Here is a 72089-nt window from a genome sequence, read left to right as displayed (position 1 = left end):
TTGAAACATATTTGGTCACAGTGTTACATGGATAGAAAACATTCAAATAAACTCTTTCACATGAATGTATTTTTAAATTCCCAGGGGAACTGGCAGATTATTTTCAGTAACGATTAGATATTTTCACATTTTCCTCGATACTGGAAGCCCACCAGTGGTTAATGCTAACTCGATAACCATCTGTTAATAGCACTTGATTGAAACATATTTGGTTCTCAATGTTACGTTGATAGAAAACATTCAAATAAACTCTTTCACATGAATGTATTTTTAAATTCCCAGAGGAACTGGCAGATTATTTTTCAGCAATGATTAGATCTTTCCGGAACTTTCTCGATGCTGAATGGCATCCAAACGGAAAGAATTCTGCGCGTGTATGTGTCGATCCTTCGCCGTCCACCTCCTCCAGCACGTTAGGCAACGATGTTGTCTTGAAAAATGAATGTTTTTCACCACCAGAATATCGCTTAAGTATGCTTTTTGTGACGGTTTACGACAAGAGCGACCGCAAAGTCACCATCATCGATGTCGCTATTCCACTGAACCAGAATCTGGAGGAGACCCATGGTCGCAAAATCTGCAAGTACCGACCATTGGCCGTGGAGCTCAAGGAACTGTGGGGGCTAAGGGAGGTCCCAAGAATTGTTCCAGTCGTTCTCTCTGGAACTGGAATTGTCCCGAAGACACTTCTGGAAGCGCTAAAGGTGTTGAATATGGAGAAGGAATTGGCCGGCATCCAAAAGTCGGTCATCCTTAGCACCTGCGCGATTGTCCGACATTTTCTCGGTCAGGACTGAAACAGCACGAGCATGCAGATACGTGCATTCCGCAGAGCCTAGTCCCCCTTTGGCATTCAGAAGCCCGGGGGCAGGTGAAAATTCTGGCTAGGTTCGCCTAGTTAAGAAGTGAGATAAGTCTGCACTGTGTGTTGCCCAGGTACGACAACTGCGCGAGTACTTCGCAGAACGCGCCAACCAAAACGCGCTATACCGGGCTGTCTGCGCCGCCGACAGAGGATACAGCGCTCTGCACTTGGCGCAAGCGGAGTACCAACTCAACTGCAATCTGCAGACAGTGGAGCAGAAGATTGCAGCTTGGAAGCAGAAGGCAGTGCATGGTGCCCACCCCCATCAACTGGACCGGCCACACGTCGACAAGACCGCATCTAATCTGTGGCTAACGCGTGGTGAACTCTCTTCAGTAGTAGAAGCCGACATGATAGCCATCCAGGACAGGATAATGCCGACGAGAAACTGCAGGCGGTATGTCTGGCATCAAGACGTTGATGACATTTGCCGGATGTGCCATCAACCAGGTGAAAACATAGAGCACATTATGGGAGGCTGTCCCGTTTTGGCCAACGCAGCCTACACCGAGCGCCACAACAACGTGGCCCGTATTGTTCATCGACAACTGGCGCTCCAATGTGCTCTACTGGAAGACAACGTACCAAACTACCGGTACCTGCCTGCACCTGTCCTGGAAAATGACCGTTTCAAGCTGTACTGGGATCGCACTGTTCTGACCGACCTCTCGATCCACCACAACCGTCCAGATATAATGGTTTACGACAAGAGCGACCGCAAAGTCACCATCATCGATGTCGCTATTCCACTGAACCAGAATCTGGAGGAGACCCACGGTCGCAAAATCTGCAAGTACCGACCATTGGCCGTGGAGCTCAAGGAACTGTGGGGGCTAAGGGAGGTCCCAAGAATTGTTCCAGTCGTTCTCTCTGGAACTGGAATTGTCCCGAAGACACTTCTGGAAGCGCTAAAGGTGTTGAACATGGAGAAGGAATTGGCCGGCATCCAAAAGTCGGTCATCCTTAGCACCTGCGCGATTGTCCGACAATTTCTCGGTCAGGACTGAAACAGCACGAGCATGCAGATACGTGCATTCCGCAGAGCCTAGTCCCCCTTTGGCATTCAGAAGCCCGGGGGCAGGTGAAAATTCTGGCTAGGTTCGCCTAGTTAAGAAGTGAGATAAGTCTGTTAAAATAGTTCCTGGTTCTCAAATGGGGATCAACATAGGGTAGGAGCCTGCCTGTTGGTCTCAAATGTTCCTATCTCACGCCTCCACGAAGATCATATGACGACATTTTTAGATCGGGCGTGAACTGGAAACACACACCTGGTCTTGGCTCCGAGAACGGGTGTCGAAAGTGGCTAAGTGAGGGGGTGCGAGCGAGTCAGAGCGCTATATCTCTCCCGGGGAAGGCCTCCCGGGTCATGGAGGCCTTGCCAACCCGCTGTCTCCCGGGCAAAGGAGATACACCCAGAAAATGGAGCTACGTTCACGAAGAATACTTAGAATGCGATCGCCCGAGGAGGGTCCCCGAACTGGAGCTGGTCCTGGAACGGGAGTAAGAGCGAGCGGCCAGCGGCTGGAGGGCGAGGTGCAAGAGCGGGCCACCAGCCGGGTTCAACCCGAAGAGCTACCGCCACACGGAAACAGCAGCCATCGACATCACCCAAGAAACGCTGCGCCTACGAGACGTGTTGCGACTGCCAGACGACAGTCGTCCACACTTGTGGGTACCACTAGGCGCCGGATCATGTGGACACACGAAATGAATGAATTCGTGATCCGCGCCTATTACATCTGCACTGCTTTGGAGACGGACATGAGCGGTCGCCCTCGAATACTAACAATGTTCGAGGAAGCGTATCCAGAGTTCGTCGGGAGGCTTGATCAGAACGCGATGAACGCGAGGCGTAGAGCGATAGTACGCAACAACATGCTCTCCCAAACGCAAATCGACGAGATCAAGCAGCAGGTGCAGAGAGAAATAAGCTCCAGGAACAACAGAGCAAGCGATGTGTCGAGACGAAGTTCAGTACGGCTGAGCAATTCATTCGCGAGTGGGGCACGCGAATCAGCACCAGTGGAGGCCACAGTACAACAACCCCCTGAGCCGGAAGACCCACAGCCAGATCAACAACTACTACGCGATCTGGTCTTCCACTACGACGAGGCGATCTCACAGTTCCGCGACACAGACCCATTGTCGCGCCCCAGGATCCCGAAGTTGCAGCATTCCCGCAGGCTGACAAGTGCAGTAAAGCTCATGAACGAGCACGTTCTTCCGCTGCACTTGGTTGATGCTGAGAACATGGAGGAGCTGCAACTGAAAGTTTACTGTGCTGCTGTGGCGACCGCCAAAAGTTTAGGATACCGTATTAGGCCAAGAGGCGGACTGCTCCAACATCTCCGTGAAAGGCGTGAGCCTCCATGGCGAAGGAGATTGGAGCAACGGATCCTAAACAAGCGCGCCGCAATTGGAAGACTGATGGCGTACAAAAGAGGCAGCAGATCGGCGAAATTATGTCGCAAAGTTGCTATGATCGTGCGGCCTACTGAACTTCGCCAGCTGGGAGCTCACCAGCTGACGGAAAAACTCGACACACTGGTACAGCAATTGAGCGTCCTAACTAAACGGCTGAAACGTTACTCTGACTCTGCAAAGCGCCAGGAACAAAATCGGATGTTCAGAGATAACGAAAAAGCGTTCTACGACCACATTAGCGACGAGAAGCCCGACTACCGCGAAGGTTTGCCAGATATTAGCGATGTGACGAACTTCTGGGCTGGTATTTGGGAGACCCCAGTACAACATCGCGACGGGCAAATGTGGTTAAGACGGGAGGAGGAGAGTTGTGGTGAAATTGGAGAGATGCCAGCTATCATCGTCGAAGAGAACGATGTCCGCGAAGCCTCGCGGTATCTGAGGAACTGGGCAGCACCGGGCCCCGATGGTGTTCAGAACTTCTGGCACAAGAAGCTGACCGTCGCACATCAAAAGATAGCTGAGTGCTTCAATAAGGTGCTACGTGACCCACACAACCTCCCTGAATTCGCCACCCGTGGCGTCACATTCCTCCTCCCGAAAGACAGCAACACATTGAACCCATCAAAGTACAGGCCGATAACGTGCCTATCGAGTCTGTACAAGATATTAAGCAGCATCATAACCGCCAAAGTTTCTGCCCACTGCGAACAACACCATATCATCGCAGAAGAGCAGAAAGGATGCAGAAAAAATACGCATGGCTGCAAAGACCAGGCCATCATCGACGCAGCCATAGTCGGCCAGGCGGTTTATAACCAGCGGAACCTAAGCATGGCCTATATCGATTACAGGAAGGCTTATGACTCCATACCTCACTCGTTTCTCGTCCGGGTATTGGAGCTCTACAAAATTGATCCCGTCGTCGTTAGGTTCCTGCAGCATGCGATGAGGCAGTGGAGCACGTCTCTGCACCTTAGTGATGGGGAAAATGTGTTGCAGTCTAGAACGCTGCAGATAAAGAGGGGGATATTCCAAGGCGACTCTTTCAGCCCGCTTTGGTTTTGTCTGGCATTGAACCCCCTCAGTAGGACGCTCAATAGAAACGGTCATGGCTATAAAATAAGGTATGGCGACGGCGCCCACGAAGAAGTGACCCATACCTTTTACATGGACGATCTCAAGGTCTACGCTGATTCACGTCAGCGTCTAGGTGTAGCTATCCGGGTTGTCGAAGACATAAGCAGGGATATCTGTATGGAGTTCGGCCTCGACAAGTGTCGCTGTGTCCACCTGCTGAAAGGACAACTTACCGAATCCGGAGGCTACGAGGTCTATGACGGCGAGTTTATAAGAGACATGGTTCGTGGCGAATCCTATAAATATCTTGGATTCCGACAGCTCACCGGGATTCGCCACTCCGACATCAAGACGGAGCTGCGAGACAAGTTCTTGAGTCGAGTGAACTGTGTCCTGAGGACTTTCCTCAACGCGGGGAACAAGGTACGCGCGATCAACACATTCGCGGTTCCCCTGCTGACCTTCAGTTTTGGTGTAGTCAAATGGAGCAAAACTGACCTAGAGGACCTTGAGAGGAGGATGAGGAAAGCATTCAAAGAGGCCGGAATGCACCATCCTCAATCGGCACTGGAGAGAGTTTCACTACCACGCAAAGAAGGGGGACTTGGAATCGTCGACATTTCTGCACTGTGTGTTGCCCAGGTACGACAACTGCGCGAGTACTTCGCAGAACGCGCTATACCGGGCTGTCTGCGCCGCTGACAGAGGATACAGCGCTCTGCACTTGGCGCAAGCGGAGTACCAACTAAACTGCAATCTGCAGACAGTGGAGGAGAAGATTGCAGCTTGGAAGCAGAAGGCAGTGCATGGTGCCCACCCCCATCAACTGGACCGGCCACACGTCGACAAGGCCGCATCTAATCTGTGGCTAACGCGTGGTGAACTCTCTTCAGTAGTAGAAGCCGACATGATAGCCATCCAGGACAGGATAATGCCGACGAGAAACTGCAGGCGGTACGTCTGGCATCAAGACGTTGATGACATTTGCCGGATGTGCCATCAACCAGGTGAAAACATAGAGCACATTATGGGAGGCTGTCCCGTTTTGGCCAACGCAGCCTACACCGAGCGCCACAACAACGTGGCCCGTATTGTTCATCGACAACTGGCGCTCCAATGTGCTCTACTGGAAGACAACGTACCAAACTACCGGTACCTGCCTGCACCTGTCCTGGAAAATGACCGTTTCAAGCTGTACTGGGATCGCACTGTTCTGACCGACCTCTCGATCCACCACAACCGCCCAGATATAATGGTTTACGACAAGAGCGACCGCAAAGTCACCATCATCGATGTCGCTATTCCACTGAACCAGAATCTGGAGGAGACCCACGGTCGCAAAATCTGCAAGTACCGACCATTGGCCGTGGAGCTCAAGGAACTGTGGGGGCTAAGGGAGGTCCCACACCAACGATAGCAGAACGCCCTTGGACATGTCGTAAATGTCTGCCCGTTCAAGTTCCATCTCACGCTGGCTCATCGAACAGAACATCTGCCGGAGCGGCTCGCGTAGCACTGAAGCTAAAACAGCTCAAAGAAGAACGAGAGATACGAAAGCGTGAATTCGAATACGAAAAGGAGATGCTTCGGAAAAAGTACGAGCTTCTGAAAGAGCAGCTGGAAGAATCCGACGGGAAAAGCGGCCGTAGTCGGGTAGTGGGTGGATAAACACACTGAAGTTATCAATGTTACGAGCGAACAGCAGCCGAGGAGTCTAGTCATCGAGCCACATGGAGAAGATAAGATGAACCCACAAAAGGCCGGTATCGGGCAAGCAGGAGCATCGCCCGGTAGAAAATCAGCTGAAAAAACACGTCAGGAAATCCAACGCATTCAGCATCCTGTGGAAAGCGGAGCAGTTCTCAAAACAGTTCCGAAAATATTAGTAAATGAGTTGGGTAACACAAATCAATCCGATTTTCCCCCGGTAAGAAATAATCGCCCATCTGTTGTTCCCCCCGAAATCCCACAAGGTAAGCCACAGCTGAAACAACATGATCATACCACAAATAAATGTATACCACCGAGTGGTGAAAATTACTACGAAGAAATTATTTCCAAATTTGGGACATTCGGCACCACACCGAATCCTTTGTGTTCAAGCGGAGAAATTAAACCCGCACACGAAGTTTCAGCGTGCTTTGCTCCAGGTTTGTCATACCTAAGCGATCATGCAAATTCAGTCCCTACGCCAAAATTTGAAGGGATTTCATTCAATAACGTGAACTCCCATCATCAATCGAACGTATTCACTACGCGTGATACTCCCGCAACTATCCAAATCGTTCCACCCCCTCGCAGTTAGCAGCCCGGCAAGTACTTCCTCGCGATTTACCATCGTTCGGTGGTGATCCAGCAGACTGGCCAATATTTATCAGCAGTTTTGTGAACTCTACCGTTACATGTGGATTTAATAATGCTGAAAACCTAGCACGCCTACAGAGGTGCTTAAAAGGTGTTGCCTACGAGTCAGTAAAAAGTCGCCTTCTTATTCCTGAATCGGTGCCACATGTAATTAACACACTCTACCTTCTTTATGGGCGTCCAGAGCTTTTAGTTAATTCTTTGCTGGAAAAGGTTCGTGCAGTGCAGCCACCTAAAGCAGAGAAACTCGAAACTTTGATTGAGTTTGGACTGGCGGTACAAAGCCTCTGTGATCACTTAGAAGCAGCCGGCCAACAAGCGCACTTGTCCAACCCTTCCTTGTTAATGGAATTGGTTGGGAAGCTACCAGCTCATATTAAAATGGAGTGGGCCAACTTTCTGCCGCGATTTTCAGAAGTGAATCTAAAAACTTTCGGTATGTTTATGAGTGGAATCGTCGTCTCGGCCAGCAAAGTTACGCTATATTCCGGGCTGAAGAGCCAAAGGAGAAGTGATACAGTGGATCGTTCAAAGCTAAAAATGAGTGCTTCCATTAATGCGCACGTGACGGATCCAGAATCTGAAGCAACAACAGAACGTTCGTGCTGTATCTGCCAAAGCCAAGGGCACCAAGTTCGAGACTGCAATGCCTTCCGAACATTGACAATGGATAACCGGTGGAGAGCGGTACGAGAATATGGATTATGTCGCAACTGTCTTAATGCGCATGGCAGAAGAGCTTGCCGTAACTCAAATATGTGTGGAGTAGCTGGTTGCCAGTATCGTCACCATCCACTGTTGCACTCATGCCGTTATGATCGAGGTACAGAGGTGGCAGATATAGCAGGGTCTCACGCGCACAGCTTATCAGAACAACAGCTTCTGTTTCGTATACTACCAGTAACAATTCATGGACCACGAAAGTCAGTCACGGTTTACGCATTCCTGGACGACGGTTCGTCAATTACATTAGTGGAAGAGGCGTTGACCAAGGAGCTGGACCTGATAGGGGAAAAGGCGCCCCTATGTTTGACGTGGACGGGTAACGTGACACGTATGGAAACCGACTCTCAAAGGGTGCAATTGATAGTGTCAAGTGTAGACAGCGCCAAAAAACTGGCTCTCCGAGACGTTCGTACGATGAAAAAGCTAGCTTTACCGGGACAATCATTGTGCGTCGAGGAGTATACTGAAAAGTATCGCCACCGGGATACTTAGAAAGCGGTTCCACAACTTCTGATTGGTCTCAACAACCTTACCCTGACAGTACCTCTGAAAGTCAAGGAAGGGAATAGCAGCGATCCAGTCGCTGTGAAAACTCGCTTAGGATGGTGTATTTATGGAGGATATGGAACATCATCGGTGCATTCTGTACAATTTCATGCATGCAGCTGCGGTAGTGATGAAAGCCTGCACGACATGGTCAAGGAATATTTTAATCTTGAAGATGTGGGCGCAAAGTTAGAAAAAAACATGGAATCAACAGAAGAAAAAAGAGCTAAATGGATATTAGAACAAACAACGAAACGAATTGGGGATAGATTCGAGACCGGACTTTTGTGGAAGTGTGATGACGTAAAATTTCCAGACAACTATGAGATGGCGCTGCGGCGTCTGGAATGTTTGGAACGGCGAATGGATAGAGACCCTCTGCTGAAGAAAAACCTGCATAAGCAATTGGAGGAGTATCAGGCAAAAGATTATGCACACCGGGCCACTGAGAAAGATTTGAGTAGCGCTAATCCTGATAAAATTTGGTATCTACCGTTAGGGGCGGTGATCAACCCGAAAAAACCGGGAAAGGTGCGTCTGATTTGGGATGCCGCTGCTAAGAAGAATGGCGTGTCACTCAACGCACTTTTACTTAAAGGGCCAGATCAACTTACATCATTACCGTCAGTATTGATGAGATTCAGACAATATGCGGTGGGCATCTCGACAGACATCAAGGAGATGTTCCATCAAATTTTGATTTCTCCTAGTGATCGACATTCGCAGCGTTTTTTGTGGCGCAGCAACCCATCGGAAACACCCACAACTTTTCTGATGGACGTCGCTACATTCGGCTCGACTAGTTCACCAGCCTCAGCGCAATACGTAAAGAACAAGAACGCGAGCGAATTTGTTGGACTTTATCCTCGAGCGGTGGAGGCAATACTGTCTAACCATTATGTGGACGACTATTTAGACAGCTTTCAGTCCACGGAAGAAGCTATCCATGTATCGAAACAAGTAAGAATGATTCATTCAAAAGCTGGATTCGACCTAACAGGGTGGCAGTCAAATGTCCCTATTGTGCTGCTCAACCTAGGTGAGAAAGGAGCTAAGAAGGAACATATTTTCTGGACAAAACTCAGCAGTATGAACGTGTTCTCGGGATGCTTTGGCGAATTGAAGATGACGTACTCTGCTTTTCGATTCCGATGGATACCGAAATCCAAGGACTCGTGGCCAATGATGAGCGTCCGACAAAAAGACAGGTTTTAAGGTACTTAATGAGCTTCTTTGATCCCCTTGGACTACTTAGTTGTCTATTGGTCCACGGCAAGATTATATTGCAGGAAATATGGCGCGCTGGTATACAGTGGGACCAACAACTCACGACGGATACGTGGCAACGTTGGCGAAAATGGTCCGAAGCACTCAGGACTATCGATAGGATTCGCCTACCTCGATGATACTTTCACGAAGCAAACAACCAACGCTATGATAACTTGGAGCAGCATATATTTGTCGATGCAAGCGAAGCAGCATACGCTGCTTTGGCGTACTTTCGCGTGGCTAATCCAGATGGGACAGCAGAGTGTACACTGGTTGCTGCTAAAACCAGAGTAGCACCACTCAAACCATTATCAATACCCAGACTAGAGTTACAGGCAGCGGTGTTAGGAGTACGCCTGATCGTATTGTATCCTGTACGTATTGGAGAGTCATACGGTTAATGTGTCACAACGCTACCTTTGGAGTGACTCGACGACGGTTCTAGCCTGGATCCACGCTGACCTTCGGAAATACAAATAATATGTGGCCTGTAGAATCGGAGAAATCAGTTTCAGAAGTTAATGAGTGGAGATGGGTCCCATCGAAACTGAATCCAGCTGATCTCGCTACCAAATGGTTTAAGAGTCTTCCTCTAAATGAAGAGAACATTTGGTTCAAAGGACCTTGCTTCCTACGTCGTAAGGTAGAAGATTGGCCTGCGAAAAATGATCAACGACATACGGAAGAGGAGCTACGAATGAATCTGATGCATAGTGAAGTTCCAGTAGTGACGCCTGTTGTTGATTTTGAACGTTTCTCACGGTGGACACGACTATTACGGACGATCGCATTTGTCGTACGTTTTATCAACAAATGCCGTAAGGAAAAAGAGATTATATCCTCCAATAACTTAAAACAAATCGAGCTAATTCATGCGCAGAACTACTTGTTCAAAATGGTACAGTGGAATGCATATACAGAGGAAATGTTGACACTGTCGGGCTTGAAGCTACAGTCGAGTGAAATGCCGATGGTGAACAAACGGAGCACTTTATATCAACTTTGTCCATTTTTGGACGAGAACGGCATATTACGCGTAGACGGGCGCATAGGGGCAGCGCCTCATACAGATATCGAGATGAAATTTCCGATCATTCTCCCGAGGAAACATCGAATAACATATTTAATAATAGAAGATTATCATAGGTCCCTGAAACATGGTAATACAGAGACAGTGGTGAATGAAATCCGTCAGCGGTTTCACATTCAGCAGCTCTGGTCAGTCGTTAGACAAGTGGCGCAGACCTGCCAGTGGTGCAAAATTAGGAAGGCCCAGCCAAATATTCCCAGGATGGCACCCCTTCCGTTAGCTAGGTTGGCTTCATTTACAAGACCGTTCACATATGTTGGATTAGACTTCTTCGGTCCATTGCAAGTCAAAGTCGGTAGGAGTAGTGTAAAGAGGTGGATCGCTCTCTTCACCTGCCTCACGATAAGAGCTGTACACTTGGAGGTCGCGTTCAATATGTCAACAGAGTCATGTATCAAGTGCGTTCGGAGATTCGTGTGTCGTCGAGGCTCACCGGTTGAAATTTATTCGGACAACGGTACTAATTTTGTCGGAGCGGGAAGGCTTTTAACTAAGCAAATAGCAGAGGGTCTTGCAGCCACGTTTACTGGAACGAATACTAAGTGGATGTTCATCCCCCCAGCCACGCCACACATGGGAGGTGCATGGGAACGTATGGTACGTTTCGTGAAGGCAGCGATGGAAACTGCTTACAACAATGATCGAAAACTTAACGACGAAAGCTTGCAAACACTAATGGTTAAAGCAGAAGCAATAGTGAATAGCAGGCCTTTAACATATCTACCGTTGGATTCGGTGGAATCAGAAGCGCTGTCACCGAATCACTTCCTGCAAGGAAGCTCAAGTGGCGTCCGACAACCTTCAGTGCCGGTCATAAACGAAGCGCGCACGTTGACGACCTCATGGAGTATGGTTCAGCAGCAGTTGGATAAGTTCTGGAGACGTTGGATTAAGGAATATTTGCCAACATTAACGAAACGGCCGAAGTGGTTTGGCGAAGTGAGGCCGCTAGCTGTTGGAGACCTTGTGTTGATCGTGGAAGGAAATAGCAGGAACAGTTGGACGCGTGGGCGTGTTAAGGAAGTAGTTAGCGGAAGAGACGGTAGAGTGCGCCAAGTTCTCGTCGATACTGCGAGGGGAGTGCTAAGGAAAGCTGTTTCAAAGTTGGCATTGTTGGAAATAAAAGCGGATTGTGGTAACCCTGACATCTGTGGCCAGAGTTACGGGGGGGGAGGATGTTGCTACCGGGAGCACTGCTTAAGAATCGAAGGGCGAACTGAACACAACTGCCCTGTGGGAAACAGGGTAAGGAAATGATAGTTCGTTGGTTGTCAACGTCACATGTATCAAGGGAGATAAAAAGAAAAACGATCGGAATAGGATTGAAAAAGAGAAGTGCGTATTATTAGAAAGTAGTGTTAATATCAGTAGAGAATTAAGGTTGTGAAAAGAGGAATATTCAAGCCGCTATAATCGAACAGCGCAGAATATTCAGTTGAGGTATTTATAATACAAATTTATTGAATGTCTGGAGTAGATGAGAATTAAACTTTCATACAGTTGTCGTTGTGGCCATTTTGCAGAGCTGACGGAATTTTCTAAGAAACTGGCCCTAAAGAAGATTAAAATAGATTGAATTGTACCAAGCGCAAAGGGAATTTATAAATCTGGTTTGGCGACACCGATAGTGTAAGTTGAAATGGAACAACATTGTAGTAAAATAATTATAATTAATAAAAATTACAGTTTAAAGCTGCACCAAATAGAAAATAGTGTGTTGCTAGAGGCACGGTGCTGATCCTACCACTAAAATTCCCGAGCTAACAAACTCTTTCACATGAATGTATTTTGACGTAGGACTACGTCCAACCGGAAGATATAGGGGGTGAAATGGAAATCTAGGCACTGAACAAGTAGGAAAAAATACAAGATTTGGAACGCTTATAACTCGAGCATTTCTCAATAGATCGCAAAGGTTTTTTCATCAATTGATAGGAAATATATCTACGCATCTATCATAACGAATAACATTTCATTTTTCTTGAGATAAATAATTGAATAATTGTGAAATATCAAGCATTGTCAAAATGCACTATGTGCCCATTTTTGATTGGTCCATTTTGTGCTCCTCAAATCGTACCGACCAAAACGGGCAACCAGAGCAGCAGCGAAATAGAATGAAGCACGATTTGAAAGGAAAAAGAAAAAAATGAACGAAACATTGGTCGCAGTCTCACACATGCGTAATTCTCGAGCCAGCCAGTCAGCTTTAAAATCCCCGCTCCGCTGCCGTAACGATCATTCTCATTCAAACCGTATACCACATCGGTTCGCATCACAACACATCAACAAACCAATCCAAGCAGCCATGTCTGGACATGGTAAAGGAGGAAAAGTGAAGGGAAAGGCAAAATCCCGCTCGAACCGTGTTGATCTGGAGTTTCCCGCATGGGTAGCTAGGCCGAGCGCGTTAGTACCAGTGCACCAGTCCACCTAGCCGGCGTTATATAGTTTCGGCCGCCGAAGTGATCGAGTTGGCTGGCAAAGCTGCTCGCGACGATAAGAAAACCCGCATTCGGAACAGAACACATTCGGTTCGGTGGACATCAAGACAACAGACAGTTGCAGCGAGTGGCGAGTGGCAAACGCAATCACAAAACGGCATCAGGTAGCAGAAGAAAAAAGTTTGTTCTTTATACAAACTGCTTTGGTGGCAAATCCAGAACAAGGCGGCATCGAGGGCGTTCGAAATGGGTTTTTTTCAAAACCACGAGTACTAAGTTTTCTAAATTGGAACCATTCCATAAAACAAGGCGCTTATCAGGGCCATTAAACCTTCCAAAAAAGAGTTTAGGAAATACAGTTCAATGCTTTCTAAAACAATATCCAAAATAATAATAAAACAAATTGATTTTTTCATAATTTGCTTGCCAGGATATGATGAGTATGTGAATTAGGCAGTTTTTCTGAGCTTATTGATTTTCACCAATTCTTAAATTGCTTCTAGATTGAAAGTACAGTAATTTACACTTATCTCGACATTTAGCTAATTGGACGGACCTGTAATGCGACATATTTAGTTGGACATTTTTGTAAACATAGGGTTCGGGGTCCAAATTATGACCCCACATTGAAAGTCGACACTGTACCACTGTCATCGCAAATGTTCAATTACAGGTTAAAATTACCTCCAATCCGATACTGAGTGGTGGTAATGCGACATGCCATTGAATGTAATTTACTGTAAAATATGTCACAAGCTGGATGGGAAGAAATTTTCCAACTGTGAAAGCTGTGGCAAGTGGCAAATGCAATCGCTAAACAGAAAGGTTTAGCCGATCAAGATGGGGATATCGAGTGATAACAAAACAATAAACTCTTTAGATTGAAGATAATTTTGTGATCCTGAAAAGGACCTTTTTTAGCCTGCATGTGAATCCAACGAGCGAACAAATCGTAATGAATGTATTTTTTTTGCCATCGCTCCCTTTTAACGCTCATTCGTTCGTCTCGTTGGACTCGCCGCTCTGGCTGAGTCTGCCGATTTGTCTCTATCCTGTGAGTGTGTACCGCTAGAGTATAAAACACGCGGACCCCAAAAAATATCTTATTTTCTTTCAAACCGTAAACCCGTGTGGTTGTACGGCATCGGCATCGTGGACGTAACAAAGGAGGACAAGTTAAGGGAAAGGCAAAGTCTCACTCGAGCCGTACAGGTCTCCAGTTCCCTGTTGGTCGCATTCACTGATTGCTCCGCAAGGGTAACTAGGCCGAATGGATTGGTGCCGGAGCACCAGTATACCTAACAGCGATTATAGAGTTTCGGCCGTCGGAGTGCTCGAATTGGCTTGCAAAGCTGCTCACGACAATCAGAAAACCCGCATCAAGAACAGAGCAGCTTCGGTTCGGAGCTCATCAAGACAACAATTAGTTTCAGTGAGTGGCAAAGTGTTTCTCCGGCACGTCGCATTAAATGTAATTTACTGAACAACATGTCACAAGCTGGATGGGAAGAAATTTTCCAACTGTGAAAGCTGTGGTTTAACCGAACAAGATGGGAATATCGAGTGATAACAAAAACACAACACCAAAGGTTCTTTTCAGAACCATCAACATATTCATAAAGAGTAAACAGTAAACTAATCCATTTTTCAGGTAGATAGGTAGGTATTCACGTAGGAGAAGAAAATAAAACAATATATTTAAAATATATGTTTAACAAAAGCTGTCCCCTTTGTATAGTCCTACGTCACTCCGGTTATGTCCCCGACATTACCCACCCGTCTTTTTTTAAATTCCCAGATGAACTGGCAGATTATTTTCAGTAACGATTAGATATTTCCACATTTTCCTCGATACTGGAAGCCCACCAGTGGTTAATGCTAACTCGATAACCATCTGTTAATAGCACTTGATTGAAACATATTTGGTCACAGTGTTACATGGATAGAAAACATTCAAATAAACTCTTTCACATGAATGTATTTTTAAATTCCCAGGGGAACTGGCAGATTATTTTCAGTAACGATTAGATATTTCCTCGATACTGGAAGCCCACCAGTGGTTAATGCTAACTCGATAACCATCTGTTAATAGCACTTGATTGAAACATATTTGGTCACAGTGTTACATTGATAGAAAACATTCAAATAAACTCTTTCACATGAATGTATTTTTAAATTCCCAGAGGAACTGGTAGATTATTTTTCAGCAATGATTAGATCTTTCCGGAACTTTCTCGATGCTGAATGGCATCCAAACGGAAAGAATTCTGCGCGTGTATGTGTCGATCCTTCGCCGTCCACCTCCTCCAGCACGTTAGGCAACGATGTAGTCTTGTCGATGTCCTCACGAAAAATGAATGTGTCTCACCACCAGAATATCGCTTAAGTATGCTTTTTGTGTGTGATTGAATCGAGAGAAGGTGTGGTTTACGATGGCAATTTGGAAGGCAAACTAGAGGGGAATGAACTCTCTGAGCTCGGAACTTTCGGCGACTGAGCAATAATCGATTGCGGGCGCATACAATATTGGATACGGAAATATCCTACTGATGGGGAAGAATAATCTTCAGAAGCTATCCTGTTAATTGCGATTGATTGAAAAACCACAAAACCAAATGTATTTGGTCACAGTGTTACATGGATAGAAAACATTCAAATAAACTCTTTCACATGAATGTATTTTTAAATTCCCAGAGGAACTGGCAGATTATTTTCCAGCAATGATTAGATCTTTCCGGAACTTTCTCGATGCTGAATGGCATCCAAACGGAAAGAATTCTGCGCGTGTATGTGTCGATCCTTCGCCGTCCACCTCCTCCAGCACGTTAGGCAACGATGTTGTCTTGTCGATGTCCTCACGAAAAATGAATGTGTCTCACCACCAGAATATCGCTTAAGTATGCTTTTTGTGTGTGATTGAATCGAGAGAAGGTGTGGTTTACGATGGCAATTTGGAAGGCAAACTAGAGGGGAATGAACTCTCTGAGCTCTAAACTTTCGGCGACTGAGCAATAATCGATTGCGTACGCATACAATATTGGATACGGAAATATCCTACTGATGGGGAAGGATAATCTTCAGAAGCTTTCCTGCTAATTACACTTGGTTGAAAAATTACAAAATCAAATGTATTTGATCGCTGTGTTATATGGATAGAAAACATTAAAATAAACTCTTTCACATGAATGTATTTTTAAATTCCCAGATGAACTGGCAGATTATTTTCAGTAACGATTAGATATTTCCTCGATACTGGAAGCCCACCAGTGGTTAATGCTTACTCGATAACCATCTGTTAATAGCACTTGATTGAAACATATTTGGTCACAGTGTTACATTGATAGAAAACATTCAAATAAACTCTTTCACATGAATGTATTTTTAAATTCCCAGGGGAACTGGCAGATTATTTTCAGTAACGATTAGATATTTCCTCGATACTGGAAGCCCACCAGTGGTTAATGCTAACTCGATAACCATCTGTTAATAGCACTTGATTGAAACATATTTGGTCACAGTGTTACATTGATAGAAAACATTCAAATAAACTCTTTCACATGAATGTATTTTTAAATTCCCAGAGGAACTGGCAGATTATTTTTCAGCAATGATTAGATCTTTCCGGAACTTTCTCGATGCTGAATGGCATCCAAACGGAAAGAATTCTGCGCGTGTATGTGTCGATCCTTCGCCGTCCACCTCCTCCAGCACGTTAGGCAACGATGTTGTCTTGTCGATGTCCTCACGAAAAATGAATGTGTCTCACCACCAGAATATCGCTTAAGTATGCTTTTTGTGTGTGATTGAATCAAGAGAAGGTGTGGTTTACGATGGCAATTTGGAAGGCAAACTAGAGGGGAATGAACTCTCTGAGCTCTAAACTTTCGGCGACCGAGCAATAATCGATTGCGTACGCATACAATATTGGATACGGAAATATCCTACTGATGGGGAAGGATAATCTTCAGAAGCTTTCCTGCTAATTACACTTGGTTAAAAAATTACAAAATCAAATGTATTTGATCGCTGTGTTATATGGTTAGAAATCATTAAAATAAACTCTTTCACATGAATGTATTTTTAAATTCCCAGGGGAACTGGCAGATTATTTTCAGTAACGATTAGATATTTCCACATTTTCCTCGATACTGGAAGCCCACCAGTGGTTAATGCTAACTCGATAACCATCTGTTAATAGCACTTGATTGAAACATATTTGGTCACAGTGTTACATGGATAGAAAACATTCAAATAAACTCTTTCACATGAATGAATTTTTAAATTCCCAGGGGAACTGGCAGATTATTTTTCAGCAATGATTAGATCTTTCCGGAACTTTCTCGATGCTGAATGGCATCCAAACGGAAAGAATTCTGCGCGTGTATGTGTCGATCCTTCGCCGTCCACCTCCTCCAGCACGTTAGGCAACGATGTTGTCTTGTCGATGTCCTCACGAAAAATGAATGTGTCTCACCACCAGAATATCGCTTAAGTATGCTTTTTGTGTGTGATTGAATCGAGAGAAGGTGTGGTTTACGATGGCAATTTGGAAGGCAAACTAGAGGGGAATGAACTCTCTGAGCTCGAAACTTTCGGCGACTGAGCAATAATCGATTGCGTACGCATACAATATGTGCTCCCTTGGCCGAGTGGTTAGCGTCATAACTAACATGCCGGGTGTTCGGGTTCGATTCCCGTTCTGGTCGGGGGAATTTTTCGTCAAAGAAATTTCCTCCGACTTGCACTGTGATCACGCGTATTCTAGAGCTTGCCACTCAGAATGCATTCAAGGCGTGTTATTTGGCATAGAAATCTCAACTAAGTACAAATAAAAATGACGCAAGTAATACTACGTTGAGACGGCGAAGTTCCTCTAGGAACGTTAGTGCCATTGAAGAAGAAGAAAGAACGCATACAATATTGGATACGGAAATATCCTACTGATGGGGAAGAATAATCTTCAGAAGCTTTCCTGCTAATTACACTTGGTTGAAAAATTACAAAATCAAATGTATTTGATCGCTGTGTTATATGGTTAGAAAACATTAAAATAAACTCTTTCACATGAATGTATTTTTAAATTCCCAGAGGAACTGGCAGATTATTTTCCAGAAATGATTAGATCTTTCCGGAACTTTCTCGATGCTGAATGGCATCCAAACGGAAAGAATTCCGCGCGTGTATGTGTGTGTAGCGATGTCTTCCCGGGGAACCGTTTGTGGCATCACTCTCCTCCTGGTGAATTCCCTTCTGGCCTAGGGCGCACAAACAGGCTCTTGGTGACACCGTTCATCCGCGCTTTCATGATAAACGAAGAGCTTCACCACAACAGCGACAACATGCTCCAATCGCTTTTCAATTAGAACTGAGTGGATTTCCGAGTGGCGCTCGCTTATATACCGATTTGTGATTTCAATAGCCTGTTTTGAAAGCAATTTTAAGACTATTGAAACAAGTTTTTGGATCAAAAAGTAACAAGTATAGAACGCGTAGACATTTTATCTTTCGAATGAAGTGTTTATCATACCATTTCGTTCAGTTGTTTAGGAGCTATTAACGCTCAAAATCTCGGTCTCCGGCGTAACGCTTTCGTTTTCGAAACTTTGATTTTACACCCCGGTATAGAAATTAAAGACGTAGTCCTACGTCAAAATAACTATCTTGAATTTATAGTGAGTGAGTTAGAATAGCCTAAAAAGAAATTGTATAACTAATTAAAACTTATTTCTAGAACACATATCTAACCTAAATTGTGAATTGAATCTTAATTACTATTCAAAGAAGCAACTGTAAAATTGTAAGTTTAAAACATATGCCTAAGAGGAGAAAATTATAATAAAAACTATTTTTCAGCTAAAGCTGATCCAAACCAAAATCAAAAATCTTTGAGAACGGGTCTGCTAAGAAAACAGTTTAACACTAAGTGTGTTTTATTTCAATTTACTTTCGGAATTTAAAGTTGGAAAACCCTGTACTACAATGGCTTCCTTCCACCTTCACCTTAAATTGGAAGAAAATGAATCATTTATCAAACATTGACATTTGCTTCTACAAAGCTACGCAAACCCATCGGTTCTATTCAGGACTGTTGGCGATCAAGTAATCCACGATCTGCATAGCAACCATCGTTTGTTAGAAGCTAAGACAAGACCAGACAACTGGCTTCTTACTCTTCTTCGTCGTCCAAAAACGAAGCCATGACATGAAGATGCCAGAGCTGCCAAATATTATAAAATATCGGATTTTTCAAATTTCTATTTTAATGAATCGTAACATTTGGTTGGTGCGAATTCAATGATTATTGCATATTTTCAAATAGACAATCTCAAAAATATGCTTTAAAAGGATAAAATAAGTCTTTTAAATACCCATATCTATAATATAATCGTTTCCAAAACAAATTTGGGATTTTTTTTTAGCAAATAAATCTAATCTGACAACCGTTACAGCGTTATGCAGATTCTCATTGTCTGAACCAAAACATTCTATCTTATTATATGAGCAGGAATACAACCATCCACTTTATTCCATTGTGAAAAAACAAGGAATGACATTATAAAAAAATTTATATCTTTTCGTTTAAAAAGCGGAGAAAACAAAAAAACAAGGAAACGAAAATTTGATAGCAGGAGCATGGCATGGTAGAAATAAAATATATCAGTATCAGAAACCAAATAGATTATTATTAAACTAAACTTATGTCCATTTCCATTTTAGTGTTGTCCGAAAACTCATTTTTTCCACTTTTTCCCAAAAATGACTTTTTCAAAAAATCATAACTTTTGAACCTCTGAACCGATTCAGATGATCAATAAATCTAATTGAAGCCAATGAGGTAGATTTTTAATAGAAAAAATATTGAAAAAAGTATTGAACTTGGAAAGAGGGTTCTAGAGAGGTGTTTTTTTCGTTTTAGAGTCATTATTTTGTAAATTTAACATGTTTTAAGTCTTCGTTCAATATTCTTATGTGACTAGACTAGACCTATGCGACTAGAATCCTATCTTTCCGGTAAGTGTGATATTTTTTCAAAAAAGATTGGCTTATTGGCTTCAATTTAATATGTCGATCATCTCAATCAGTTCAGTAGTTCAAATGTAATAAATTTTTGCAAAAAATTATTTTTGGATAAGAGTGGAAAAATGATTTTACGGACGACCGGTTAACTTTGAAAAGTCACTCAAAAACACAAAAAAGCCTATCTGATATCGAGATATGTTATGTAATAAATCCTCAGCTTTCAAGAAAAAACATAAAATATAAAAACATAAAAACAAAAAACATAAAAATAACAAAAAACAACTACAATCAATAGTTACGAAAACAAAATTCGATTTCTTGGCAAGCCTAATATTTTTCCAAAAAAGATTAATTGGCTTCAATTTGATATATCGATCATCTAAATCGGTTCAGTGATTCAAAAGTTATGAATTTTTAAAAAAGGCACTTTTAGGAAAAAGTTGAAAAAAATGATTTTTCGTACCACCCTAAAATAAGAAAAGGTCACCCTAACGAAAAAATTAAAAATACGGGTCTAATATTTTGCAATAAAGAAAGAAACTACCACTTTTCATGGAAATCTGAGGAGCACTATATCGGTTTGACATGAAATGGATGTATATATATATATATATATATATATATATATATATATATATATATATATATATATATATATATATATATATATATAAATTTTTCAATTCAATCAAAATATAGTAACAAAATAATTAGGTAAAACGTGTATACAATTCCTTCACATTTCCTCTAAACTAAGTATCGTAATATCAATTAAATTCATTTTTTTTCTAAATTCAATACAAACCCAACGTAATTTATTTTTATTGGCAACACTGGAAAAATCGACTTTGTTTACAAAATTTATCGAAATCGACCAATCAGAAATCAGAACGACTGACAGAAATTTGGTCCGTATCTGACAGAAATTTGGTCCGTAAAAGACCCCCTATTGTCTGATCTTATCTTAGGTTAGAAGTAATACAAATTTCATTCCACTACTAATGTCCAAACTTATACGACGTAGTTTCACTTTGCTATAGGTTATGGGCCCAGAAAATTATCTGGAAATTGCGAAGCCATTTTTCTCAGAAGATTCCTGAAGCAGTAAGATTTAATCAAGTTTTAATCAAGAAGCGAACTTTAATCCTGGCGCTGGAAGCAAAGTACGGGAGACACTGGAAGCGGTGCGGCGAATTCAAGAGTGGTTCGTGCGGCCGGTGGAAGCAGTATGGCTCTGGCGATCGAGAAACTCTATGGTCGGAAGAATTATGTGTCCTGGGCGTTTGCCATGAAGATGACGTTAATCCGAGAGAGCTCCTGGTGCATAGTGATGCCAAAAGAAGGAGAAGTCGTGGATGAGGACATTCGAATGAGGGCACTGTCGACGATTTGCCTTAGTCTTGAAAAGACGAACTACAGTCTCGTGATGGAAGCGAAAAACGCTCAAGAAGCCTGGAACAAGCTGAAGTTTTTCAAGATGATGGAATTTATTGTCGAATTGGTTTGCTGCAACAACTTACGGCGATACGGCTTGAACACTACGACAGCTCGGAAGCGTATGTGGATGCGCTAGTGTCTACAAGCCATAAGCTGGCGGAAATCAATTTTCCAGTGGCTGACGAGTGGCTCGCGTCCCTTCTGTTGATGGGATTGCCCAAGTACTACGCGCCAATGGTAATGGGCTTAGAAGCATCGGGACAGGCATTGAAGGCGGATGCCGTGAAGGCCAAAATCCTGCAGGACGTAAAAGCCAAGCAAGGACCACGGGGTAGTAGTGACGAAGGAGCTTTGTACAGCGGAGGAGCGGCGGTTCTAAAAAGCAAAAGGAAGGAGTGTGCTACAATTGCCAGAAGGTGGGTCACTATGCTGCGAATTGCCCGGAGAAATCCAATACATCCAAAGGCAGAAAAGGACGTGCAATGTGTGCTTTACTGGCAGTGGGAAACATGGACCAAGAAGAGTGGTATTTCGATTCTGGTGCGACTACTCACATGGCCAGGTCCGGAGCAGATTTTGAAGCGAAGCAGGAGATATCATATCAGGTCGGTACAGCAAACAAGAGCAGTATGACGGCAACACTGAAGGATGTCATCAATTTGGATTGCCTCGAAGGTTCGGTGGACGTGCAAGACGTGCTGGAAGTTCCAGATCTGGCAGCGAATTTGTTGTCAGTTAGTAAAATCTGCAGCAAAGGCTTTACGGTGTTGTTCACGGCGGATGATTGTAAGGTGCTTACCGAAGACGGAGAAGTGTTTGCGTCCGGCACTGCTAAAAGGGGCTTGTATCGACTGAATCAACCGGTGCAAAGGCGTACTTGTGCGGTGAACTTGAAACATGGCACAGAAGATTTGGTCATCTGAATATACAGAGCTTAAAACGGTTGCAGAAAATGACCAATGGTTTCTCGATCAAGAATGTGGAAACGCTGCACTGTGTCGCGTGCCTGCAAGGTAAGCATGCTCGTGATGTATTACCTGATAGTGATTCGAGAGCCAAGGAGCGTTTGGAGTTGGTTCATACAGACCTTTGTGGACCATTTGAAGTACCATCGTTAGGAGGAAGCCGATATTTTGCAACATTCATCGATGACGTTACACGGAAGGTGTTTATATATGTGTGGGACACGACATAACTACTATATGTCACCCTGCATTATATACTGCATATGCCAATGTGTAATAAGAAATTGCACACAGCTCCGCAGTGAGAGTCTAACAGCCAAACTGGTAAGACAAGTGATAGGATTCCAGACAGTGAATGGCGTAATGGGGGATTTCCTGATGGAGTTTGATGTCACACATTTGGCGACCGTGGTAGGTTTTGCTGCTGATAATTTGCAGCATTTAAATAAAACACATATATTGGATATTCAGGAAGAAAGGAAATCCCCCATTGCGAATCGAAGCAATGTGCCTTGTGAAAACAGAAAAGTGAGAGAGAAAATATTGCGCGTTGAGAGAGCCGCAGAGAAAAAAAACATTGTCGTGATTCAGGTCTATGCGCGTTGGGAGGACAGCATAGAAAAAGGTAAAAAAATGTGTGCATGAGAAAAGCCCACAAAGCGTGTTGAGAGGACCGCATAAAACAATTGCCTTACATTTCTGTAAATGCGCGTTGAGAGTACCGCATTACAAAGATTAGAGAGATGTGTGCTTGAGAAGAACACACAAAGCGTGTTGGGAGAACCGCAAAGATAAAAAATTGGCCTAAATTTTGTAAATGCGCGTTGAGAGAACCGCATAACAAAAGGTTAGAAAAATTTGTGCGCAAGCATAGCCCACAAAGCGCGTTGTGAGAACCGCATACCAAAGTATTGGAAAAAAGAACTATGTGCGTGAGAGGAGTCCAACGTAAACACATAGCGAGTTGAAAGTACCGTTGAAGTGATGTATTATCTGCAGCAGAAAGAAAAGAACAGCAAGCACGGAGTTATTAGACGATCCATTAGGTTCATTTGTTAGTATTTGTATAACGTAATGTACATGAGGGCATGTTGCATATTATAAGAAGGGATATGGAACTGATACAAACGAACTATGGCCGTATGTAATGGTGTTGAATAAAATATACATATACGTATGACGGTTGCCTTATAACAGTTTGTGTAATGGTTTAATGATACAAGTATAATGTGTAAATTATTTTCTGCGAGCCGCCATTACACAGTGTCCATGAACAGGAATAGGTGGAGCAGATGGAAAAGTTTGCGAGTGTAGGGTGCGTGATAGCACGCGCTGCCATAGCTACTTTTCACATCGTGACGTCTATTATTATTTTTCTTGTTAGCTCAGGGTTAAGTTAATTCGGCGCAATATCATATTGAACAGTAGGAAGTAGACACTCATTGAGAAAAAAAACAATTTATTTTCTATTACTCGAACGCCACATCCGAACGAAAAAATCAACATGTCCAGTGCGGAAAAGTATGCCCAAAACCAATGGAAAGCTTTGAACACAGTGTGGGTAGAATGACCATCATTTTCAATAAATCGCGTAAAGAGCCGAAACGAGCATTGACAAGAGCCGCTGGATGGGCTCTACGCCTCAGCCCGTACAACTATGACATTGAGTACATAAAAGGGATGGGCAATATAGCGGACCCTTCGTCGCGGCTATATTGTGGAGCTAATGACGCATTCAATGAAGAGGTCAGTGCATGGGAACTTTGCCACTTAGAACCGTTCGAGAGCGAATTCCTCACTGAGGAAGGAATCCGTGAGAACACAGAGCAAGACGATACTCTGACGGGTGTAATCCGTGCCATGGAAACACACACAAAAAGCTTGTCCTAATTCAAGTCAGAAGCGGACGATCTTGTCTTTATCGGTGGATTCATAACGAAGAAAGGGCGTGCTGTTATTCCTCAACACTTCGTGAAAAAGCGCTGAAGGTAGCTTATGTAGGAATCCACTTGAAGCTAAGATGAAAAGCATTCTTCGTAAGCGTACCATACACGCTTACGAAGAATGCGAAGAATGCCTAGGATGAATGCTGATGCGGAAAAAATGGGTAAAATCTTGTGCCATTTGCTATGTAAACGGACGATCAATGCAACCACCTCCCATGCAAAGAGCATTTGCCCCAAAAGTTGTATAGAGAACTACCGCTCTTGATTTCAACGGACCATACATAAAACTGAATATCCATTTTGGTTATCATAGATCTTAGATCCGGGTACACTATAGCGCGACCTGTGAAGTCAACAAAATTTGAGCACAGGAGAGCAGTATTGGATTCTATTTTTGACAGGGAGGGATTCCCAAGGGCGATGAAGTCGGATAACGAACTGCCATTCAATGGCGAAGATTACGTTAAATATTGCTCGGAGCGTGCCATTCAAACCATATTCTCGATACCTTTCTAGCTCCAGCAGAATGGGCTGGTAGAAAGCTTTATGAAAGTTGTAAATAAAGCCATGTATACTGCATTTCCAACAGAAACAAGCTACCAGAAAGAATTGCATGTTGCAAATCAGTCTTATAATGCGGCAGATCACAGTGTAACCAAAATATCTCCGGAAGAAGTGTTAAATGGTCGCAAAATTAAGCGTTGGTTTCACTTTTAAGTTATGGTAAATCGGAACACGATGAACGGCTACTGGATGCAAGAGATCATGAGACTAAACTCCTCTCGAAACAACGAGAGGATATTCGCCGTGGTGCAAAGGCGAGTAAGGTTAAACCAGGAGACATAGTTATCGTTGAACTCCCTTTCCGATATAGAGGTGAAAGTAGGTTCAGCGCGATGCGTTTTACTGTGATGCATGAACGAAACGGCAGCTTGATCCTTTGTAATTCTGGGGGGTCATCATGTGAGGCGCCATGCTACGCAGACCAAGAAGGTCCAGGTCCAGAATGATCTAATCCCATAGGTTCGGCCAGGGATGGTTTCCTTGAGCGACAAAATTTTTCATCAGGGCGAAAACTATCGGTTTGTGTCGTCAGCATAAATTTTCAATGCAGACTTTGATTTCTCCTAATGATTTTACTTTGCAATGTATAATGTATAGTTTTTTTTCAAATTGTTTTATTTTTTCTAGAGAAAAAGGGGGATGTGTGGGACACGACATAACTACTATATGTCACCCTGCATTATATACTGCATATGCCGATGTGTAATAAGAAATTGCACACAGCTCAGCAGTGAGAGTCTAACAGCCAAACTGGTAAGACAAGTGATAGGATTCCAGACAGTGAATGGCGTAATGGGGGATTTCCTGATGGAGTTTGATGTCACACAATATATACCCTGTAATCAAAGGATCAGGCGTTAGAGGAGTACGAAGAATTTAAAGCAATGGCGGAACGATAATCTGGGTGCAAGTTGAAGACTTTGCGCAGCGACAATGGTCGGGAATATGTGAACAGTCGATTCAAGGCAAGTCTGAAGCGAGATGGAATCCGACATCAGAAGTCCTGTCCATACACGCCAGAGCAGAATGGTATTGCCGAGCGAATGAACCGGACGATTCTTGATAAGGTGAGGTCTATGCTGAACGATGCACGGTTGCCAAAGAAGTTCTGGGCAGAAGCGGTAAACACGGCAGTATATCTGATAAATCGTAGCCCTACGCGGTCATTGAACGGAAAGACGCCGGAAGAGGCGTGGGCAGGGAAGAAACCCTTCGTAGGTCACCTGAAGATTTTCGGAACCGTGGCCATGATGCATTTACCGAAGCAGAAAAGAAAGAAGCTGGACCCCAAATCAATCAAATGCGTGTTTGTTATACTGAGGACACGAAAGGCTATAGAGTGTTCAATCCGGAGAACGGTGATATCGTCATCAGTCGAGACGTCAAGTTCCTGAACGAAGGCCAAAGTGGTGTGGCAACATTTGAACGATCAGAACCAGTTGAGTTTTTGGAGATTGAATTCTCGGACGGAACGTTTGATGAAGCGTGTGGTACATTGCCGGTTGCAGAATGTAATGATGAGGCGATTGGAAGCTCACAGAATCCTGAACAACCTGACGACGGTGATGCAATTGCAACTATCGAAGCACACGTTAACGAATCCGGCAGTTCTGAAAGTGATTTTGAGGATGCATATGAAGAAATCGCGTTCCCACCGCAATCAAATAGACCGGTTGAAACGAAGCTAGAGTTGAGACACAGCGGTTGTCAAAAAAGTCCTGCGGTATTTCCGCGAGGTGTCGTTGTAAGCGCGTAGTTCTAGTTGTATTCATTGTATCTAGTCATACTATAGCTTGTTGGAAAGGTATTTGTGCGCGCTATAATATAGTACTTGACAGTGTTTTGTTTGGTTAAGTCGTTCGTGAGTTATAGTGTCGCAAATATGGAGCAAAATAAAGAGAAAATCCGACATATTTTACAGTACTACTATGACAAAGGCAAAAATGCATCTCAAGCTGCCAATAAAATTTGTGCAGTTTATGGACCCGATACAGTTTCCATTTCCACCGCACAACGATGGTTTCAACGTTTTCGTTCTGGTGTAGAGGTCGTCGAAGATGCGCCACGCTCCGAAAGGCCTGTCGTCGAAAATTGCGACAAAATCGCTGAATTAGCCGAGAAAGACCGGCATAGTAGCAGCCGTAGTATCGGCCAAGAGCTGGGGATAAGTCATCAAACCGTTATTAACCATTTGAAGAAGCTTGGAAGCTCGATGTATGGGTGCCACACACGTTGACGCAAAAAAACATCTTTGACCGTATCGACGCATGTGAATCGCTGCTGAATCGCAACAAAATCGACCCGTTTCTGAAGCGGATGGTGACTGGCGATGAAAAGTGGGTCACTTACGACAACGTGAAGCGCAAACTGTCGTGGTCGAAGCCCGCTGAAGCGGCTCAGACGGTGGCCAAGCCCTCATTAACGGCCAGGAAGGTTCTGCTGTGTGTTTGGTGGGATTGTCAAGGAATAATCTATTATGAGCTGCTTCCCTATGGCCAAACGCTCAATTCGGATCTGTACTGCCAACAACTGGACCGCTTGAAGGTAGCACTCATGAAGAAGAGGCCATCTTTGATAAACAGAGGCCGCATTGTCTTCCATCAGGACAACGCCAGGCCACACACTTCTTTGGTTACGCTCCAGAAGCTCCGGGAGCTCGGATGGGAGGTTCTTTTGCATCCGCCGTATAGTCCGGACCTTGCACCAAGTGACTACCACCTGTTTTTGTCCATGGCGAACGAGCTAGGTAGTCAGAAGTTAGCCACAAAAAAGGCCTGTGAAAATTGGCTATCCGAGTTGTTTGCTAATAAGGAAGCGAGCTTCTATGACAGGGGTATCATGAAGTTGGCATCTCGTTGGGAACAAGTCATCGAAGTCATTGTAACTAATTTTATGAACAAATGAAAATTCAAAAAAAATGCCTCAGGACTTTTTTGACAGCCTAATATAATGATTACATTACGTATAGCGTGCATACTGGTCAAAATGTTTCCCTACAGTCGACGACAAGCAGTACAAGATATACTGTGGCTCCGGATGCCGGACAGATGAGCGATCCAACCACGTACAACGAGGCGATGAGTAGACCAGACCGTGAGCTCTGGATTGCGGCTATGCGAGAGGAAATCGCGGCACTCTAGATCAACCAGACGTGGGCGCTTGAAGATTTACCGGAAGGTGGAAAAGCAATAAAAAATAAATGGATCTTCAAGACGAAACGAGGATCTGACGGGAAGATAGAGCGGTACAAAGCCCGCTTAGTCATCAAGGGGTGTTCACAGCGTCCAGGCATTGACTACGACGAAGTTTATTCACCGGTGGTCCGTTACTCAACAATAAGATTCGTCGCCAACGCCACGAAACTTGATCTGGAGGTGGATCAAATGGATGCGGTCACAGCTTTTCTGCAGGGGAAGCTGAACAACGAAGTAATACATATGCAACAGCCAGAAGGATTTGTGAAGGATAGTATGAAGGTGTGTCGACTTCAGAAGGCGCTGTAAGGCTTGAAGCAATCCAGTCGTGTTTGGAATCAACAGCTGGATGAGGCGATATGTGAATTCGGGCTGGAACAATCGAAAGTAGACCCCTGTCTGTATTACAAAATTGATGGATGCAGAATGTTGTTCGTTACTATCTATGTGGATGACTTTCTGATCTTCACAAACAACGCAAAGCTGAAGAAGCGATTGAAGAAGTTCCTGTACATCCGATTCCGCGAAATTTTGCCTGGGGCTTAGAATCAATAGAAATCGAGAGTGTCGAGAGTTGTCTCTAGACCAAAAAAGCTATTTTGAGGACGTGCTGGGCAGTTTCCATATGACGAGCTGTCATCCTGTCTCTACACCGTTTGAAATCAGTGAGAGGCTGGACAAATCCATGTCACCACACAACAAATGAAGAATGTTTCCTATAAGAAAGCTGTTGGATGCTTGCAGTACATCGCACAAGCAACAACGTCCGGATATTTGTTACGCTGTCAATGCTGTTAGCCAGTTCAGTAGCAATCCAGGACGAAAGCATTGGGAGGCAGTGAAGAGGATTTTGCGATACCTGAAGGGCACGTCAGGCAACCGACTTCGGTATAGCAAGCAAGGGAACGAGAAGATACGAGGTTACACAGATGCAGATTGGTGAGGAGATCAACAACGGGCTACGTGTTTTTGCTTCAAGGCGGTGCCATTTCGTGGAACGTAAAGGTAGCCTTACCATCTTGTGAGGCAGAGTACATGGCGTTGTCCAAGACGATTCAAGAAGCGCTTTGGTGGCGAAATTTATTGGGTCAAATCTTCGGGGAGATGACCATCCCGATCTTGTGTGACAATCAATCTGACTGTCGCCGCTAGCTGAAATCAGCTGTTAGCGTTCGTTCAATTTTCCTTCCACCAGCTGTAAAGCGACAATATGAGCGCGCTGCCGTGCCACTGACCGAGCGGAGGATCAGATTACAAAGAGCTGATTCATTACGCGCACGCGTTCGCGAGTATGGATATAGGTCAGTTGTGCTAGGATCAGCAATTAGATTTCGTCGCGGTTCAACCTAACCAGCGACTGGAAGAGAACATACTGTATAAAAAGTATAGCATGGACACATATTCCCGATTCGAAAGGGATACCGAATTTGAACGCCCTTTGCTTCCCGGGTGGCAAAATATTATTGAATGAAATTGTAACTCCTTTCACACTGGGAAGCAAGGGGCATCAAAATTGCTGACAATCCATTATCTTAGTATTTAAGAACCCACAAAGCATGTAAATAATCAGTATCAATAAAGTATCCAAAGAATATTCAAGTAGTACGTTCGGGTCCTCTACATCCAAAAAAGGTTTTCCTCCGGCGTGAGGAAGTTTACTAAGTTGCATCTTTCACTTCGCTACAAATCCTGAGTTACTCTGTTTCACTTGTGCTGCAAGTGGAACATAGAAACTTACAAACAAACTTGGAATTAGAATTGGCCTGTACTGCAGGACGGTTCTAACCAAACCCCTCCCTTGCAAGGAAGTTATCATTGGAGTTCTCGTTACGCGGGATTTTCATTGTCTAACTTCTGGTTAAGTCTTGGACGGTCTGTTCAGCAGAACGTCGAATACTGACCGGCAACCCAACTCGCGTCGTAAGGTCGGCGTGTATCGATCGCCGACATATGGTGGCTCCAGAGAGGACTCGTTCGAATTAAAACGCGACGCGAAGTTAAAACTCGTAAACCGAATCACTAAAGTGAAGATACTCCGGGACCGGTAACAGTCTCGTTAACGCGAAGTGAAAGAACAGAACCACGTAATCCGAAGAAGCATGACGGAATACGTGAACAATCCAAATGGACACTGCCGTTTGTGTACGGCAGAGGACACTTCGGACCGGACTATGGCCGAGTGCTCCAAGTGTAAACACTGGTTCCACATCACTTGTGTGGGACTGGAACTTAAGCCCTCCAAGAGGGAAGCATGGAACTGTCCGCAATGCGTCAAAGAGATCAATGAGCTCCAGCAACTGAGAAAGGAGATCGAAGATTTAAAGGCGAAGCAACGCAGTCGTCCAACGGAGCAACCAACAGTAGCAGATCCGCTCGAGATAATTCGTCGCCAATTTGAGTCTCAAATGGAGAGTCAAAAGAAGAGGGACGAAACCCACCAAAAGGCAATGCAGGATCTGGTATCGAGCCTGGGATCTGGAGGATCCAGGACAAAAACAGAGGTACCAACGGGCACGTTAGCCCCAACGTCGGTAACCCTACCGACAGAGTTAACCAACTTGCTGCGGAAACAAGCAGCAACATCTTTACCCATGTTTCATGGGTCATACAAGGAGTGGTCGAACTTCAAACGTTTGTATGACGAAAGCAAACAAACAGGAAACTTCAGCGATGCTGACAACGTGAGCCGTCTGATGGCTCAATTAGGAAAAAGGCCAAAATCATACGTCAGCGCCCTAATGATGGACCCTGGCAACGAAAGGCAGATCATCGAAACACTATCAAGTATATAAGGCCAACCAATGGCGATATACAACGAACTGTGGGCAGACTTAACCAGGTTGAGGAACCCAAGAATGGAAAACCCACAAACAATGATCGAGTTTGTGGTCACACTAGGGAATTTAGTGTGCAACATGAGGATGATAAACCAAAGATCATACCTCAACAACCCACTCCATCTGGCAGAAATAGTAGGAAAGCTTCCCTTGAACATCAGAGAGCAGTGGGCCGATAAAGAAACTAACTGTCTTATGCCCATGGAAGGGCAAGAACCAATCAGATTAACATTGGAGGATCTGTACAACTTTTTGGTGCCACAACAAAGAAAGGCGACGCTACTTTTGGCCCAAAGAGTGAATTATGAAAAACCTTTGCTGAGAAACGAAAATCAAGGCAGAACGAATGTCCACAATGAAGGCATCAAGCAAAATTGCTCCCACTGCTCCCAACAGCATAGGATAAACATGTGTGAAGCTTTCAAAAAGCTCGATAGCAAGAAGAAACAGCAAATAGTCCAAGATAAACGGTTATGTTTCAACTGTCTTGGTAAAAACCATCAAAGTAAGGACTGCAAGTCCACCCGAACATGTGCAGTGGCGGGATGTAAACGTCGACATCACACGATGCTGCATGAACGATCTACTTTGAAGGAGGAACTGGAAGCTAAGAAGGTTCAGAATCCAGCGGAAAGGGAAACATCAGCCAAAAACACAAGACAAGAAGGAAAACCATCAACGTCAAAGGACATCGAAGTGGAAGAGGAAAGGACAAACCTGCATGCCGTGAGGAAGAACAAAATATACTTCCAAGTCATTCCAGTAACATTATCAGCAAGAGGGAAATCCCTCGATACTTTCGCCTTTCTCGACCACGGTTCCTCGAACAGTTTGATTCTAAAAGATGCAGCTGAGGAACTTGAGTTACATGGACCATCCTCACCCCTTAAAATGTTGTGGACCAATGAATCGGAATATTCTGACCCAGAGAGTCAGCTGGTGTCGTTTGGTATCAAAGGTACTAATAATATAACCCATTCGATGAGAAACGTCCGCACAATCAGAAAACTCTCCTTGCCGAGACAAACACTGGATTACGATGAATTAAAGGAAAAATACCGTCATCTAAGAGGACTTCCAATCCACGGATATCAAAACGCTAAACCGACCTTGTTAATTGGGCTAGATCATCCCTTATTATTGACACCAACGAATCAGCGTGTCAGCAAAGAAGGTCCAGTAGCGGCTAAAACACCACTGGGATGGACCATATACGGGAACGATAAATTGGAAACAAAACTCAATCCAGCAGACGAAGCTACGAGAGATAAAACTATATCAAATTCCATATGGTTCAATTCCGCTCCCTTCCTGAAATTAGAAGAAGAATATTGGCCTACAGAAAAAGTAAAGCCAACAACAACCACGGAAGAGGTGAAAATATTCAAGATAGACCAAATACCCGATGTAAAATTGCAGCTAAATTGGTGTTCAAACTGGCAGAGGTTGCGGAAAGCCGTAGGATATTGGATCTTCTACGTCCGAAAACTCCAATCGAAAGTGCGAGGAAAACCATACCGAAACTTTGTAACGGTCAGCGACTACAGAAATGCCGAAATATTGATCATAAAACAAACACAAAGAGAATCATATCCACAAGATTTAATCACGCTAGAAAACAACGGAAGGGTTGAAGTGAACAGCTCCATAGCTGAACTAGAACCAACACTTGACAGTAATGGGGTAATAAGAACTACCGGTAGATTGGACAAAGCAAGATCACTACCATACGCGGTCCGACACCCAATAATAATACCAAATAAGCACCACGTGATCGACCTCATTACGAAGGATCACCACGAGAGATTCCTCCATCGCCAATTGGAAGCAGTAATTGCAGCGATCAGACTAAACTTCTGGATAGTAAACACCCGCAGTGCAGTTAAACGCGCATTCGCGAAATGTCAGTGGTGTAAAAACCAAAAATCCACCCCGCAAGCACCTCAAATGGGATTACTACCCGAATGCAGGACTAGCCCTTCAACGAAGGCCTTCATTCACACTGGAATCGATTACTTCGGCCCCATGGAAATTACAGTCCGCCGGTCAACAGAAAAACGTTGGGGCGCATTATTTACTTGCATGGCTACCAGAGCTGTACACCTAGAACTAGCAGACGATCTTACCACAGACGCTCTTATTCGATGCATCCTCACTCTACAATACAGACGTGGCCAAATAAAAGCTATTTGCAGCGACAACGGCACAAATATGCAAGGAGCGAGCAACCTCTTCAAGGCATTGGAAAAAAGAACCGCAAGCAAAGGGGTTGAATGGCATTTCATCCCACCCTCAGCACCACATTTTGGCGGTGCTTGGGAGAGAATGGTTCAAGAAACCAAAAAACTGCTCAAGCAAAAACTATGGGGAAATTCAAAATCCAATGAAAGTGAATTGAGGCTTGCACTCACGGAAATAGAGTACCTGTTAAACAGTCGCCCATTAACACATATACCGCTAAACGTGGACGACAACGAACCGCTGACCCCCAATCATTTCCTAATGGGTGCTGCTGATACACCGTATCCGTCATTAAGTGACGTTAATAAAGCAGAAGCAAGCAGGAGTCACTGGCTCAAAGTTCAGCATGCCACACAAAACTTCTGGGAACGTTGGACCACAGAATATTTACCAAAGCTAATGAAACGCGAAAAATGGAGAAAACCAATGGAACCTCTACAAAAGGATGACATAGTTGTAATGGCCGACGAACAAATTAAAGGAAAATTCCACAAGGGAATAATCACCGAAACATATCCATCATCAAGCGGACAAGTGCGATCGGCGACAGTTAAATTCGGAAAGAACCAATTAGTTAGGCCGGCCGTTAAACTTGCAAAACTCGATGTGAAGACGCCGAGTACAACCGTCTTCACAGGACATATCAACCTAACAACACTGCCCGATGAGCCTAAGAGAATTAAACGAATGCAAGAGATCGGCCAAGACAACTTCCAACATTGGGCAAAAAGGCAAAAAATTGATCTCGACAAAGTAAAGGAGCTAGCTAGTCGGATACCTAAGGCTAAACCAAAAAAGCCGATAAGAAAATCCAAACCTAACATACTGGCAAAATTCTTAACAGCGACTGCACTCCTCTCCGCAATTCAACCAAGTAATACGATAACCATCAACCCAATAAACGATCCAGGCATACTTTTTGACCATGATGGATCCTACATGTTAAAACGAGGCATCTGGTACACAAACGTCGATACAAATCTTTCGCCGATGGAGGACCTAACCACAATTAACAGAATTTATGAAAATATAACCAATGCTCTGACGAAATTCAGACAAACGGTTCGCGATGACTCCATATTAGAAATGAAAACTTCTATGGAACAACAGAAAATGGTAACCACGCAAGAATTGTTGGCCCTCAAGAGACATAAAAGAAGCAAAGGAATATTCGGTTTTCTTAAAGATATTCTATTCGGCGGAGACAATATGGAAGAAGAAATCGACGCAATCAAAAATCGCCAAAATTTAGAGATGCATGAAATATCGGACAAAATTATTAAAATGCACGCCAAAAATCATCAGCTAAATGACTACATCAATAACAAAATACAACATATGAACCTGAAAATCCAAGGGCTGAAAAGAAAATATACAACACAGGCAGCTGAAGATACAGTACGCCGATTAACCGAGTCTATACTGCTGGCCAACCAGTTCATGGAAAATACGGTAAACAAATACAAGGCTATCCAATCGCACCCATTCAACTATACGGAGACAGAGAAAATTATGAAGGAAATAAGTAACCAACTGCCGAATGGATATGAAATTTTAAACGATCCCCTCGGCACACAATTCGGCTTAGAAGAAACAAATGGACATCTCCATATTACTATGCAAACAGTTATAATAAGCAGCGAAATATACGAATTGTTCAGAATCATACCAGTACCCTCGCCAGCAAACCGAACCATCATCGTTTCCGATCATAACTTCATCGCAATGAGTCATACGCAGAAGTTCTTCAACCCAGCACCAGATAGAGAACGCTTCAACAAGAGCCATTACATTTCCGTTCAACACACCATCAAAACTGAACCAGATTGCATCACAGCGGCACTTCTTAAAATTCATACAAAGGAACAATGTAAACTCGAACAACTACCATACGATTATATGGAAATAATACCTCTGGCGAAAGTTAATCAATTTATCTACTACACACACAATCCAAACAGTATAAGAATACACTGTGACAAAACGATAACTCCCAGTTATTACGCGGCTTTAGTGAAACTAAACACGGATTGCGAGATACAATCAAAGAAAGGCGTAACATATGCAACCATACAAGAAGAAAGTAATACAACAAAATTGTATCATCGAACCAAAACCGACACTTTACACATGATATGGAACCAAGGAGACAAACCACTCACCAAACAAGATCCAACTGAAGAAGAAGAATCACCTACTATCAACACAAATTCAAACCACCATGGGTTGATCATAGTGATAATCACAATCATCTGTACCACGATATCGGCCGCAATAGTGGCATACTACTTCATCGGCCGAGAAAAGGAACACACAACAGATGGCCCGATAGCTATCTCCCGTGAGACGACCCCTAGAAGAAGCGAGAGAAGACCACCACCAAGACCAATACCCAGGATCATGATGACTAACGAAGCAGATAGTATAATATGAACAAATAACAAAAAACTATTCCTAGCACAATTGACAAATTTATCGTAATTCTGTCGAGCAGAATTACGGTGGGCCGGTATGTCGCCGCTAGCTGAAATCAGCTGTTAGCGTTCGTTCAATTTTCCTTCCACCAGCTGTAAAGCGACAATATGAGCGCGCTGCCGTGCCACTGACCGAGCGGAGGATCAGATTACAAAGAGCTGATTCATTACGCGCACGCGTTCGCGAGTATGGATATAGGTCAGTTGTGCTAGGATCAGCAATTAGATTTCGTCGCGGTTCAACCTAACCAGCGACTGGAAGAGAACATACTGTATAAAAAGTATAGCATGGACACATATTCCCGATTCGAAAGGGATACCGAATTTGAACGCCCTTTGCTTCCCGGGTGGCAAAATATTATTGAATGAAATTGTAACTCCTTTCACACTGGGAAGCAAGGGGCATCAAAATTGCTGACAATCCATTATCTTAGTATTTAAGAACCCACAAAGCATGTAAATAATCAGTATCAATAAAGTATCCAAAGAATATTCAAGTAGTACGTTCGGGTCCTCTACATCCGAAAAAGGTTTTCCTCCGGCGTGAGGAAGTTTACTAAGTTGCATCTTTCACTTCGCTACAAATCCTGAGTTACTCTGTTTCACTTGTGCTGCAAGTGGAACATAGAAACTTACAAACAAACTTGGAATTAGAATTGGCCTGTACTGCAGGACGGTTCTAACCAAACCCCTCCCTTGCAAGGAAGTTATCATTGGAGTTCTCGTTACGCGGGATTTTCATTGTCTAACTTCTGGTTAAGTCTTGGACGGTCTGTTCAGCAGAACGTCGAATACTGACCGGCAACCCAACTCGCGTTGTAAGGTCGGCGTGTATCGATCGCCGACACTGCCATTTGCATTGCCAAGAATGGATCGTTCAACCCTAGCACAAAACATGTGGACATACGCTACCATTTTGTCCACGAAGCAATCGACAGTGGATTGGTTGTGGTAAACTATGTTAACACCAAAAGTCAAGCTGCTGATGGATTCACCAAGCCACTTGTTCAAGCTGGAATCATGAACCAGAAGCGGTTTCTAGGAATCGAGGATTAGGGAGGAGTGTTGGCGATCAAGTAATCCACGATCTGCATAGGAACCATCGTTTGTTAGAAATAATAAAATTTTCATTCCACTACTAATGTCCAAACCTATACGACGTAGTTTCACTTTGCTATAAGGACTATCAACAAGTTCAAAAGAGTTGTAACTGTTAGAGCCCCCGCATACTACAGAATTTCTGTCAACCAACAGTTTGGTCGGGTCAGCCTTCTGGTGCAAAAACCAACCCAACAGAATCGGCGTAATGTGCGCACATGCATACCTCTCCGTACTGATTAAGAAGCCGACCAAACTATCGGTCGACAAATCAGTCTGCAGTATGCGGGGGCTCCTAGGATGGGAATAAGGTCCTCGGGTCGCTTATTCATCAGTCGGTTGAAAAAATTTTCACTCGCAAACAGGAGTACTTTCGTACGTTTTACACTTCCAAGGAATCTGACGCATCTATAGGTGCGCTCGTAAGCGAACACGAGACTACCAACACGACTCATACGTTCCACAAATGTAGCGTGGTGGAGCGCATATTGAGTCGCAGTTTAGTGTAAATATCGTGCTACTCGCATACAATATCTGATTCACACAGAGTTGCACGATATATTTATTTACTAAAACAACCACCCGACCGGTACAACCATACAGCGTCAGACTTACGGCGCTATATGATTGTTCACCAATACAACCACCACATCCGGTACGACCAGCACGAGAAACTGTGGTTCAGCCACAGCGTCACGCGAGTCGTGTCTCACAAGCGCACCACTATCTCGCGTCATCTGGTCAATTTGCGCCGTTCTATCTGTTTTCATTAGCAACGAAAACAAGCTATACGCGACTCAATTTGCGCCTGGCCTTAAGACGTGTTCACATCACGCCGGTAAAGCCAACTAAATGTGGTCGTACCGCCTGGGCTTGCCGACGTGCCGAAAACCGACTCGAAACAAACCGAACCCAACCCGAAACAAGAGGGTCCGGTTCGAGAAAGTCGAACCAAAACAAAACGAAGTAAATTAGTGTTGACGACATTGTGCTTCGTGTGTTCGTGACGGCTTCGTACATCCGATGGGGCTTCGGCTTCGTGCACCCGATGTGGCGTCCACATTACATAACGAACCGAATATGCCGCCTGGTACAAGCCGATCGGCATCATTCGGCATAATGTGGATCAGCACGTGAAATAGAAGGAACGCTGGACGGATCTGTCCAGCGTATTAGTATCCTAACTAGTTTTGCCAGAAAGACCACATTATCTTTTCTTCCGATTTTACAGCTCTCCTCTTCCCATTTTCCTTATCTTTCCAATTTTTCAATATTAAATTCAGTTTTCCGTCGCGCAGTCGTGCAGTCACGCAATCGGCGCGACTCTTAAATGAAACACGGTTCAAAAAATTAACCCGGTTCTTTTGAAAGCCGTGGGTTATTTGTAAAGAACCGTTTATCGTACGCTCGTTCTGACGAATCGTGGCAGTGCGGGAGAAATATATATTTCCCATTATAAATTTCCTGTCACATAATTATTCCTATGTTTGAGACATGCTGCTTTTTAAATGGTTTATTTAGCTTGACCTGTTTGTATGTTTGTAATTTATGGCGACTACATATTTTCTCAAAACCCCTCAATATCGGAATTAAATAAAGGGCTTGATTAGTACAATACAATTATTTATGGAAAATGGAAATCGAGGATGGCGCCTGTTACAAAATGGCAGACTACATATTTTCTCAAAATCCCATCAATATTGATATCAAATGAAAGGACTTGACTAGTAGAACACAATTATTTATGAAAAATGGAAATCCAAGATGGCGGCCGTTACAAAATGGCAGACTACATATTTTCTCAAAACCCCATCAATATATCAAAAGACAGGTTTTGGCTAGTAGAGCACATGCTACCATACAAATGAAACACAAACTTCTGTATAACTCAAGAACTAGTCAAGCAACGGGAGCCAAATTAGGGATGTGAGGGTTTTTGGGTACGAGGAATGTTTCTATGATGGTATGATACCCTCTCTCCTCTGGAATGAAGAGGGGATCGCGTAAAAATATTACACATATTTCAACCAAACATGCAAATTGAACATTTTCGGAAAACTCTGAAGAGAAATGGGAAAATTCAATTCTCACGTGTTCTATAATTACATAGTTACAAGCGTTGTTGATCCATTCGATGTTTGTACCAACGGAATTGATTTTTGCTCGAAAGTGGAAATGGATTTTAATGTGATAAAACGCACTCCTATATTTCCTTCTATCTATATAAATAAAAATGAATCGCCGATTGTGTTGATAGGAGCAAAACTCGAAGAAGGAATTATCCGACTTACATTTATTCGGTGTAACGGAGAAACATGTTATTTGCAAGTGATTGAAAAATCTTGAACGAGAATTGTGTCTGGAAATAATCTGATATTATAATGACGAGTTTTGGTAGAAGTCCTAGGAAATTTATATTAAAAGTAAATTGTTAAGGGTCAATTAAAAGATTAGCCAATGAACAGTTCTGCAATTGAACCCATGATCGTAAGTAAGAAAACGGGAATATTTGGAGATATTGATAACAAAAAAATATATTTTGGGCAGGACGAAGTTCGCCGGGACAGCTAGTTATCAAATGATAATCATGAAAATATTCCGAAAAAAAATAAGGAATAAAATGTTTAAAAAATGTTTGGGATATAAAACGGGGAGAAAACTGTATCGTTATAGAAAACTGCTGTACCAATTATTTTCAACAGCTTCGTTTAACCGAATGTTAAATTTAATTGATTCTTTTGCATAAATTGCAACACCTCCAGTGTGTTTGGAGTGCGACAAGCAAAAAGCAACTTTATAACCAGGAATATTGTATTGATCATATGATTCTTCATCAATTATGTGAGTTTCAGAAAGAAAAACCATCTGAAGACGCATGTTTTCTACAAGATATCGCATGTTTGCGTAGTTTGTAGGAAGCCCAGCAATATTCAGACAAATTATTGCTAATTTCTTCTCACATATATTTTTTTCTAAATTGCTATTTGGTTTGGAAAAAGTTACTTTTTTTCTTGTCCAACAGTTTCCGATAGACAGGACACTGTGTGCTATAAGCTGGATGATTTATATCCGCATTCAGCTTCCGTTCCTTAAACTTGATACCATTTATGCATTTCAATTCATTTGATGAGCACTCAGATGTTTTATGTTTTTCATTACATCTTGAACATATTTTTTCTTTCTCGCAATCTGTACTCTTATGCCCGAATTCTCCACATTTTAAACAGCACAATGCATTAAAGGCCTCAATCACGATACATTTTTCCCACCCGATGCTTACATTATTAGCAGTCATCAGGTTTCTGTAAGTAGCATGGTCAACTTCAATTATCGTGTTGATATTCAGCAACGATGTTGACATCATCAATCGAAATGTTTTCATTTTGACTCTTCAAGTTGTCAATGAAAACATCGGAGGAATGTCGATCACTCATCCCAATAATTTTCAATTTCGGTTTTATTGGCTTTGGAATAAAAGTACTAAACCCTTCTCCAAGATTGGTCTCAATGTCATTTTTCACTTGTTCAATATTATCCCCTGCTGCACACTCAACAATAATCGAGCCATCTTTCCCGTTTCTGAAATTCTCTATTTTGTATATTTTAGGATCTAAAACTTTTCTTGTTTCATCATTTTTATTGCCAGACTCTATTGGCTTTACCACAATGACTGGACGAGCCTTACGAGCCACGACATTCGCGAAAGTTTCAATTTTACTATTATTATTTCGAAGCATTTTTTCTTTTAAATCATTATTTTTATTCGTTAACATCATTTTCATGCTCGGAGTGTCCAAATTAGCACTAACTAAGCTTGGGCTACCCTGTCGCTTCCTGTTCATAACAACTAAGTTTTTGTCAACATTTACTTTTTCAGAGAAAGAGCTTTTCATATTTTCCAACACTGCTTTCGGACGGCGCCAGTGGTTGTGTGGTTAGCGTAACAGCTTCACAATCCGATCGGCCTGGGTTCAATCCCAGCTGGCGTCGTTGGGATTTTCTGAGGCGAAAAATCTCTGGTTACGTCTTCCTTCGGACGGGAAGTAAAAGAAGTTGGCCCGGCTCATGAGTTGTTGAGTCTGATAGGTAGGAACAGGTGGAGTCGCCTCCCTGATGTCGGTGATTGGCACTAAAGTGGCGGAAATATGCCGACGTAAAACAAGCGAAGATAAAAAAAAAAAACACTGCTTTCGAAGCATGCCAACTTCTCTTTGAAAAGCTCGTTGAAAGATCTGATAAGCTTATCTCGCTCATTCTCAAACGCGATGCTTATTTGCTAGGTGAAGCTTTCTCGGACATCAGAGAGCGAAAGTGAGATCCTTTCCATCTCCCTTTGCAAACCACCAACGTCTGAAGCATCACCTCGCACGCCACTTTTTTGGTCTGACAAACATTTGTCATAAAAAAACTGAATGTTCGGATTCTCTGTAATCAGTTCGGGGTTCTGGCAACCCTATCCCATCCAATGCAAATTGAGCGTAGGTAGCATAAAACAGGGCTCGCGCTTAGGGGGCTCACGTATTGTTTAATGTTTGGAGTCATATATGTTAATATTTGATTACGTTGGATAGTCTCCTTTGGCAAGCGATGTTTGGATACTCATCCGGAAGCTTTCTTGACGATTTGCAATTAATATCACAGCTGAAGAAACGCGCGGAGCATTTCATTTTTAATTTTAGGTTATGATTTCTATGCTCATGATTTTCTATGGTGGCTACTAAAAGGCGGCCATCTTAGCAATCCCTTGAATCAGTTTTGCTGTTGCTTTTGTAAGCGAAGTATAGCGCCGATGAAGTCGAACACCGCACTTACCTACACAAACAACAGGATCATCACTGATCATTACTTTTCCGTCGCACGCCTTGCACACGCTCACTTCGTGAGTGCTCCGCGCGGCAGAAATGGCGAAAGCAGATACAAAATAAAACAGAACAATGCACAACACAAGCAACTACGGTGACTATTCTGAGCGATAGCGAGCCTTAGAGCCGTGCTAATTATTCAATAAAAACACACAATGAATATCAGCATGCACGCAATGGGTACTTATCCTGATAATATTTCCAATCGGCCGTCGACAGAACAAGTTTGTTCAAATTTCAGCCGTATATTTCCCACAAAAAACACCTTATAATCAGCAATATAGAGATATACAAAACACAATGTTCGCCATTAGAAACGAAAAAACTCTCTGCACTAATCATTGTTTCAAACTTTATTTTTTACGTCTTCCATTTTTTACATATCCGAATAAACCGCTTCTTGAAAAGAGCCGTCGAGCCGTTCAAATGAGCCTGTTCTTTCCATTGAGTGCACGGCTCTGAGCCGTTCACTGAAATGAACCGTTTTGCCCATCTCTAGCTCGAACCTTATTCACTGAAACTTATGAAAATGACGATATGGAAGAATGTGCACTATGCCAGCAGGCGTAATCGGTTGTCCAAGCTGGTTGTATGACTAGTATGCCTCTGTTAACTCCACCTTTTTTTGGATGACCTTCCGGAAAAATCCGGCTTGGAGGAATAAAATCGAATGAAACATTCAATTGAAAGCAGTGATTTTCATTTCACATGTGGAACTGAAAGTGACATATAGCCATTTCAAATGAAACTGAATAGGGGAGTTTCAATCGTCGAGTGAAAGCGTCTGCTTTAAAAATTGAAGCAAACGAAAACAGAACGAAGGCGAAATTGAAGAATCGATGTGTCTGTATGCGTAGTGAATGCACGCATTCGAAATTAAAATTGGCTGAGGAGAAAGAAAAAAGTAAAAAAAAATCATTTTCATTTGAGGTCGAGCTGTACAATTCGTTGTTGCTCTCCGTGATTGACCTGAACCAGCGAAACTGGACAAAGAACACACTGAATGACGTTTGAGAGTAGCAAATCATTCTCATTGTTCATGTGATGACCTGACTTTTGAACAAAATTTGTTAAAAACAAAAAGTATTTTTCAGCAACAATGCTGTTAATGAATTTTTGAGGGAACACAGTTTCATACACTTTTTAAGCTTGCAAAAGTGTAACGGGAAATATCATGTTAAGTAAATTCTGCTGCTTTACAAAAAAACCATGAATTTAATGACTTTGAAAAAAGCAATATTTTATTCTTTAGTGTTTTCAGTTAATACTCAAATAAAGTTGTTTTACATTTTACGTACAATTGGTTGTTGGTTGACGACTACACTATTGTTCCTGTTATTTTCCAGGCAGAGAAATTGGTTCCATTCAACGTAATGTTATGAGTCTCTGGGCATGTGTAATTAAGCTGTCTAAATTTGTAACTATTTTGAATTTGGTTCAAATGTATAATATAATCACGATAACAATCTTTGGAATGCAGAAACAGAACCTACCGAGTAGCTCGAACTGCCGCTTCATTCCGAAGAAACAAATCTCCTATGTTTGCTAAGTGTTTCAAAAAGGAAGATGAAATGGCAGTGTGGCATAGAATGTAGACATTGTCTATTCAAAAGAATACAACAGTAACACACATTCTATTATTAAAGTGTCTTTATATTCAACACTAAACCCTTCTCAACAATCCTCTCATTTGTCACAGATACCTACAAAATGAGAGGACCTCGGAATTAAAAGGTTTAATAGGCGGGTCCGTCATTCTCTGCAATTGTGATCTGCGGCAGAACCGAGAACTAATAATCGTTCGAACTAACATAAACTACTTTACAATAAAATTAACTTCATTAACAGGAACGATGAATCGTAACAATTACCGTGGTCTTCTATTGGTTTCAATTCGTAAATTTGATCCTACAAAATTCATGAATTAACCTTTGATGAAAATTTGTTCAATTTTGTCTACAAATAAACTCTTGCCCTTCCTAAAGCTGCGTAGTTTTACAAGTGAGAAAGTATAACTGATTAGACTGCTTTTTTTTTCAATGGGACCATGACTATTCCCTTGTCCATTTTCAATTTTCTTATCAAAAGTAGTGCTGGGCGATATATTTTTGCGTTTTAACGTTATTTTGTCCGTTTGCGTTGATTAGTTGTGAAGACTAGACTAACGGGAATTTGTTCATTTGTTATTTGTTTTTCGCACTTTTCAAAAAGAGATATACAAATTTCGAATATTTTTCGCGCGCAGAAATTGGGTTCTCTTATTCTCTATAATCGTTTCATCCGCATGGCTGACGTAGTAATGGTGAAAGATTTTATAACATTATCAGAAATTCTGCTGTTCTCGGTGACGTTGATTTTTTTAGGTTGAACAATTTGAAAAAAAAACATAGAATAAATAAAAGTTAACGAAACAATTTAAGATAAAACTGTTATAGAAAGAAATATTTAATAAGCCTCGATCAATATTAATTGAGTAAACAAATAAAAATGAGCTACAAAGACACGGATGTTCAAGATAATTGGAATCCTTCGCAATGATCAGAAAAATCTGGAATTAGGGTTCGAATTGGAAACATATTTCGCGGGAACAATTATACGCTGGAACCAACGTCACCATTGATAATTAGTTTAATAATCATCACTATCTATTCTTGTGTTAAATATGTATCATTTGAATTCGATATCAACTACAAATTCGCGTATAGTATCTCAACTCTTTGTTTTCTCGTTATTTAATAAATACTTCTAAACTTGAACTAATAATAATAATTAGACCAGATGTGTAACTATAGTTATAAGAATCGCATTAATGTGAATGGCTGAACGTGTTTTATCTTCATTTGTTGTCCGTGTTACGCTACACTAGACCGCTAACACTAGGCGCTAAAGAAAGAAACTACGTCTCTCAATTCCCGAAAAAAATACGGAAATCCGTATGTTCCAACACTGTTTATCGTTGCTGAACTAAATTTGGTTTGAATTGTTCCTCGGCCAGATTTCCAAATGTCCTTTTTTGTGTCGAATATTCAATTATACAGTAACAGTCAAATCAACCAGAGAGAACGGATAATATCGAGAAACCTAAAGCGAATAAATTCGCGAAAATGACCGGATATCTACATTTAACCGCCGACGAAACTGCTCCAGCCGAAACGTAAACGTGCGAGTCCTACGCGGGTAACTACATGGTTCCCACAAATGTTAAAAAGAATCTATTAGATCAAACGCATTCCCAATGCCGTTCACCTGTTCAACAACCTTCCATTTGTACTTGAGAGCCTTCTCTGTGAACGGGTCCTCCGTTTGTATATCAATGTTCTCGAACGAGTTAGGCAGCACTAGTCGATATGCGTGCAGGAACATTCGAGGCGGGGAGGTGTCAATCTTGAGACTGTACGTGTAGTCACCAACGATGACGTGTCCAATCTGAGAGCAGTGCAGTCGCAGCTGGTGGCGTCTACCTGTGATTGGTCGCAAGAGCACTTTGGTGACCGGTTTTCCATTATAGTAGCCCCGGTCCAATACTAGCACCTTGGTTATGCTCCGGCGGGGATTTTGGCACAACTCGTCCTCGAGAATGGTGCACATTTTCTTGCTTGTATCCTTGAATCGGATGTCTTCACCTGTAACGAAATAGCGGGATATAAGGCATGACAAAAAGACGCCGCATGGCGATTTTCCTTCGTTCCATCATTGATTATTAAATATCATTCGTTTTACTGCGAGCTGATCTTAGAAGACTTGAAAGAAAGCTACCGGATTCCTAAATTATTGAGAATGTTATGGAGATAGATACTCGTATTCTTGTTGTCCGTATCTAGACTAGCAACTCGAATTCGCGATCTTGTAGAAGAAACTAACGTAACATATATGTGTTACCGACTCCTTTATGTTTAAACTATTGTCCTCAAAGAATCCGTACGGAAGGAATTATTTATATCTCGGGAATAGAATGATATACGACAAAAGGTTTCTTTTTTTCCAAAATCGTTCATTAATCAGACTCAATTACTTATTATCTAACGTTTACAGAGTCAAATTTCACTATAAAATAAAACTTTTTTTTTTTTTTTATCTGTATTATAGTGATTTTCAACTCATTTGGCTGGTTCGTCACTTTTTACTTCCATTTTTGGAAGAATGTCGGGAGTGAGAATTGAACTCGTGACCTTCAGCGTGAGAGGCATGGATGTTACCACTACGCCAGATCGCCTCCACATAAAATAAAACTTATTCTCTATATAATTAACACTAACAATTTAATAATCACTAAATCTAACACTAGATTGATTGGATATTATTCGGATTTAGGACTAGGATGAAGCGAGTGGGATAGTTTGATTTGATGAGGAGGGATATCATTTCTTTTGAGAAATTGTTAAAGAGAGAGAATAAGGTTGAGGTCACGACTAGCTAAAATGTCTCTAACCGGTAAGTCAGATTGCCTTCCTAGTGCCCTGAGTGAATCCGATAGATGAGCCCTGGCAGAATGAAAGTTTATACAGGACCAGACCATATGCTCGATGTCATGATAACCGTCACCACAAATGCAAATTTTACTATCAACGATCCCAAAACGATACAGTTGTGTATCTAACAAGTAATGATTAGACATGAGGCTGGGCTTCATGCGAATGAAGTCCCGACCTACATTCAATCCCTTGAACCATGCGTTTGTCGATACCTTGGGAATAATTGTCTGGTTACATATTATCTTCACTCCAATTGTATTGCCAATTGGAGAGTAAGTAACTACGAGGACTACAAAACAAATCATGATAGGTTATTTGTCGCTCAAAAATGACGCCTTCCTAGGCCCCGAGTTTAGCTAAAGAGTCCGCTTTCGAGCAGTGGGATGGGACCCAGGCTAATGTAATCTTATAAGATTTTTCCCCTAGTCTACCCAATATCTGTCTTATTCTCATAAGAGAGCAACATGAGCCTCTAAATAAAATAGTGATCAATCGACAAGGATTCAGTTTTTTCCAAAGCATGATAGATTGCAACCATTTCTATAAATCGAAGAGGCAAAGGAAGTATTCCAGCCAGAACTTCAAGACTCATCGTATGAGTCGATTGCATGCAACCCAAAGCAATACGCAAGCTACGATATTGTATCCGCTCCATCTTTAGAATATGAGTCTTAGCTGCCATTCGGAAGCAAAAACAACTGTACTTGAGGACCGATAATATTATTGTTGAGCTTGAGCTTGAGCTTGGGTAGACTGTACAATTCGCAGTTGCTCTCTGTGATTGACCTGAATCAACCAAATTGCACAAAGAGCACACATAATGACGCTTGGGACAAGCAAATCATTCTCGTTGTGCAATTCGGTGATTCGAGCTTTAAATGGTCAATAACGACGGTCCCCCAGGCCTCCCGCAAAGACATCCCTCACCGCCGCGATTAGTAATCTGATTGCGACGTCGAAGAGCCTTTTATAAATTCTTGAATTTATATTGTTGGATTTTGAATGTTTAGTTCTTGGATTTTAAATGTTTGAATTTCACATGTTTTCGAATTTCATATTTTTGGAATTTATAAAATTTTAATTTATTTTTAGTTGAAAGGTTGAAAGAATTGAAAGGTGGGCGCTTCAGAAGGCACACTTTTTGAAAGGCAAATTTCCTATCATGAATTTTTTAAGGTTTAAGGGATTGAATGTAGGTCGTGATGTAGGTCAACGTTCAATGATGTTTCCTTCGTTGTGTCCCTGTTTCATATCCCTCCGATCTATAAACTTTTACTTAGTCGCGGCAATACATACACACACTGTTTACAGATACACGGGCCAAAGGTTGTGCAGTCCACTGATGATTCAACAAGAGCCAAAGGTTGTACCGCTCATGACAACTCTACACGAGCTGATGATTGCGCCGGCTAGTAACCATTCTATCCTGGATTCCTCGAGTCGAGAAGCCGCACCATGCTAGATATGAGGTACAGACTAGGGGGCGTTGCTGATTAATGGTCAGCTGCATCCTAATAGGAAGTATCCAGTGTCAGACACACGTACAGAACATTGGAGACAGCAACATACCAATTACGAGAACACTTGTAATACTAACCTCGAGCCGACCGCGAGTAATCGGTTACATATTACTAACATAGATAATAAGAAAAACTGTAAAAATATTGAACTGCCGGCCCCGTCAGGCTAACGCCATATGAGCCTTGATAAAAATATATATTGTGAAAAAAAACAGAAAGTGGGTTATATCTATGGTATAACCGCAATGGTGACGTAGGACTACCGTTGATTCAGTGATCCTTTGTTTGTAGTTGAATCTGAATCCATTCTGAATGAATGAATAAATGAATATTTGGGGGACTTCGAAAATGAGAGCGTTACGTTGGAGGTACAAGGTTTTATGCATCCAATATTGGATACGAAAATATCCTACTGATGGGGAAGAATAATCTTAAGAAGCTATCCTGTTAATTGCGATTGATTAAAAAATCACAAAACCAAATGTATTTGGTCACAGTGTTACATGGATTTTTTTTTTTTTTTTATAGAGGTGAGGAACGCACTACCAGCCTTATCTGGGAAGGGTTAACCCAGACGTCGAGTGGGGATCGCACCCACAAAAACCAAGCCCTCTACTCGTTGCCTTATTCCCCCTGGGACCACATCTAGGCGACTACTTCAGGGGGCGGCTGTGCTCATGCACTCTTCGAGTTTTCAACGCTGACTAGCGTTGTCCTTCCCTTTTTCTCAACATTTTTTCTCTCTATTCGCTTTTCATTCCACTGCGCTTATGTCCTCTTCGCAGGCATCCATTTACCCGTCGAGACGTGTACTGATTAGGAATTGCCCTCCAACTTGACGCGCAACCCGTCACAGTCACCCTCGCGGGATTTCTCACCTGTCGAGACGTGCACCGATTAGGAAGCGCCCTCCAACTTGACGCGCGCCCCGTCACAATCACCCTCGCAGGATTTCTCTTCCCAGCGGAGTGCCGATTAGGTAGTGCCCTCCTACATGACGCGCACTCCGTCACAGCTACTCTCGTGGGGTATACACCATTTTGATCACGGCTTCATCCTTCGCGGTGTTTCTCCATCCAGGCCACGATCAGGCGTTGCCAGGCAGGCATTTTTGCTGTTCTCCGCGGCAGTATCCGGTTACCTGTCGAGACGTGCACCGATTAGGAAGCGCCCTCCAACTTGACGCGCGCCCCGTCACAGTCACCCTCGCAGGATTTCTCTCCCAGCGGAGCGCCGATTAGGTAGTGCCCTCCAACATGACGCGCACTCCGTCACAGCTACTCTCGTGGGGTATGCACCATTTTGATCATGGTTTCATCCTTGATGCTCGCTCCTTCGGAACGTTCGCAGTGTTTCTCCATCCAGGCCACGATCAGGCGTTGCCAGGCAGGCATTTTTGCTCTTCTCCGTGGCAGTATCCGGTTACCTGTCGAGACGTGCACCGATTAGGAAGCGCCCTCCAACTTGACGCGCGCCCCGTCACAGTCACCCTCGCAGGATTTCTCTTCCCAGCGGAGCGCCGATTAGGTAGTGCCCTCCAACATGACGCGCACTCCGTCACGGTGGCTCTCGGGGGGGACTATCCGGTACTACAGCCGTCTCGATTATTCATCTCTTATGGTCAGGCGTTATCCGCATGCTGGTCGGTCCTCCACTTCCGCTGTAGCTCGGACATGATATGTACGATTGCACTGTTTACTGCGTTCCAGGTGCCCTCGTCACGACACATTTCCTCCACGATGTTCCCAGCATGAAGGGTAGGCAGCCCCTCACGCACTGTGGTGAATCTGGGACATTCGAATACGATGTGTTCCGGTGTTTCCTCCACATTTCCACACTCCGGACAAAGAGGCGATCTTGCGTGTCCGAACCGGTGCAGATACTGCCTGAAGCAGCCATGACCAGACAAAAACTGCGTTAGATGGAAATTTACCTCTCCGTGTTTCCTGTTCACCCAGCCCATTAGTGTCGGTATGAGCCTGTGCGTCCACCTGCCGTTTTGCGCGGCACTCCACTCTTGCTGCCACCTAGCCATCGACTCCGCCCTCATTAGCTTCCGGATTCCTCTGGTTCCCCTCCTCCTATAGCACTCGCTGTCCTCCGCCAAGATGATGTCTATGGGGACCAACCTGGCTATGACGTAGACCGCTTCTGTTGACACGGTTCTGTACGCACTCGCGACTCGCATCGCCATGAGCCGGTACGTACTATTCAGCCTCTTCGTGTTCCGCTGAGTTTCTAACGCCGCGATCCAGGCTGGACCACCGTAACGTAGTGTCGATGAGGAGACACTAGCCAAGAGGTGCCTCTTGCTGCTGCTTGGGCCAAAGTTGTTGGGCATGATTCGTGTCAGTGCATTGATTGCCTTCGTTGCTTTTTTACAAGCGTAGTCGACGTGACTGTTGAAGTTCAGTCGATCGTCGATCTGCACCCCCAGGTATTTTAGGTCTCGCTTCGAGGTTATCGAGTGCTCTCCAATTGTGATTTCTGCACGTTGCACCGCCCTGCGGTTGCTGACAATCAGCATTTCCGTCTTGTGGTGGGCTATCTGCAGTTTCACACTTTGCATCCACCTTCCGATCATGTCTATCGACTCGGTCGCGAGCATTTCGACCCGTTCCAAAGATTCCCCTGTCGCGAGAATAACGATGTCATCCGCGAAGCCAATGATCTCCACACCTCTGGGCAGATTCAGTTTTAGTACACCATCGTACATACTGTTCCAGAGCGATGGGCCCAGGATAGAGCCCTGCGGAACTCCCGCCGTAGTTTTAATCTGCGCCTGGCCCGTGTTTGTTTCGTACACCAGCACACGGTTCTCGAAGTAGCTTCTCAGTATTCTACACAGGTAGTCTGGGACTTTCATCGTGTGGAGCGCAGTCGCGATGGCCTCCCAGCTGGCACTATTGAACGCGTTCTTAACGTCGATCGTTATCACTGCGCAGTATCGATTTCCTCTGAGCTTCTGTTTGGATGCTCTGTTGGCTCTTTCGACCACTATGCGAATGGCATCTACCGTGGATCTCCCTTTCCGAAATCCGAATTGATTATCGGACAGTCCACGAACTCCCTCCGTGCATTCCGTCAGCCTATTAAGGATGATTCTCTCCAAAAGTTTCCCAAGAGTGTCCAACAGGCATATGGGTCTATACGATGCTGGACCACCCGGCGTCTTTCCTGGCTTGGGCAGTAGTACTAGCTGTTGTACCTTCCATCGATCCGGAAAGTAGCATTCGTCTAGACACTTCTGCATGGCTGTCCTGAACATATCAGGGAATGCTAGGACTGCCGCTTTCAAAGCTACGTTGGGGATTCCATCTGGGCCAGGCGCTTTCTTCCTTTTTAGGCGTTTGATAGCTGCAACTAGCTCATCGTTCGTCACATCTCTGCGTTCGATGCTATCCTCATCCTCTCCATATGGCGTGGGTGGCCAGGTCGTTGGGTCGTGCTGCGGAAATAACCCTTCCACGATAATTTTTAATTTTTCGGGACACATTTCGGAAGGTGTCGTTGGGCCCCTGAGCTTCGCCATCACCATTCGGTAAGCATTGCCCCATGGATTGACGTCCACGTCCCGACATAACTCCCTGAAGCAATTAGATTTGCTCCGCTTAATCGCCCGTTTAAGAGTGGATCTAGCCTCTCTGAATTCCACTCTCCGCTCTTCTCTGGTGTCTATGCTTGACCGTTGGAAACGTCTTCTGGCGCTAAGGCAGTTGGCCCGAAGCACGCCAAGTGCCTCGCTCCACCAATAGGCTGGAGGTCGCTTATACCTGGGTTCCCTTTTTCTTGGCATTGTTATATCACATGCTGTTGCTAGCGTTTCCGTCAGTTCATCCGCGTTCATGTTCAAGACGTCGCTTTCCACGCGTAGTGCTTCGATGAAAAGGTCCATGGATAGCAAACATTCAAATAAACTCTTTCACATGAATGTAATTTTAAATTCCCAGAGGAACTGGCAGATTATTTCCAGTAACGATTAGATATTTCCACATTTTCCTCGATACTGGAAGCCCACCAGTGGTTTATGCTAACTCGATAACCATCTGTTAATAGCACTGGATTGAAACATATTTGGTCACAGTGTTACATGGATAGAAAACATTCAAATAAACTCTTTCACATGAATGTATTTTTAAATTCCCAGAGGAACTGGCAGATTATTTTCAGTAACGATTAGATATTTCCACATTTTCCTCGATACTGGAAGCCCACCAGTGGTTAATGCTAATTCGATAACCACCTGTTAATAGCACTTGATTGAAAAATAGTTGGTCACAGTGTTACATGGATAGAAAACATCAAAATAAACTCTTTCACATGAATGTAATTTTAAATTCCCAGAGGAACTGGCATATTATTTTCCGGATCTTTCTCGATGCTGAATGGCATCCAAACGGAAAGAATTCCTTGCATGTATGTGTGTGTGTGTAGCGGCTGCTTCTATGGTCACCTTCTCTTCTCCTGAAGGATCGGCTTCTCTGTGCTCCCTCACAGTTTCAAACAAACTGCTCGCGTTTCAGGGCAGATCTCGATCCTTCGCCGTCCAGCATCCTCAGCAACGATGTTGTCTTGTCGATGTCCTCACGAAAAATGAATGCGTCTCACCACCAGAATATCGCTTAAGTATGCTTTTTGTGCGTGATTGAATCGAGAGAAGGCGTGGTTTACGATGGCAATTTGGAAGGCAAACTAGAGGGGAATGAACTCTCTGAGCTCGGAACTTTCGGCGACTGAGCAATAATCGATTGCGGGCGCATACAATATTGGATACGGAAATATCCTACTGATGGGAAGAATAATCTTCAGAAGCTATCCTGTTAATTGTGATTGATTGAAAAATCACAAAACCAAATGTATTTGGTCACAGTGTTACATGGATAGAAAACATTCAAATAAACTCTTTCACATGAATGTATTTTTAAATTCCCAGAGGAACTGGCAGATTATTTTCAGTAACGATTAGATATTTCCACATTTTCCTCGATACTGGAAGCCCACCAGTGGTTTATGCTAACTCGATAACCATCTGTTAATAGCACTTGATTGAAACATATTTGGTCACAGTGTTACATGGATAGAAAACATTCAAATAAACTCTTTCACATGAATGTATTTTTAAATCCCCAGAGGAACTGGCAGATTATTTTCCGGATCTTTCTCGATGCTGAATGGCATCCAAACGGAAAGAATTCCGCGCGTGTATGTTTGTGTGTGTAGCGGCTGCTTCGAGATCTTCCCGGGGAACCGTTTGTGGCATCTCTCCTCCTGATGGATTCATGTCTGGCCTAAGGTGCACAAACAGGCTCTTGGTGACACCGTTCATCAACGCTTTCATGATAAACGAAGAGCTTCGCCACAACAGCGACAACATGCTTCAATCGCTGTTCAATTAAAACTGAGTGGATTTCCGAGCGGCGCTCAATTATATACCGATTGGTGATTACAATAGCCTGTTTTGAAAGCAATTTTAAGACTATTGAAACAAGTTTTTGGATCAAAAAGTAACAAGTATAGAACGCGTAGACATTTTATCTTTCGAATGAAGTGTTTATCATACCATTTCGTTCAGTTGTTTAGGAGCTATTAACGCTCAAAATCTCGGTCTCCGGCGTAACGCTTTCGTTTTCGAAACTTTGATTTTACACCCCGGTATAGAAATGAAAGACATAGTCCTACGTCAAAAAAAATTGAATTGAAGACTTTTAACCTCAAATTATTCTTTCGGAGACGAAATAGAAATTCTCAAATTTAATCTCCTACCTCGTGTACAAATAATAGAAAATTAAGGAATGAGACTTTGGCAAAAAAAACTATCAAAAATCAATTTAATAATGTATGTAAATGACGTTGGTATATGAAACAAAACTTATCTGTCATCACTACACGCTATAACGATGCCACCACTGCATAGGCTATTTCGATGGTTCTTTTGGCTGCGATACGATGAAACAACTTCGCGCTCGATGTAAAAAGAATATAATAACGAATACTTATACGCAGCCATTTCTGTATTATACGATGGTATTAAAATTATATACAAGCACAAAACCGAACACGCGACGATTGAGCGGTGATACCATCATTGCGGTGAATACACAAACACAAACACTTCGCCTTAGTTATGAGGGGGGAAATACACACACGAAGCTGCAATAATCGAACTTGTGCGCGCTTCTTCATCGTCATTTCACTCGCGTAAACACGCACTCTCGTCTTCGGTGCAGTTCGACACTCACTCGAGAAACTGCACAATCCCCCTTATTCCCCCTTATACCACAAACATTCTACAACACTTAAAGGGCACATATCGAATCTTTCTGAAAACACCAAAAGTCCCGTTATCAGAAAGTTAATTTTTTTTACACACAATTTCGGAAAATACTCATAAATATAAGGCAAACCCACATATTTCAACCAAAAACTACACCGACGTAGATCAGAATCAACCGGAACATCCTCTAACACGTAATAACGACGTAAAGCTAAATGCGGAGCGAAGAAAAAACGCAACCACACCCGACGACTGTCCGCTCGAGGACCGATAATAGTATTGTTGTGTATAAACGTATGAGGTCTCCTGGATGGGCACCCCACCATGTTCCAGTTATTGTCTTGAGGAAGTTGATTCTCTGTAGACATTTCTGTTTCAGATACGCAATATGTCTCCCCCAGGTACATCTAGAATCGAGATAAATACCAAGATATTTGAAATTCATAGAGTGGGTTATTGTTTTGCCCAGTCTTCAGAATGCAAAGCGGTGCTGATGTGTAACAAGATTTCTGTACGCAGATGGGCTCCCACTCCTTGTATACACTTGCGCTCTGGCGAATCAGCACGCTCCGAAACACAGATGAAATGTTTTGTTGTCAGCGCCATTTTTGCGCCCAGTTTTGCGCTGAATTTTACACCATGCTTGCGCCGTATTTTTTATACCTGTTTTACATGATTGCGCCGTTGTGGTGAAATTGGAGAGATGCCAGCTATCATCGTCGGAGAGAACGATGTCCGCGAAGCCTTGCGGTACCTGAGGAACTGGGCAGCACCGGGTCTCGATGGCGTTCAGAATTTCTGGTACAAGAAGCTGACCGCCGCACATCCAAGCCATAGGCGACCAGGCGGTATATAACCAGCGAAACTTGAGTATGGCCTATATAGACTATAGGAAGGCTTATGACTCCATACCTCACTCGTTTCTCATTTGGGTATTGGAGATCTATAAAATTGATCCCGCCGTCGTTAGGTTCCTGCAGCATGCGATGAGGCAATGGAGTACGTCTCTGCACCTCAGTGATGGGGAAATGTGTTGCAGTCTAAAACGCTGCAGATAAAGAGTGGGATATTCCAATGCGACTCTTTCAGCCCGCTTTGGTTTTGCCTGGCACTGAACCCCCTCAGTAGGACGCTCAATAGAAACGGTCATGGCTATAAGATAAGGTATGGGGATGGCACCCACGAAGAAGTGACCTATACCTTCTACATGGCGATCTGAAGGTTTACGCTGATTCACGTCAGCGTCTAGGTGTAGCTATCCGGGTTGATGAAGAAAAAAGTAGAGACATCTGCATGGAGTTCGGCCTCGACAAGTGCCGCTGTGTCCATCTGCTGAAAGGACAACTTACCGAATCCGGAGGCTACTAGGTATATGACGGCGAGTTGATAAGAGACATGGTTCGTGGCGAATCATATAAATATCATGGATTCCGACAGCTCACCGGGATTCGCCACTCCGACAACAAGACGGAGCTGCGAGAAAAGTTCTTGAGTCGAGTGAACCTCAACGCGGGGAACAAGGTACGCGCGATCAACACATTCGCGGTTCCCCCTTCAGTTTTGGTGTAGTCAAATGGAGCAAAACTGACCTAGAAGACATATCTGCACTGTGCTGCCCAGGTACGAGAATTGCGCGAATACTTCGCAGAACGCGCCGATCAAAACCCGTTATACTGGGCTGTCTGCGCCGCTGACAGAGGATACAGCGCTCTGAACTTGGCGCAAGCTGCAATCTGCAGACAGTGAAGGAAAAGATCGCAGCTTGGAAGAAGAAGGCCCGCATCTAATCTGTGACTAACGCGTGGTGAACTCTCTTCAGTAGTAGCCGACATGATAGCAATCCAGGACAGGATAATGCCGACAAGAAACTGCAGGCAGCTTGTCTGGTATCAAGACGTTGATGACATTTGCCAGATGTGCCATCAACCAGGTTTGGTCTATTGGAAGACAACTTATCAAACTACCGGTATCTGCCTGCACCTGTCCTGGAATATGATCGTTTTAAACTGGGATCGCACTGTTCTGACCGACCTCTCGATCCACCACAACCGCCCAGATATAATGGACCTGATCACGAACGTCACTTCACGGTGAAAACGAAATGAATTGTATGCATTTCATTCCGTTTTCACCGTGAAGTGACGTTCGTGATAAGGCCCAATGGTTTACGACAAGAGTGACCACAAAGTGGGGGCTAAAGGAGGTCCCAAGAATTGTTCCAGTCGTTCACTCTGGAACTGGATTTGTACCGAAAACACTTCTGGAAGCACTAAAAGTGTTGAATATGAAGAAGAAATTGGCCGGCATCCAAAAGTCGGTCATCCTTAGCATCTGCGCGATTTTCCGACAATTTTCCGACGGTCAGGACTGAAACGCACGAGCACGCAGATACGTGCATTCCGCGGAGTTCACTTTTGGCATTCAGAAGCCCGGGGGCAGGTGGATATTCTGGCTAGGTTCGCCTAGTTAAGAAGTGAAATAAGGTTTCATTTCAATACAATTATTTATTGAATCTTCCGTGATGTGGAAATAATACACTTGTTTTCGAATCAATAACACTTGACGACGTTCAAAATGTTAGCGTGTTACCATGGGTTAACCGAGTCACTTGCTAGTGGGTTTGGATAATTCTCCAGTTTTCCCTTTAACTTTTTCATTCGATATGGGCACCACAGTTCCATTGAATTTGATTTTGGACATGTTTTCTTATTAAGTTTGAACATAACGTGGACACATTTTGTTTCGTTTATTTTTATTCTCCATGCTTGAAGCCATTTTTCTAATACCCTTATATGTTCCAGGAGATCCGTGAAGCAATCGTGCTGTTTTTGTGACTACTGAGAATAGCCGTCTGAGAATTTTGTAGTCATTAAATTTTGCGAGGTCGGGAGAACAGCTTTGAAGATAAAATAGAGGTTTGGTCCAAGAACACTGCTCTATGGAACACTAGCATGAATTTCTCACTCTGGTGATAGAGTCTGATTGTACCCGGTTAAAACCGAGTTCATCTCGAACAATTCTCAAAACTGCTTTTGAATCTTTATGGCCCAGTCGTAGATACCACAGGTGTTCGCAAAAATGTGGGTGATTTACCTTGCTCAACAATGTCGCTATAAACCACCATGCAACTCACCAACCAGAACTTGGTTTGATGATTTTATTCGGAGATGAATCAATCGTATGATTTAAAGTCTCCGTGAATAAAGAAAAGAAGAAGTGACCTTATCTTGGTTTCGCAAAGCCTGCACCCTCCCCGTTCGAATAACACTTGATATCCGAGGTCGCAAATTTAGCCTTCTGTGTGAAAATTCTCCGTAAGGGACGGTTCATCCTAGACATTTTCAGGGTTACCACCATCTTCGCACGACTGCCAATAACGGGCATTAGCTTAGCGCTTTCAGCACCGTTCGACTGAATTCTGGTTCTGTCAGCCAAGCAGATATCGGATTGCATCACCTGGCTCATATTGATCAGCAGCGTTCGTTCGTCATATATGACATTGCACCGGAATTCAAGTACACCGGTTCGCCTCAAAAAACGACGCAGCCACCAAACACATTCACAGTCAGTTTCACTTTGGTTTTGCTTCCTGCCCTTCATTGTTTAATTTTGGGCAGTTACGTTTAAAATAAACGTAATCTCGCAGTGATGACACTTATTATTCTTCTTCATGACTTTGAATTCTGCCTCTTTTGATTTTCACCACGGTGAGCACTTGCAACATTCTTCTCAACTTCACGCCCCTAGTCGCGCATTTTACTCTTTACATAATCCACTGTTAGCTCATTTTATTGCAGTCGGAAGGCTTCATAAAATCAACGCCATGAACACCAAACTTCATCCTTCCTTCCAAGTCGTTCCTTCAACCCTTCCAAACGATTGTGAGCCGCGGTCATATCGTTCGGATGATTCAACAGATTTCTTCCCTCTGACAATCTCATCGAACACAACTTCCGCAGAATTTGACCTTCCACCTATTGGAGGGATCGAAGCTGTTGCTTGTCATGCAAACATCAGAGGCAAAGACCTCTGTATAGTCAGCTTGTATTGGCCTCCGAGAGCTGCGGTTAGCCGCAAGCAACTTGTTGACATGTGCTCACTCCTTCCTGAGCCACGATTAATCTTGGGAGACTTCAACTCTCATGGAACTGCCTGGGGGGAACCGTACGACGATAATCGTTCATCGTTGATATATGACCTTTGTAACAGCTTCAATATGACCGTTTTGAACACTGGGGAAACAACACGTGTACCTAAACCTCCTGCTAACCCAAGTGCTCTTGACCTCTCGCTTTGCTCGAATTCACTATCGTTAGATTGCAAGTGGAATGTAATCCAGGATCCCAACGGTAGTGACTACTTGCCAATCAAAATTTCTATCACCAATGGGTTGATTTCTTCTGAATCAATAAACATGGCATACGACCTCACAAGACACATTGACTGGAAAAAATATGCGGACGCGATTGCTCTAGCCATCAATTACAGAGATGGTTTGCCTCCATTGGAGTAGTATAACTTCATTTCTCGTTTGATCTATGACAGCGCGGTTCGCGCTCAAACGAAACCCATCCCAGGTTCCACTATTCGTCGAAGGCCTCCCAATCCATGGTGGGATGGCCAGTGTTCCAAGCTTTATGGAGATAAATCGAATGCATTTAAAGCTTTTCGGAAACGTGGAACCATTGAGAATTTTCAAACGTATTTGGACCTTGAAAATCAATTTAAAAACTTGATCAAAGGGAAAAAACGTGCTTATTGGCGAAATTTCGTGGGAGGTTTATCACGAGAAACGTCAATGAAAAAATTATGGAAAGTGGCTCGAAACATGAGAAATCGCTCTTCATCCAATGAAAGCGAGGAATATTCACATCGATGGATTTTTAATTTTGCACGAAAGGTTTGTCCCGATTCCGCTCCAGTGCAAAGAATTATTCGAGATATACCACAAGATAGGTGCGATCTTGATTCCGAGTTTTCGATGGTAGAATTCTCTCTTGCTCTCCTTTCATGTAACAATTCTGCTCCGGGATCGGATAGAATTAAGTTCAACTTGCTGAAAAATCTCCCTGATGTGGCGAAACATCGCCTGTTGAACTTATTCAATCGGTTTCTGGAGCATAATATTGTTCCAGATGATTGGAGACAAGTACGAGTTATAGCTATTCAAAAACCCGGAAAACCCGCGTCCGACTTCAATTCGTACCGCCCAATAGCAATGCTGTCTTGTATACGGAAATTGTTGGAGAAAATTATCTTGTTTCGTTGAAACGAATGGCCTACTCTCAGATACACAATATGGGTTCCGCAGGGGCAAGGGGACGAATGATTGTCTTGCGTTGCTTTCTTCAGAAATTCAAATGGCTTACGCCGAAAAAAAACAAATGGCTTCAGTATTCTTGGACATAAAGGGGGCCTTTGATTCTGTTTCAATAGAGGTTTTGTCAGACAAATTACAATCTCGGGGTCTGCCGCCTCTATTGAATAATATGTTATATAACTTGCTTTGTGAGAAACATTTGAACTTTTCTCACGGAGATTCGGCAGTAAGTCGGGTCTCTTACATGGGACTCCCCCAGGGCTCATGTTGAAGCCCCCTTTTGTACAACTTCTACGTAAGCGACATTGACAATTGCCTTACACAAAATTGCAGCCTAAGACAACTTGCAGATGATGGAGTGGTGTCTGTCGTAGGATCAAACGAATCCGACCTGCAAGAATCCTTACAAGATACTTTGAACAATTTTTCAACCTGGGCCATTGGGCTAGGGATCGAATTCTCCACGGAGAAAACAGAGATGGTGGTTTTTTCTAGGAAGCATAAACCAGCAAAACCAAAGCTTCAACTTTTGGGTAAACCGATCACTCATGCTATGTCATTCAAGTATCTTGGGGTCTGGTTCGACTCTAAATGTACTTGGGGGGCCCATATTAGGTATCTGAGTAAAAAATGTCAACAAAGAATAAACTTTCTCCGTACAATTACCGGCACCTGGTGGGGAGCCCATCCCGAAGATCTTATAATGTTGTATCGAACAACTATTCTCTCAGTGATGGAGTATGGCAGTTTCTGTTTTCAATCAGCTGCCAAAACACACCTCATTAAACTCGAGCGAATTCAGTATCTTTGTCTCCGTATCGCGTTGGGATGTATGCCCTCAACGCATACCATGAGTCTCGAGGTTTTGGCAGGCCTACTCCCACTAAAAGATCGCTTCAATTTATTATCTCTTCGGTTCCTCATCCGGTGTAAGGTTATGAACCCATTGGTGATCGGAAATTTTGAGCAGCTGATCGAGCTAAATTTTCATTCTGGATTCATGAGCTCATATCATGAATTCGTCTCCATGCAGGTTAATCCTTCTTCGTATATTCCCAACCGTGTTTGTTTTCCTGACTACATCAATTCCTCTGTGCATTTTGATCTGTCCATGAAGCAGGATATCCATGGAACATCAGACTATCTTCGATCGAGGATCGTTCCAACGATCTTCGATGCAAAGTATGGGGATATCAATTGTGATAATATGTACTTTACTGATGGGTCCTTTATGAATGAGTCCACAGGATTTGGAGTGTTCAACGAATTTTTTAGCACCTCACACAGTCTTCAGAATCCTTGCTCAGTGTATATTGCTGAATTGGCAGCGATACACTGGGCGCTGGACAGCGTCGCCTCACGACCTGTTGAACACTATTACATTGTAACGGATAGTCTTAGCTCTGTCGAAGCTATCCGTTCAGTGAGGCCGGAAAAGCACTCGCCGTACTTCCTTGAGAGAATACGAGAAATTTTGAGTGCTTTATCCAGACGCTGTTATGTCATTACCTTTGTCTGGGTCCCTTCACATTGCTCAATTCTGGGTAATGAGAGGGCTGACTCATTAGCAAAGGTAGGTGCAATTGAAGGCGATATTTATCAGCGTCAAATCGCCTTCAATGAATTTTATTCTTTAGTCCGCAAAAATACCATAGTTAACTGGCAACGCAAATGGAACGAAGATGAATTGGGCCGGTGGCTCCACTCGATTATCCCTAAGGTTAGCCTCAAACCATGGTTCAAAAGTCTGGACTTGAGTCGGGACTTTATTCGCACCTTCTCCCGACTCATGTCCAATCACTGTTCGTTAGATGCGCTACTCTTTCGTATTTTTTTTTTTTATCTGTATTATAGTGATTTTCAACTCATTTGGCTGGTTCGTCACTTTTTACTTCCATTTTTGGAAGAATGTCGGGAGTGAGAATTGAACTCGTGACCTTTAGCGTGAGAGGCATGGATGTTACCACTACGCCAGATCGCCTCCCCTCTTTCGTATTAATCTTGCCGACAACAATCTTTGTGTTTGTGGCCAAGGTTACCACGACATCGAGCACGTTGTTTGGTCGTGCGAGCTGTATCTTGTCGCCAGATCGAATTTAGTAGTCACCCTTCGGGCCCGAGGAAGGCAGCCCATGATGCCGGTGAGAGACGTGTTGGCTCGGTTAGACCTTGATTACATGTCCCAAATATATGTATTCCTTAAAGCTATCGATCTTCGTGTGTGATTGTCCTAATACCCTTAGTTTTTCCTTTTCCTTTGTGAGAGATCGGATCCCTTCTTAAGAATAAGATGAAATGTAAATACATATTAGATATAAGATAGGTTTAAGAATTGAGTGTGATGAGTGTGATTGAGAGTGTGAGTGTGATCATTGTCAACATATCCTCATAACCCCTCCTTTTCCTGAAGAAAATATGTCACCCTTCTAAACTCGAGTTGACCGCGAGTAATCGGTTTCCTATATTATTAACACTAGAATTAAGGAAAAATGTATATATACTAGTAACAATACAGTAAGGAGTTCGGCTCCTTTAAACCTATGTAACTGAGCCTGTAAAAATAAACGATTTAAATAAAAAAAAAAAAAACTTCCGCAGAACGTCATGAGTCGTGGACAGCAACGTCTCCTCGTGTATTTTTATCAGATTCCCACATTGCTTTCGCTGTCGATTTCCGAATTATGTGCACCAACTGATAGTCCTCCACCGCCAAACCAATTATGGTCCGGACTTTCTCATCATTTACAAGTCGCTTGTTTCTCCGACGACAATATGCTTTATTTGACAGCAACAGTTCCATTTTGAATTTCCATATCGCGAAATTTTTATCGTTCAACTTCTATAATTTCACTGTCGTCTCCGACATTTACGTACCTGTAACGGTATTCTATTCGAAATACGTGATCCTAAGCGGGCTCTTCTGAGTGATGGAGGATATAATCTCCTTATTTAATTACACTCACACTCGCAGGCGGTCAAGTGTTAGGGACTTCCGAGTCCTACAGTTTCTTTGTTTGGTTTCGGCTTTCGTTGTACTTCTATGTGCCTGGTCTATGGCATGTGGATTAGTTGTTGTTGATTCCGTATTCGTTCCCGTGTGTGTTGCTCATGTCTTCAATGGTTCCGTTGTTGAGTATATTTGTTTGGTTTTCATTTTCCTTTTTCTGGTCTGTACTTAGTCTTTGCATAGTGGACCCATTATTGTCGTTTTCGTGTGAGTTGCCTGTGTCTTGGTTAGTTTTTTCGCATAGCTGTAGCATGACGGATTTCGTGCCAACTTGTCTATGGGATTGGCATGACCCTCTCAGAACTTAATGAAACTTTCTGGGCGTGGATACCTTACCTAATTATGCCATTTTGCATACTTAGTTTTCCGAAATTTATCTAGACTAACATATGGAAAGGGCCAAATATTTTTATACCTTTTTTTATAAATTTTTTTTACTCGAAAATCGTAAGTCCTACAAAAAAGTGATCTATGGAAGAGTTTTAGGAAAATAATTGAATTTTCAGAAAAAAAATGCTGAAAAAATTATAGGAGGTTGTGTTTAAAACACGGCCGCATTGTTGACGTAGAACTACGACATAGTTTAATTCAAGTCACTTGTTTATAACTGCGGATACTATTTTATAATGCTACGAAAATTTTGAAATAACCATTCTATCAGTTTGGTCGCCTTGACATGTTTTTTTTTGTAGAATCATTTGACGATAATTGTTTGATGATTCATTCTTGTGCTCGCAGAACAATACATGCTCGAGATAAGCGCAGCTGTCATCCTTAGTTTTGCTACTGGCAAGCGAAACCAAATCACATACAAAATTCCAGAACGAGATTTACTTTCTTGGTGACTAAATAAGCAAAATAAACTCTATTTGAATAACTTGGTATTTCCCAAATAATTTTTTGGTGTACAACCTTAACACCTGCTTCACCATAACGTCAGTTCAATGCATTGATGCAATGTCAAAGGCACCAACGAAACCTTTATGATGACAGAAAACAAACAATGTTAACTGCTTGGAAAAAGGCTGAATATTTGCCTCAGCAGAGATTCATTACTAATACCATAGCGTAAATAATTCCCTCCCGCTATCTCCCGTCCTTGTTTATATTTATCATTACAAATGGGTTTTCAGCGTAGCGAAGATACACTATTTTTACGTACGGGTTATGAAGCACGCACCTACGCAGACAAATATCCATATATCGATGGCTTGAAGCAACTAAATATACACACACTTATGTCTGTTTTGCGTTTCTCAACAGAAGCCCTTTCTATTAATATTGCCAATCTAGATTAGCTTAGCTGTCATCCTTTGTGGAGAAAGTTTTCCTACCGTCATGCGAAACTAAATCACTGACAAAATTCCAGAAAATTTATTTTCTTGGTAAGCTGACGATAGCCTAGCTTGACGATTCCCCACACAATTGTGTATCTCAGAACATTAATGCAATGGCATTAGTTCTATGCAATGATAGCAATGCCAGAGACATCAGCGAGTGGGTAATTTGATCGCGTTCACAGCTCAGTCCGACGCGAAGACATGTGATGGCGCAAAACAAGGAAGAACAAGCGATGTTCATTGTTTCGTATCTAGAACGATACTGAAAGTTTGCTTTTCCTTCCTTTCTTGTTGAATTAAAGAGACTTTAAACTTCTTCAGTTCATTCGTCTCTAGCCTTCAAAAAGGTCCTTAGTAAACTCTACTCTTTCCTCATATTACTCCACCCCCATTGCCTTGAGAAAACCATTCGATCCCTCGCCGTCCAGCTCGCCCAGCAACGTTGTTGTCCAGTCGGTGTCCTCACGAAGAATGAAGTTTGCCTCAGCAAGATCCACTGTATATACTCTAGGCAAATATTCCCCTTCGTTCTTCTTCTTTTATTTTGTTCACGGAGGCTTTACATTTTACGATTTCCCCTTCGTTGCTCGTCGATAAGTTGGTTGTTATTGACAGCTCTGTTCGGGAAAGCACACAAATGGACAGAACAAATGTACGAGGAAATGAGAATGCTTCCAATTTTCATCAATTTTAACCATATACAGACTATGGGATTGTAATGTATAGCATATCAAACAAATCTTAGGGAATTCCCGATTCGTTTGATATGTAAATCGCCAGAATCCGTTCACTGCAAAAATAGTTATTGACGTTAACTTTATTTCATAAAAACGTGAGCTGTTTTCTGATTTGGCACCCTTAATGAAAGACGTAGTTCTACGTCAAAAATATTTAAGAAATCCCACACTGAAAAAAATCGTAGTACCCACTCCCCAAGCCCCGTCAATTGGAATCATCATTGATCCGGGGAAGGATTAATAACACTTCAGAAGGAATGGATTCTTCCACGGAATTACACAGCAAAAATAAGAACACCTTCCCAACAATTCCAACTTCACAATAACGACGATCGATTGCAGCATTCGTAAACAAATAATTTTATAACGTTGCTTTCATAAATGTGATTTCTTCGATATGTAATATAATATCCACTACACCATATCATATCGTATTCTTCACTATCAAATCCATAGTCAATAGCATAGTCAATTATTATCGATACCTCGGTTTTCGCTAAATGATCCGTTCGGTCCGACTGCAGACGAGAAATGAGGGGCTCAGAATGCAAGGGGTGTAAGTGACTTAATCGATTTCACCTCATCAACTTTTTATTTAGTTAATAACTCCACTGCAAAAACTTTCCAATTTAAGTTTGCTATAGAATCCGATAGATGAGGTTCTGACCTATTTTCCATATTGATAAATACAGCTGGGAATGTATTTGCAGCTAAGTTATGACCAAAAGAGAGAGTCAATGTAGAGAAATCGATCAAATCACTTACACCCCTTTCATTCTAAGCCCCTCAAATGTAATAGAACGACATACGGGAGAAAGATATGTTGGAGGTTGAAAGGGATTGGCAGAAAACTTCTGCATTTTATCTCTCGAATAATGTGATTATCATACCACTCCCTTTTGCCAGAAAGAGATTATTAATGCTCAAAGGAGGAATCGAGTCCTCCGAGAGAATACCCAGCGCAAATTAGGATCGACTATCTATTGCAGCAATCGTACACAAATAATTTTATAATGCAGGTATCGAATCGTATCGACACCACGATTTTCGCTAAATGCTTCTTTCAGTTCGGCCTGCAGGAACTTTTCTGAGTTCTAATCCATCAAATTTGGTGTTCCTGAAAAGGTTCGTTGATTATATGCTGAGGCCTTAGCACGCTCTCCTCGGATACTACGGGCCAGCTGGATGTCTTTGGGCATGATGTGGATAGCACACAAATTGGTATCTTCGAATAGGCCTCCTGCAGTGCCATAACCGCGGAACTTTGGAAGCGCAGGTCGGTTTCGAAGTCCTTGGCAATTCCGCGAACCAAACGCTGCAAAGGTAGCTTGCGAATCAGTAATTCGGTCGACTTCTGATAGCGACGAATTTCACGCAAAGCGACAGTTCCCGGTCGGCTTTCGCTGCTTTCGTGGTGCCTTACCACCGGTAGATTTACGAGCTGTCTACTTGGTCTCAATGAAGCGAGTCCTCACGGTACGAGAGTAGAGTTGAAATGAACGAAAGCAAAGGAAGGGTCATGTTTTATACTCATCTGCAGAAGAGATATGGAATGAGAAAAGAAGTGCATAATGCATAGGCGTCTGAGTGCGACCGTACTAATCTCACATCGCCGCATCAACTGAATGGATTTCCAGAGCGTATGCGAGGTTATATACGGTTTCAATAACCTGTTTTCTAAGCAACTTTAAAGCTATTGAAACAAGTTTTCGGGTTAATAATCAATAAATTGTGGACATTTTGTCTTTGAAAAAAATCCATTCAGTTCAGCCGTTCAGTCGGAAAAGAGGTATTAACGTTCAAAACCTTGCAGTTCAGCGTCACTTCCTCGTTTTCGAAACTTTGAACCTGAAAACACCCCGATACAGAAATGAAAGACGTAATCTTACGTCAAAACATATGACATTTTTTGACATTAAATTCATTTTAATTCATCTGACATACATGTTAATTTATTTTCTAAGAGATACAATCATTATATCTTTCCTATTTTTTCTTTTTATCTAACATTTTGAAGATATCGAGATCATCCACTGAATTTGAAAACTTTTTGTTTTACTGCCCAATCATAAAGCTCTAGTGCTGTTTGGATTGTTTTTTCGTTAATCTTGGGCAAGAAAAACTTTGCCTTAAAAGTGCACAAGTTGCAATGTATGGAAGAGTTGTAGGGCACATAATTATCTATCGTTTCATCAAAATCTAAGACCATTTGGAGAAAATCGACTTTTAGTTTTTGAAGTCGATTTTTTCAGTGTAGGATTTAAAAAAATAATTTTTCGGTATTTTTTACTGAAAATTCAAATATTTTCCTAAAACTCTTCCATAGATCAGTTTTTTGTAGAACTTACCATTTTCGAGTAAAAAAAAAATATTAAAAAAAATATTTGGCCTTTCCATATGTTAGTCTAGATAATTTTTTCGGAAAACTAAGTATGCCAAGTTGGTTAATTAGGTAAGGTCTTCACGCCCATAAAGTTTCATTAAGATCTGAGAGGGTCATGCCAACATCTGGTCGAGTTGGTGCGAAATCCGTCGAATGTTGTATCTGTTTTTAGAATCGCAAGGGTCCACTACCAGTAATCTCTCCTCATCGTTTCTGTTCTGTGGTCATTTTTCATTGTACAGCTCCATGTTCTTTATTAAAATGTTCACGGAAAAACCTATTTCCCATTTTGAGACATTGGTCTTGATTCTGTGCAGGTAACACTCACGTGTGTTGCCACGACAGGTTGAGTACAATTCGTTAGTCCTTCTCTGGATTCGGCAACGTGGCCTGTCTGTTGATTCCCGGGGATACTAAATAGCTGGGAATTCATGACAAAGGTCGGGCATCTCTTACTATTTGATGTATGTACAACGCGTATTTAGATCTTGTCATTCAGAACCAGAGTCCAGAGTGTTAGTAATACGAGGAAAAAGTAAAGTTTTCCAAGGGCCTTTTTGAAGGTTAGAGACGAATGAACTAAAGAAGTTTAAAGTTTCACGTGTCTTAGTTTCGGATTGAGCTGTGGACGCGACCAAATTACTGAGTCGCTGATGTCTCTAGCATTGCAATAATTGCATCAAACTGACGCCATTGCATTAAGGTTCTGAGCTGCACAATTGTGTGGGGAATCATCAAGCTAGGCTATCGTCAGCTCACCGAGAAAAAAAGTCACAGGAGGGTTGTGTCTGACACACGACCGCATAGTTGACGTAGGATTCCGTTAGGCTATCTGTTGATTTTGGAAATGTTTGAAGAATTACATCGTTAAACTCTTTGATAATGATTTGATGGCATCCTGAGAAGGACTGTTTTGTTTGGTTGTTGGGTATTGTTTGTTCACTCCACCAGTGTTTACCGAGTGATGATGACAGAAGGATGGTAAACAGTCGTTGGATGGTGCGTACCAGATAAAAGATACTGAAGTGGAACGAGATATGACTAAAACCACCATCTGTGATTCTATACGATGCCTTCTGTGATATGTATGGATGAAATAAAGAATAATAAAGTCACTAATATAATATAAGATGATTACCAATACCGAACAAAATTATCATTTTTTCTCATCAGTAAAAACATGTTACTTTAACATAGAGAAAAAATGTTTGAAATGGAAAATGTAATTTTTTTTTCTATATTTTTTACTTTCTGAGTGTTTATTCGACCCAATGCGAATTTTAGTTGGACTAACAACACCTATTACTATATGTATCACTTTTTCTAATATTTCTTAACTTTTCCAATTTTTCTCGCCGTATAAACTTTCCTTGAGTGAAAGCGAACACAACAAAATAGACAGCTTGAACCAAACGACCCGCTCTCGAGCGGGAACACACATTGGTTTTTATTTATCAAAATTTAAATGAATCGTTTCATATATAAAGTCATTTTCAACACAACTGCCATTTACAATTTTACAGTTACACTTGGGGTAAATTTTCACAATACACGATCAGTCATTGATATGAAATTTCACGAAGCAACCAACATTAAAGTTCCAATTTTAAATTTTATTTGCAAGAATTCATCGTTTCACTCACCTTACTTGCAATATAAAAATGCCCTCGACTTTTATATATTTGCATTTGTCGAATAGTTAGTTTCATGACATATATATATTTCTTCAATATAAAAAATTGTTATGGAGTGCCGAAATCGATTGACGCAAAAATTTCATCAATCCATCATGGAATGACTGAGCAATAAGCATTTGAAATTGGACAATTTTCACGATGTGCTCGATTTTCGATTTTCAATTTGTACCCCAATATGTTTCCGAAAGACGTAATCCTACGTCAAAAATAAATGTTCTGGAATTTTGTCTGTAATTTGGTTTCGCATGATGGTAGCAAAACTCTCTCCACAAAGGATGACGGCTTAGCTGATCCAGACCGGCAATATTAAAAAAAAGTCACAGGAATGTTGTGTCCGAGACACGACCGCATAGTTGACGTACGATTCCGTTAGGCTATTTGATTTGGTGGCCTCCTGAAAATAGCCGTTTTGTTTGGTTTTTGGGTATTGTTTGTTCACTTCATCAGTGTTTACCGAGTGATGATGACAGAAGGATGCTAAACAGTTGTTGGATGGTGCGTATCAGATAAAAGATACTGAAGTGAAACGAGATATGATGAAAAGCGCCTTCTGTGAATTTTCTTTTATAATTTTTACTTACTGAGTGTTTATTCAACCCAATGCGAATTTCAATTGGGCTAACAAAACCCAATACTATGTGTAGAGGAATCACTTTTTCTAATATTTCTTCACTTTTCTAATTTTTCTCGCCGTATAAACTTTAATTGGGTGAAAATGAACACAACAAAACAGACAGCTTAAACCAAACGACCCGTTCTCGAGCGGGAACACACCTTGGTTTTTGAAAATTGAAATAAATCTTTTCATATATCAAGTCATTTTTAACACAACTGCTACCATACACGATTGGTCATTGATATGAAATTTCAAGAAGCAACCAACATTAAAGTTCCAAATTTAAATTTTATTCGCTAGAATTAATCGTATCACTCACCTTACTTGTAGTATAAAAATGCCCCCTACTTTCATGTATTTGCAATGTTCAGAGTCGTGTTATCTGGCATAGAAATTTCATCTAAATACTAATAAAAATGACGCAAGTAATACTACGTTGAAGCGACGAAGATCTCCAAGGAACGTTAGTGTTGTTTAAGAAGAAGAAGGGTGACTCGGCTTCTGTTAGTCCAGTGCTTGTTGAAACACTTAAAGCTACAATCAAGTGGTTTGAGTGGTATCGTAACGATGAACACGGCACGGTTTGCTGAGAATACACGCGACCGCGAGGCGGTAAAAACGCTGAGATCAGGTCCCGATATACCGAATCTGCTCTCACTAGTGCCAGAAAGCCGTCCCAATCGGGTGGTTTGGTTGACGGTTGGAACTACGGTTTCTACGGCTTCTCAACGGTTTTCTGGAAGTCCTTCGATTTTGAACGAGCCTTGTGTTATTCTTGACCGTCGTGTCTATTTTAATTCATTTCGATACCAGTCCATGGTTCTGAACGAGAATTGCAGAGATGGGTGGAAATTCCAGATTAGCACTTATTTAACAGTACCTAGAGTCCTGGTACAGTTAGCTCTAGTCCGTACGTGAGGTAAGCGTTCACTATAATGTTAGATACGTTCCTTCTTGTGCTCCGATTGACGCGTCGGCCGGCAATGCATTTAAGAAGACTGTGGCAGTCCTACTGACTCTATCGCAGAGTTGGTTGAATGACAATTTCCTGACCAATTGATTCTTGCGTGGACATCGAAGACATCCTCGTAGCAAATATTACTCCATTACTCCAATCTTATCGCATCCTCTTTCGTTGCTATAGAACAATATTATCTCACGATATATACCGTTTACTACTTCTATTTGAGTTTTTCTCCATTTCTACTTGTTTATATCTCCTAGTGTACGTGACTGTGTTAGCTTTTGTAGATTTTATGGTGAGTAACTGAACAGAATGAAGACAACTATAGCCAAATGAAATGATGTCATTTTTGCACCAACTTCACGTTCAATTCGCCACTAATCGATTGTCTTCTAGGCTACAAACCTAAACGGAAAGGGTACATACCTATTGCAATATCGATAACTTCCTCGTCGAAATCCGTGTGGCCCCTCAGTAGTGCTAAGTAATACTTTCTTGCCCTTTGTTCCTCAAATACCTGACAAACTTCCTTGCAAGCATTTTTGTTCAGCGGTATGCACAATATACCGCTCGTAGCGAAATCAAGCCGATGAGCAAAATAAAAATCGTGTGTTAGATTGTCTTGCACATATTCTGGAAACTGCTTCCGCATGATCGTTTGGACCGTCTTCTGCAAAATAAATTATTAATGTATATTGTATGTTTACCGATAGAAGATTGTGAATACAGGTCAAACCTTCTTAGTGTCGTTGGAATTGATCAGCAGATCATGTTTTTTGTTTATCACGAGAAAATTTCCACTGCTGTACAATACGTCGACAGTTTCGTCCTTCTTCTTGTAATTGTTGCCTTCACACAGTGACAGGATGAAGTTTACGAAACGGTCACATAGGACCAGCAGAGTTTTGATGATTTTCTCTACTAAACCAGTAGAGAAAAACTGTATAACTCGATCAATGATTTCATCAATCATGCTGGCCACCCAATTCCTAGCACAATCCTCTGCAGGATGTTGGAAAATCACGTTAGTTATTCCCGTGGAGGAATAATACTCGTTTCTCGAAGCGTATTGACTGTCAATTTTTATTCAGGATGCATGCAACAAACGCAACGACAGCTCTTCCTATCCAAACTGCTCCTGTTTTTCTTTTTTCCGCTCGCTACCTTGTGTATGCTCTCTCTCGGACGTTTGCTCTCTCAATACTTTGCTGCAAAATTTATTCCACTAGCATTGAGGAAAATCCGTCTCGCGCTTGAGGACTTTGCAATCCTGGCAGTTTTTCGTCACGTTGGCCATTTGACTATGATACCCGTGGTGTCGAATGCAATCCTCTGTTGTTCGTAATTTCATTACAATCTTTTACGGGCGTGTAATGGTCAAATAACAGGCGAATTACAGAATTTTCCTCACTTGCACTGGAAAATTGCTCCGTATGACTGCAATCGCACGCACTCCAAACTTCAATGAATGCAGTGCTGCCTGTTTGTGGTTTTTGTTGTTAAACTCGTTTTTTTCTCAATCCGGTTGTTCTCAGGTCTCTCAGCTACCATACCATTGTTATACATAGGGTCCAGAGTCCACGTGGCCAGGAAGAATTTTTTTTTTGAATACAATCACCTATACATTCAAAATTAAATAAAATAATATATGTCCAAGAATTTCAAAACTTTCCATATTTATCATTAAATGGATTGATACGCCTGATAGTGCTGTCCAGTCAAATGTTCATATATTGGGTTGGAGAAAAACAAATGTCGTATTTCTGATCGAAATTTGACGCTTTATTTAATATACTTAAAATTATCTACTTTAAGTCAAATATGCGCCATTTTGTTCGCAAACTTGTTGCCATTTAGAAGGCAACTTCATTATCCCCCCTTGTAAACCCCTTTTAGGGTGCACCCGTGGCCGAGTGGTTAGCGTCTCACATTATCATGCCGGGTGTGCGGGTTCGATTCCCGTTCTGGCCGGAGGATTTTTCGTCGAAGAAATTTCCTCAGACTTGCACTGTGGTCACGCGTATTCTAGAGCTTGCCCCTCGGAATACATTCAAGGCGTGTTATTTGGCTTAAGAAATCTCAACTAAGTATTAATGAATGACGCTAGTTATTGCATATGTTGAGACGGCAAAAGTTCCACAGGGAACGTTAACGCCATACAAGAAGAAGTAAACCCCTTTTGCAAGCCTCTTTTGAGGCCAACTCAGTATCACCAAGATCGTTTTGCATCAACCGGAAGAGATGATAATCACTTGGAGCCAGGTCCGGACTATACGGTGGGTGCAAGAGGACATCCCATCCGAACTCTCGTAG

The 72089-nt window shown here is 42.6% G+C and overlaps 2 protein-coding genes across 4 annotated transcripts; one reads left to right on the top strand and one right to left on the bottom strand.

Annotated features, from left to right (window-relative positions):
* Positions 1–7114: 7114 nt before the first annotated feature.
* On the top strand, positions 7115–7951 carry LOC129761109 (uncharacterized). Its single transcript, XM_055758810.1, has one exon. The coding sequence runs from the start codon at positions 7115–7117 to the stop codon at positions 7949–7951; it is 837 nt and encodes a 278-aa protein (XP_055614785.1).
* A 34709-nt stretch (positions 7952–42660) lies between these two features.
* LOC129779013 (RNA pseudouridylate synthase domain-containing protein 1-like) lies at positions 42661–71233 on the bottom strand. 3 transcript variants are annotated; one of them, XM_055786263.1, is made up of 4 exons: positions 70513–71233; positions 70203–70446; positions 44705–45069; positions 42661–44627 (listed from the first exon to the last, which is right to left on the bottom strand). In XM_055786263.1, exons 1-4 carry the CDS (start codon positions 70747–70749, stop codon positions 44616–44618), a joined length of 858 nt encoding a protein of 285 aa, XP_055642238.1. In that variant the 5' UTR covers positions 70750–71233; the 3' UTR covers positions 42661–44615. The 3 variants fall into 3 exon arrangements, with proteins under 3 accessions (XP_055642238.1, XP_055642223.1, XP_055642232.1); XM_055786248.1 differs by having other exon boundaries at positions 42661–45069; XM_055786257.1 differs by having other exon boundaries at positions 42661–45069; positions 70203–70443.
* Positions 71234–72089: the final 856 nt, after the last annotated feature.

This window comes from Toxorhynchites rutilus, chromosome 1, assembly GCF_029784135.1.
Source record: "Toxorhynchites rutilus septentrionalis strain SRP chromosome 1, ASM2978413v1, whole genome shotgun sequence".
Classification (NCBI taxonomy): Eukaryota; Metazoa; Arthropoda; class Insecta; order Diptera; family Culicidae; genus Toxorhynchites; species Toxorhynchites rutilus.
Note: the sequence above shows the minus strand (reverse complement) of the source record. Positions and strands in the feature narration are given on the sequence as shown.

What these genes read in the sequence shown, in the direction of transcription:
- LOC129761109 (XM_055758810.1), top strand. Translation starts at nt 7,115, where the DNA reads ATGGAGTGGGCCAACTTTCTGCCGCGATTTTCAGAAGTGAATCTAAAA.
- LOC129779013 (XM_055786248.1), bottom strand. Translation starts at nt 70,749, where the DNA reads ATGATTGATGAAATCATTGATCGAGTTATACAGTTTTTCTCTACTGGT. An exon ending in ATTCCAACGACACTAAGAAG is followed by an intron (nt 70,447 to 70,512) that starts GTTTGACCTGTA and finishes TTTATTTTGCAG; the next exon opens with AAGACGGTCCAAACGATCAT. An exon ending in AGTTATCGATATTGCAATAG is followed by an intron (nt 45,070 to 70,202) that starts GTATGTACCCTT and finishes ATTTCGTTACAG; the next exon opens with GTGAAGACATCCGATTCAAG.